Raw genomic sequence first — 70,451 nt, forward strand, 5'->3', positions numbered from 1 at the left:
TATATAGATATATAGGTTCTGCCTCTCTGAAGAACCCTAATACAATACTCAGCGGTATTTTTCATAAGATGCATATGTTTATGTTAATATATATATATACACATACATATACACACACACACACACACACACACAAACACATACACACATTGGCACAATCCCTGCCGGTGGGCCTCTCGCTTGCATGGTGCTCTAAATGTGCACAGGGAGCTCATAGAAGGGGAAGCTGTGGTAGTGCCTGAGAGCACAGGCTTTGACCCCAGACCAAACTGCGTTCAAATCCTGAGCTCCAAGAAGCATTCCATTCCCTACAGCTATTACCTCACAGGAAAACTGGATCAATATCCTTAAAGAGCTGTTTCTGGAACTGAAATATCCAAGTCACACAGCCTATTGCCAATGCAGTTCAGCAGGTGATACAGATAGGTGACCTCCCTTTCTTTCTCTCTCTCTTACTCTGTCTGTCTCCTCTCTCTGTTTCTCCCACTCTCTCCTCTTATATAAAACTACTCGGCCGGGTGCGGTGGCTCATGCCTGTAATCCCAGCACTTTGGGAGGATGAGGCGGGCAGATCACGAGGTCAGGACATCGAGACCATGGTGAAACCCCGTCTCTGCTAAAAATACAAAAAATTAGCCAGTGTGATGGCAGGTGCCTGCAGTCCCAGCTACTTGGGAGGCTGAGGCAGGAGAATCACGTGAACATGGGAGGTGGAGCTTACAGTGAGCCCAGATCGCGCCACTGCACTCCAGCCTGGGCGACAGAGCGAGATTCCATCTCACAAAAAAAAAACAACAACAACAACAAAAAATACTCACTGTCCTCTCAACCACCCTGCTGTCTGTACCTAGCTATGTTGCAGAGCACAGCAGAAGATGGTCAACTAAACATGGAAGAAAAATGGAGTCTAAGAACCAAATGTAGCTATTTAATTGTAATGGAAACTATTAACCCATTCTTGACTAATTTGATGTAGTGATAGTGATCAAACTCCATCCCAAGGAGCCCAGAAGCTGTCCCACATGCTGCTGGCAAGTTTGGTTGGTTAACAGGATTCAAACGCCACCAAAATGGTACATAAGGAAGATTTAGAACACGGTCACAAGATATAGCAGTTAGGGATTTTTGGCTACAAGCAACAGGAGGCTGTGACTCAAATTTGTTCCACCCAACATAGACTTATTTTCCCACCCACACTGGAAGCCTACAGGTAGGGGGAACTGCCCAGCACAGTTCCCCTCTTCTGCCCAGCATGGTTTCCCTCCCCTGCCCAGCACGGTTCCCCTCCCTTGCTCAGCGCAGTTCCCCTCCCATGCTCAGTGCGGTTCCCCTCCCTTGCTCAGTTCCATTCCTCTCCCTTGTTCACTGCAGTTCCCCTCCCCTGCCCAGCATGGTTCCACTCCTCTGCTCACCCCAGCTCCACCCTTCCCTGTTGGCTTCATCCTCAGCCTAGCGTAACATCTGCTTGTTCCAGAGGTCACTTTGAGATATGACCATGTCCGGGGAAAAAGGGGCCCTCCCTTCCTGCGTCTTTTTATCAGTGAAGGACTCTTTTCCGGAACACTGAACTGACTTCCCATGCATCTCAGCTCAGCATCACATCACACACTCAGGGAGCAACCAGCAAAGTCCTGAAACTCTCAGTCCAAACTTCCTCAAGGAACTGAATTCTGACTGCAGCCTCAGAAGTAACCTTAGGAGCACTTCCCTCCCCAGTAGAGCCTTCAGATGAGACTGTAGCCCTGTCTGACACTCTGTGGCCTTGTAAGGAGATACAGAAGCAGAGGAACCACGTAAATTCTGCCCACGTCCACAGCCCACAGAATCTCTGAGAGATAATGGTGTGTTGTTTTAAGCTGCCAAAGCTTAAGTCAACTGGTTAGGTAGCAAGAGATAACTAATACAAACTCGAGCGATCACTGGGGCGGGGATGAGATCATAGTGACTGCCTTGAGCCAACTGGACTGACCCTTGGAGCTGAGGATACAGTCACCCTTTCTGGAGGCCACGAGCAGGGAAGGTGGGCACCTGAACAAACAGGGCTAGGGAAGATCCCATTAGAGCCACACTGGTTGGGATGGGAGCCACTGTGAGTGCACAAATTCATTCATTTCTTCAATCCGACTCATTTGCTAAGGGTCTACCACTCTTGCAGGCCTGAGCAATGAAGAAAGTGTTCATCAGTGCCTGGGTGGAATTCGTGAGTCTGGGCCCTTGGGAATGGCTGGTGGTGGTTGCTTCTTGGCAAGAGGACCATTGTTTGTCTCATGCTTGGCGTCCTGCTGCACTGTAATTTAGAGCCTTTTAGATGACACACTGTGATTCGTGTTATTGGCTGGCTCTTCCTAAAGTCTCAAAATCAGGGCAATGGATTAAACCATGGAAAAGTTGTCGAGTGAATTCTATTCCTTTTTAATGTCAATTTACTGGCAGAGACTGCTGAAGAATATTTTTCCAATGAGGTGCTTATGAAAAACATTTCTGAATACCATAAAATTAGCTGAGTTTATAAGAGAAAGCTTATTGTTCCAGGGAACTTTGCTACAAATTCTTAATAAAGAGACTCAATGAATGAGCAACAGAAGGCAAAGACAAGCCAGCAAATGGCTCCTGCGCCTCTTTAGGCTGCTCTCGTGGCTCTAGGTCTCAGAGAGCTCTTCTGCTGGGTCAAAGGGCTCCTGCGCCCCTGGGTTTTGAGGCTGCTCTACTGGTTCTAGGTCTCAGAGAGCTCTTCTGCTGGGTCAAAGGGCTCCTGCGCCCCTGGGTTTTGAGGCTGCTCTACTGGTTCTAGGTCTCGGAGAGCTCTTCCGCTGAGTTATGCACACAATCATGCACCACATCGCGACGTTTCTGGAAACAAGCGTCCACGGATGGGACGGTGGTTCCATAGATTATCAGGAAGCAACAACCGCAAGACAGTACACAAACCGATGAAAGGTGGATGGGAAACCTGAAGGCCTCAGAAGCTTAAGGGACACATCAAGTGAGCTCAACATGTCACTGTCACGGGATCCTGAAGATTCACACAAACTGGAAATGACTATGCAGACTCGGAGAGGCAGAGAGGACCAGGGTCTCACCCCTCACACAGAACTCAGAGAGGCGGAGAGAACCAAGGCTTCCCACCTCACACAGAATGCTCCGAACAGAACGACAGTCCCATCACCCCGAAACTGGGGCTGGGGATGTGCAGGGAGGCACTGCTCATGGAAACAGGGTTCTTTTTTGGGGGTGATGAAAATGTTCTGCAATCAGATAGTGGTCGTGGTTGCGCAAGTTCATGCATGTACTAAAAGTCACTCAATTGCACAGTTTAAAAGAGTAAATGTTATTCAAATAGTTTCTCAACAAAGCTGTTATTTAAAAATAAAACACAAAAACAAACTGTCAAAAAGCAAAGAAATGGAAACATTGCATATTTGAAGATATTAAAGAATTATTGGGCCAGGCATGGTGGCTCACAGCTGTAATCCCAGCATTTCAGGAGGCTGAGGCATGGAGATTGCTTGAGCCCAGGAGTTCAAGACCAGCCTGGGTAACATAGTGAGATCCTGTCTCCACAAATAAAATGAAATGAAATAATTTTAAAATTTAAAAATATGAAAAGAATTGTTGCCTTTTCACATATGATATTCATGCAAGTTTTTTTTGTTTTGTTTTGTTTTGTTTTGTTTTTGTCTGTGTGTTTGTTTTTACAGACATGATATCCCAAACTTGCTTTAAAGCAAATTGGTTTGGGAAAATGGGTAAGATTGGCCATGAATTATCTCAGTGCTGAAACTGGCTGATGGGTGCCCATTTCTTCCCCCTATTCAGTAAGTCTCCCTATTTTTGTAAATATTGGAAATTTTCCAAGAGAAACGGTTTTTAAATGTGGGTGAGATGAGGGGATGCTAGCAGCCGTTGAGCTCCGCACTTCTGTTTTCTAGACTAAGAGTCAAAGTGATGGGCCTGGGGGCAGCCCTGCACCTCTGGCTAATGTGGGGCCCCTGCTGGCATAACACCTGCTTGTTCCAGAGGTCACTTCGAGATATGACCATATCCAGGGGAAAAAAGAGGTCCTCCCTTCCTGTCTCTTTTCATCAGTGAAGGAATCTTTTCCGGAACACCGAACTGACTTCCCGTGCATCGCAGGGCTCAGCATCACATCATGCACTCAGGCAGGTACAGCTGCATCTGGCTCTGGGCTGCTGGCTGCCCACCCAGACTGGGTCTGTTGGTGCCCCCACACCTCACTGACGGGTCCCTAGAGCCCTGTGGCCCCAGAAGCAGGCCCCATGGCCTGTCAGTCTGCCTGACACAGCTCCCTCCTCACATCCTGAGAGCATGGCTCAGCCTGCCCTGAGAACATGCCCGGGTCCCCACTCCAGACCCCACTGCAGCTTCGGGGTCAGTGACTCAAGAGGTGTCCACAATGTTGGCCCGTTGTCCAGAAGAGGCTGACTAGGAGGGGACTAGAGAGACACCCATGCAAAATTGGAATTGCAGGAGAACAGCAAGAGTTTTCAAGCCCACCACATCCTGGTAGAGGGGATTTTTGCTTTGCAGGCAGCAGTCCAGGAGCGGCCAAGTGCATTCCAGCCTTGTGAGGTGCACTGTCAATGCTGAGATGATCCTGTGGGCCAGGGGAGATTTCACCGAAGCTGTAATGGAGCTCTGGAAGCAGGCTGCGAGAGGCAACGTCGGACCTAAAAACAAATCAGAGCCACACACAAACAAGCGGAAAATGAGGATCGCGGGGGCAGTGAAGCCAGAAAGATGGACATTGATTTCCTGCTGGGCACAGGCTTCAGGGATCCACAGCCAATAAAGAGATCTCACTCCACTATCTGACAATAACACTTCACTCTTCCTCGCCATCCATGACTCACAATATTGAACCAAGTTGCCGTGATTTACAGGGGGAAGAAAAGCTTAAAACGATTATCAAAGTGAACACATTCTATTTCTGGGTTTCCTATTAAAACACCGCTCCTGTATAACCTGTCTCCGCTCTTCACAGCGTGTTTGGCTGTGGAGAAAGGTTTCTGCCTCCTCTCCGGGCGTCTGTCTCACGGTGGCTGCAGGGGGACATCTCAGCAAAATGCAAGTGTTCCAACTACCAGTTCAATGCTTTTCAAACTATTTAGCCCAAAGACAATCAGTCTATCTGCCCAGTTCTCAAAAACCTGTTAAGAATTAAAGAGAAAAGCAACAAGCTTTTCCCAATTTTGGCCAGGGGGCGGGGGGCTCTCCTAACTTATGAAGACTAGAGGATCCAAAATGAGATGCCTCCTCTGCCAAGTAGCTGATGTCCCAACCCCAGAGTTAGAGCTCCTGGTGGTTGAAGGGCTTCCTTTCCACCCTGAGCACGATGGAAACTGCTCCACCTCCCCCTGCCCCACAGATATGTGTCCAGGGACCCTGAGCGTCAGTGCCTTGGTGAGGAAGGCTGGGGAGGTCTAAGGCAGCGTGGAACCTGGAGTAGCTGGTTAGGCTGGGAGCCTAAGGCCAGGTGGAGTGCCCACAGGCACATCGGAGACACACAAGTCCCCTCCCACACAGCCCAGCCCAAGGGGCTGCAGTCTAGGTGCTGAGCCTGCTGCTCCAGGGGCCTGTAGCTCACCCAGAATTTCAGATTGCCTGCAAAGCAGCGTCTTCACCAACTTCATCTCTAGCGTTCTCCTTGTGACAGAATGTCCTGCAGGAAGGATCCCAGGCAGCTCCTTCACCTTGTGGCAAGTTCGCCCTGTCTGGAAAGGGGACACAGTGGTCTGGGCAGTGCTTGTCGATTGAGACAGGGGCGCCCTGGCCACTGGAGGCTGGGCCCGCATCAGTTGCACAATCAGCAAGGCTGTCCCAAGGCTGAGGTTTTCTTTACATGAGGAGCACAGAGATCCATCCCAGCCCTCAAGGCCCAGGCAGGCACCAGGAATAATTCCCAAAGACAACGTCCCCATGTGCATGGGGAGCCCGTTTCACAGATGAAGAAAGTTGAACAAATCCTCGGGCACAAGACATTCGGAAGTGGAGCTGGCCTCTTCAGAGCTGGAGTGGAAGCGCGTGCAAATTGTGTGACAGTGGCCAGTGGCCAGGGTGCCAGGGATGCCCGGCCTTTACCAAGGAAGCAGCCAGCCCCCACGGGCCTGTGTGGACCTTCTCTGCAAGGAAAGGCAGGAAGTGCTCTGGACGCCAGCTGCCAGCTGAGGCTCCAGCAGAAACAGGATTGCCTCCTCCAAGGGGTCCCCATGGCCCAAAACCCGAAGCCCAGCACGCAGCACGGGCATCTGGGCATGTGTGTCTCTGGGAGCATGTGCGCTTTTGCGCCCAGGAATTCAGGTGTCATCCACTTCACCCCACCAACATCCATGGTGACGTTATCACCATTATCCCATTGCATGACATGTGAAAGAACACGGAACAAACCTGCTTGGAAAACTCACCACAATTTACTACGCTAGGACACCTCTACAAGATTGTTCTTTCCCCAACCAGAGTTCCGACTGCCACCTTCTTATATAAATTTAACGTCCAGTGAAACATGCCGAGTGAGCCATCTCTGAGGCCCGCACAAAGCTGGGACCCCTTAGCTGCACGTGGCTGCAGGTACCCCACCTTGCCGTGGCACCTACTCTCCTGGGTTAGGCAGGTCACCCGTGGCCATTCATGCATTCTCACTGTGTCCGTGGCTCCACCAGCTGCCCCCCACCCTCACAGCCAGAAGTCCAGGAATCCTCTCTGATGTCTCCTTTCAAGCCCCGCACCCAACCATTCGCCAAATCCACTCAGTCCCTCCTCCCACTCTTGGCCCATCTCCACCGCGGCTGCCTCAGGTCAGCCCTGCCGCGCCGCAAGGCACAGACTCTACTGCAATGCAGAGCCCAAATGCAGAGCAGCTCCTGTGCATCCCCAGCCACTCCTCGCTCACTAAGAGAGTAGAGGGGCGGTGGCCCAGCACAGGGCGTTTCCACCCAGCTCCGCAAAGGGCTTCTGCTCTGGGGTCCAAGGAGGCTGCTCTGGTTTGCACCCCTTCCCGGCCAGCCGGCAGGTAGAAACAGGGGGTCAGCAGGTTCCCATACGGGGTCTTTAATTGGCATTGTGTGTTTTGTCCTTACGTTACATTTTCTCTTTAAGGTTGTGTTTCTGTCTAGTAGCTTTTTCTATGTTGAAAATTATATTACAGTATGTAATCACATAATAATATACGATTATTGTATATAATTATACAATTTACTATTATATTACAGTATAATCACCTAATATGCAATTATATTATGAAACTGACCTGGGAAGGAATCATTGCATCAGTCAGTGGGACAGACCGTGTGGCTGTGACAAACAATCTCCACCTCTCAGTAGCTGGAAACTGCAGCTGCTCCTGCTCTCAAATGTGTCGGCCCAGGTCCCGGGGCTCCGGTTCACACCAGCTCATTCAGGGAGCTCATCTGCCAGTCTCCACTGTCTGAAATGCTCTGGTTTGCCGCGGCAGGTGGAAGGGGAAGGGGATGCTCACTGGTCTTCAAGGCTTCTTTACGGCTGACACACACGTCACCTCTGTTCACATCTCGTTGGCCAGAGGAGCTCCAAGGTGCAGGGAAGTGCAGTCTCACTCAGTGCTTAGAGCAGGAGGCCCTGAACGCAGTGAGCAGCACGGCCTGCCACCATGTCACCACAGGTCCCTGGCCACACCACAAGGGGAACCAGCTGGGACCAAGAAACAGAGAGAAAACGCCACCAGGAAGGGCCCAGCTGTGCCCACCGTGGGAACTCTGCCCAAGCCCTGCGTCTGTGTCCTCGGTTTTCCCACAGCACTTCGTGCCTCACATAATCTCCTGTCTTTGTTTCACGGTGAGATAGACAGGCTTTCTGGGTGGCCTGTGATCGCTGCCTCTCAACATTCACCTCTTGATGATCCCCTCCCTGCAACTTGCTTGTGATGAACAGAATATGACAAAGCTAACCAGCTACACATAAACGTTAGTGTGGTTATGTTACATAAGACTGCAGAGCCCGTCTGGAGTCTGTCCCCTGCCAGCTGCAAGGGACCCAGCAGCCACGCTCAGCCTCACAAAGCCCAGCACTGGGGGCGGCCTCTGGGAGCTGAGCACACCCCCAGCCAACAGCCAGCAAGAGGCTGAAGCTGTCAGTCCTGCAACTGTAAGGGGATGGACGCTGCTGACAACACAGGAGCCGGAAAGGGAGGTGCATTAGTCCGTTTTCACATTGCTGATAAAGACATACCTGAGACTGGGCAATTTACAAAAAGAAAGAAGCTTATTGGACTTACAGCTCCATGTGGCTGGGGAAGCCTCACAATCATGGCAGAAGGTGAAAGGCACATCTCACATGGTGGTGGCAAGAGAGAGAATGAGAGAAAAGCGAAGCCATCAGATCTCCTGAGACATATTCACTACCATGAGAAGAGTATGGGGGAAACCGCTCCCATGACTCAATTATCTCCCACTGGGTCCCTCCCAGAACAGGTGGGAATTATGGGAGTATATTCAAGATAAGATTTGGGTGGGGCCACAGAGGCAAACCATATCATTCCGCCCCTCACCACTCCCAAATCTCATGTCCTCACATTTCAAAACCACTCGTGCCTTCCCAACAATCCCCCAAAGTCTTAATTAATTTCAATATTAACTCAGAAGTCCACAGTCCAAAGTCTCATCTGAGACAAGGCAAGTCCCTTCCACCTATGAACCTGCAAAATCAAGAACAAGTTAGTTACTTCCTAGATACAATGGGGGTTACAGGCATTGGGTAAATATAGCCCTTCCAATGGGAAAAATGGGCCAAAACAAAGGGACTACAGGCCCCTTGCAAGTCCAAAAGCCAGCAGGGCAGTCAAATCTTAAAGTTCCAAAATAATCTCCTTTGACTCCATGTCTCACATCCAGGTTGTGCTGATGCAAGAGGTGAGTTCCCATGGTCTTGGGCAGCTCCACCCCTGTGGCTTTGCAGGGTACAGGCTGCAGGAATTTGCATAAGTAACAAAGCAGCCTCCCTCCCAGCTACTTTCATGGACCGGTGTTGAGTGTTTGTGGCTTTTCCGGGTGCACAGTGTGAGCTCTCAGTGGATTTACCATTCTGGGGTCTGGAGGACTGTGGCTTTCTTCCTACAGCTCCACTAGACAGTGCCCCAGTAGGGACCCTGTGTGGGGGCTCTGGCCCTACATTTCCCTTCTGCACTGCCCCAGCAGAGTTTCTGCAGGAGGGCTCCACCTGCAACAAACTTCTGCCTGGGCATCCAGGTGTTTCTATACATCTTCTGAAATCTAGACAGAGGTTCCCAAACCCCATTTCTTGACTTCTGTGCACCCACAGGCTCAACACCACATGGAAGCTGCCAAGGCTTAAAGATTGCACCCTCTTAAGTCACAGCCCAAGCTCTGCTTTGGCCCCTTTCAGCCATGGCTGGGGCGGCTGGGACACAGGACACCAAGTCCCTAAGCCGCACACAGCACAGGGACCCTGGGCATGGCCCACAGAACCATTTTTTCTAGGCCTCCAGGCCTGTAATGGGAGAGGCTGCCAGGAAGTCCTCTGACATGCCCTGGAGACATTTTCCCCATTGTCTTGGGGATTAACATTTGGTTCCTAGTTACTTATGCAAACTTCTGCAGCCTGCTTGAATTTCTCCTCAGAAAATGGGTTTTTCTTTTTCTATCACATAGTCAAGCTGCATATTTTCTAAACTGTTATGCTCTGTTTCCCTTGTGGAAAACAGTGTGGCAATTCCTCAGTGATCTAGAACTAGAAATACCATTTGACCCAGCAATCCTATTACTGGGTATATACCCAAAGAATTATAAATCATGCTACTATAAAGACATTTGTTGCGGCACTGTTCACAATAGCAAAGACTTGGAACCAACCCAAATGCCCATCAATGATAGATTGGATAAAGAAAATGTGGCACATATACACCATGGAATACTATGCAGCCATAAAAAAGGATGAGTTCATGTCCTTTGCAGGGACATGGATGATGCTGGAAACTATCACAAGGACAGAACACCAAACACCGCATTTTCTCACTCATAAGTGGGAGTTGAACAATGAGAACACATGGACACAGGGAGGGGAACATCACACACTGGGGCCTGTTGGGGGATGGGAGCTAGGGAAGGGATAGCATTAGGAGAAATATCTAATGTAGATGACAGGTTGATGGGTGAAGCAAACCACCATGGCACGTGTATACCTATGCAACAAATCTGTGCATTCTGCACATGTACCCCAGAACTTAAAGTATATTTTTTTAAAAATACAGAAAAGCTAAAAAAAAAAAAAAAACCAAAAACCGAACACCTTTAACAGCACCCAAGTCACATCTTGAATGCTTTGCTGCTTAGAAATTTCTTCCACCAGATACCCTAAGTCATCTCTCTCAAGTTCAAAGTTCCACAAATCTCTGGGGCAGGGGCAAAATGCCACCGAGTCTCTTTGCTAAAACATAACAAGAGTCACCTTTGCTCCAGTTCCCAACAAGTTCCTTATCTCCATCTGAGACCACCTCATTCTGGACCTTATTGTCCATATCGCTATCAGGCTTTTGGCCAAAGTCATTCAACAATTCTCTAGGAGGTTCCAAACTTTCCCACATATTCCTTTCTTCTTCTGAGCCCTCCAAACTGTTCCAATCTCTGCCTATTACCCAGTTCCGAAGTCGCTTTCACATTTTCATGTATCTTTTCATTAGCACCCTACTCTACTGGTACCAATTTACTGTATTAGTCCATTTTCACACTGCTGATAAAGACATACCCGAGACTGGGCAATTTACAAAAGGAAGGTTTATTCAACTTATAGTTGCACGTGGCTGGGGAGGCCTCACAATCATGGTGGAAGGTGACAGGCACATCTCACATGGCAGCAGCAACACAGAGAATGAGAGCCAAGCGGAACCATCAGACCTCCTGAGACTTGTTCACTACCATGAGAGCAGTATGGGAGAAACACCCCCATGATTCAATTATCTCCCACCAGGTCCCTCCCACAACACGTAAGAATTATCGGAGTACAATTCAAAATGAGATCTGGGTGGCGACACAGAGTCAAACCGTATCAGGAGCCCTTCCCCTGTCAAGCTCCCAGCTGAGAGCCCAGCCCTGGCTAACGCGGTGATTGCTGCCTTAGAGGCATGAGGGGAGGATCGAGCAAAGCCATGCCTGCATCCCTGACCCACAAAAATCAGATGTGAAATGTGTGCTCTTCTCAGCCAGGCTTCTTGTAATACTGTCATGCAGCAACAGACAACCAATGCACCACCCAGAAGCGGTCTGTGCTGCAGCGAATCCCAGAGCTACGGGAGTGGCTACGGGAGCTAGCAGCAGACAGAAGCCAGAAAAGGTTGAGGCCCAGGATAGAGAAAGCCAGAAGAACCTCAAGCAGAATGTGGGCAAAACTGCAGACCTGGGCATGCCGCAGAGAGGGTGTGCAGGAATGGGGAGCGTGGGGCTGGGATCCTCACGGGGTGGCAGCTGCAGCACCTCCTGCAATGATGCAGGAAGCAGCATCACAGGTGACTTCTGAGATGTGAAGGGCGCCACGTGGTTCCTCCTGCTGCTTCTGGTGAAATGCCAGAGGAGAGGGTAAAACAGAGCCAGGACTGGCAACAGAACACGTTCAGTGCCCCCAGATGGCAAAAGACTCAAGCTCAGAGATGACTTTAAAGCATTGTCAGAAAACGTCATCTGGTGAAAAAGGCAAGGTGCAGCTAAGAAGACCTCAGAAACAGCCAAGGTCGGAGAATTTTGGTCACACGAAGCATCTGTTGTTTCTCAGCCATCTCAGCAGGAGGTTAAGACAGAAGGCTCATCTCAGAAAGACCTGCAGTAGGTGTGTAATCTAATGGAGTGAACCCCAGCGAAAGCCACAGAAGTGGCGCAGAGTTCTCCAGAAAGTAATTTCAGCAAAAATCCCACCAGCTTGTGCAGGGATGGACAGAATCTAGAGAACAGACCGAGTGGAGACCACGGGGCCCAGGACATCATGCAGGACACAGGTGGCTGTGCCGATGCTATGTGTGGTGAGGCTGGATAGCTGTGCAGCCACAGACAACTGGTGCCAGGCATCACTGGTTCATCCAGCCGCTGAGTTGCTCAGCCCATTCACTCGCTCATGGTGCTGATAGTGTTATGTGCCTCTCTTGAGAGCCCATGAGCTCCTGCTTCCTGTCCCTTCGTCGATGTATCCAAGAGGCAGTGGGAGTGCCCGGGACATGCACACACTCCATAGACATCTGTTGAGTGAACAGTCTCGGGCTCCCATCCGTGACTCCCGAGAGTCTCTGCCTTAGGGAGGTGTGGCTGCTTCCTTCTTTCTGGATCTCATTTCCTGGAGATGCCACATACGCTTCTTCCTTCGTGCAATGGCCACTAAGCGCCCACTTAGTGGGTGGTGCAGGGCACTGTCCCAGGGCAATGCACACACAGCCCTCAGGGAGGGCTGAGGAGGGAGGCGAGGAGGGAGGCGAGGACAGCCAATCAACCATGCAGCATGTCGGCCAGAGATAAAACAGAAAGGAAGGAAGGAGGAAAGCATGCTGGGCCTCACTACCCACAGGGCTGTGCGGGGCTTGCCAGGAACCTGGAAACCCCCGGGAAGTCAGGGACAAAGGGCGTTCAAGCCAAAAAAATGGACTCTGCCCCAGAGGTGGCATCGCAGGGGATCCCTCTGTTCTGAGTTGAATTGTGTCCCCCAAAAAACTCACGTGTTGAAGTCCTGACCCCATTTCATCAGAATGAGACCTTATTTGGAAACAAGGCCACTGCAGATGTCATCCGTTAGGATGGGGTCCTACTGCAGAAGGATGGGCCTCGATCCAAGATGACCGGGTCCTTCTAAACTGGGGAAGTAGGTCACAGAGATGCACGCGGGGGAACACCCTGCAACGATGCAGGCAGGGGTTGGGGCGATGCACCCACTAGAAACTCCACAGTCTGCCGGCAGCCACCATGGCAGAAGTGAGGCTGGAACGGAGGCTCTATGCCAGCCTTAGAGGCACCAGCCCTCCCCACACCTGGATCTCAGACCTCTGGCCACCAGGACTGGGAGACCATGAGGCTCTGTTGCTGAAGCCTCCAGTTGTGATTCTTCGTTGTGGCAGCCCCAGGACTCTCCTACAACCTCCTAGCAGGAAAGGGAAGAGGCGTGCCCACGTCACAAAGCCCTGAGCCTCCAGGTCTGGTCCTGAAGCTGCTCCCGACCAAGTGGCAAAACTACGGTTTCTCCTCCGGAGCTTTCATATCATGGACAATAAGAGCTTCTCTTTCTGTCATTTTCAAACAGTCAATGAAAAGGTTGCTAAGCATATAAGCAATTTTAACTGATTCATTGATCTGAATACTTTTAAAGTAAGACAGTAAGTATTTCTGCCACACTTTGAAGTCAGGCTCTGCGCTCCGTCTCCTCCCTCAGGGTTATTTTGTAGCCATTAACAATGTGTTCCTTTTATCTGGGGCCTTCAATTAATTGAATTTCAAAAAATACTCTGAAATTTTTTTATATAAAAATCAGCTAACTCCTGGAGGACATTCGTGCAAGATTTACTGCCACGGTAATTAAATGCTGGGTGCATTACACTGGTCACTGCAGGCGCGCTGCCACCACCAGCACCGAGGTTTAACTTCAGGATTTGGAATGCTCCCCAGATGACTGTGAGACCAGGGAGCACGCTTTAATTTTTAGGACTGTCTTTGGGTCGCTGGCACACGTTCCTGGATGAGCCCTTAAAGACAGCACGCCGATGCTCGAAGGGCAGCCAGGTGCAGACAGAGGCCATCTCCTCACCGTAAATGACAAAACGTGGTGCACTGACCCGCACTCCTCTTCCCTCACTTCCTGTCTCTTTCCCAGCATCACGGAAGTGGAGGTGAGTTTCATGGACCCCCCGCAAAGCCCTGCTGGGGAGCATAGGGAAGAGGTCACAATGCCTTGCCATGGCAGGACAGGACTAGTACCAGAGAACTCGGCCTGAGGGTGGCACCCAGACCTGCGTTCCTGGGGCTGACAGAGGTCACCCTAAGGAGGGCTCTGCCTCTTCTTCTCGCCTATTTACGTACTGACCCATGAAGATGCTACGTGGTGTCTTGTCACCTTCTATTTATTAAAGTACATTTTGCATCCAAGTACTAGAGAATCATTCATGTCAGTAAGAGCCCTCAGGAAGCAGTGATGCTGTTTCTCATTTCTGCTGTTTCTCATACATTCTCATTTCCGGAATGTATCCTCCCTGCAAATTCCAGGCAGGAGACCCCATGAGCTCCCAGGTTTCAGGGCCTCTCCTGCATATATAGTTCGGTATTTTTGAGGTTCCTACCACATATAGCAATATGCAAATAGTAATTGCATTTAAGATACACTTTTACATTTCTTCTCTACCTACTGAAGATTTTCTTAATGCTACCTCAAATAATCCAAAACAATCTTCAAGTCCCTTGGCAGTCGTGCATACTGCTGCCTTTTCCCACAATTTAAAATAACTTAATCTCATGTGGATGTCTCTTCTAGCCGGGGTTCTCATGATTTGAAGTTGTGCCAGGTAAACATTTCAAATTGAATATACAAACTGCAGACATGGCTGGAACTAATAGACTTTCGCTTTTAATAATGAGGTCATCTTAAAATTTGCTGCTGCATTTCAGTATTATGGACACAGTTTCTTCATCCTGAAACGAGGAAAAACAAATAACTTTCCAACTTTTGCTCCATTGGCCTCATTCCAGCCTCAGGAGGACAGGACAGCAGGAGAAGGAGAGTGAAAGGGGCTCAAGCTTCCACCCCTGGCTAGCCACTGGCGGTCACTCTGGAGCAGCCATGCGCACCACTGATCCTGGGCCACACAGCGCTGTCTCCACCCAGATGCCACTGTGCTTGGAAAAGAGACTCACTGTGTCTGCCCTTGTATCGTACAAGGGAGGCTGCCCCTGCAGCGCTGGCTGGGACCCAAGGCTGGGGACCCCCTGAAGCAGCCAGGAGCTCAGGAAGCTTCTGGAGATGAAAGACACTGCGGTGCATGCCACACCCCTAGGGAGCTGTGCCCTGCAAACATTGCCCTTCTGCTACGTCAGGACCAGCCTTCCAAGGACAAGAGCATCTCTGGGAACCAGTGCCCAGGGATGCTTTGGGGACCATCCTCACTTCAGACAGGTTTCCCAGGCCTCCTCCTTGGCCTGAGGAAGGGCCTCCTTCCCCTCCGGGGTCTCTGGAAAGGGTGGAGAGGACGAGGTTGTGAGGCCCTGGATGACAACAGGCACAGGGGGCCACATTAGGACCAGGCCTCAGGACAATTCAGCCTGGTGTTCTCCACCCCAGATGCCTGTGCATGTTACAGCACCATCCAGGTAAGGAGGTGGAGGCGGCAGCATGGCCAAGCCCTGGGGGCACAAAGACTTCTATTTCAGATTGCACTCTGGGGGCCCTGCCAGCAGGAAGAACAAAAGAGGGATTGAAAGAGGATCCACAGGGGAAGCGGGATACGGAGCAGAGGCCAGGCACAGCCGGCCCTGGAGGACACTCCCCTGCAGGGGTGGCCCAGGCTGCAGACAGGCTTTCTGGATTGATTGCTTGCTTGGAGGCCCCAGACAGGTGTTCCCTGCCAGGCCACCTGGCCAAGACCTGGGAATTTCCATGCTTTCCTCAGAGTGCCAGCCCAGGAGGGCCTGGAAACGCAGCAGAGGGGTGGGGGCAGCTCCCCTGCCCACAAGGTCAAGGGCTGAGGGGCAGAGGGCAGCTGCTGATGCCCACGGTCCCTTGAGTCAGGAAATCAGGGTAAAGTCAGGCCTGGCAGTGTGCAGAGGACCTGTGCTGAGGATGGAGCACCATGGTGGAGGAAGACACAGGTGGCCCTGCCCTCCAGGGAAGGGGACAAAGTCACTCATGAAGCCTCGCTATGGGTGGGAGGCGGGGTTGTTTCAGAGGACGCCTGACAGTCTCTGAGCTATGACGATCCTAGCAGTGGAGCCCTTGCTGGCGGGCGGTGACCCTGAGCTCCTCATCTGTGGGCCTCAGGGTCTCTCAGCCACTGTTGCTGCTGTTGAAGAGGCCACGGTGCCTATGAAAGGAGTTCACTTCGTGAAGTCAGGTTGGGAAGGCACATACTCTTTGCTTACACTGAGCCTTAACAAGAACCTAAGTCCACACGAGCTTGCAGGCAGTCCTGATGCACTGTCCCTGTTGGTCCTGAAGGCCTGCCAAGATCACTGGTGTGGCACTGAGGGGCCTCCTCTCCCTTCTGGGGTGCAGCCTGCTGGGCCTCAAGTTCCTCCTGGCTGGAATCGAAGATGCTCTCCCCACTTCCCAAGGAGGATGATTCCATATGACATGGAGGGTACTCCTGCTTCCACCCATCTGTCCCACAAGCTTTGAAGCAAGCTGGAAGGAAGAGACTTAGAACCAGAACCCCTTTCCCTGTGCCCGAGTCTGCCCATGGGCTGCACTGGCCACTCACATGCACGGTCCACGCCATGTCTCACAGCCCACTCCACCTCCCCGCTGTCAGAGCAGGCCAGAAACCAAAGCCTCATCCTTCCCAGGGGAGCCCCTGGATCTCTGGATGAAGCACCTGAGCTGGATGCTCTGAGCCCTCTTCTTTCCCCGTGGAAGCCCCGCGGGTGGAGGAAAAGAAGGATGAACTAGGCTTGCAGACAAGAATGGTTCCCTGTGCAATGGTGAGGCAAGCAGATGCCTGTTCCCTTTCCCACAGCTGCAGAGAGAGCTGAAGAAAACGATGCAAATAACTTTTTCAGAGATTGCCCAAGTCGACAAATCTCAAATGTCATTGCATGACCACAGATGACAAGAAACAAGTTCATGGTTCTTTGAAGTAAAAATGATGGGGGAGGAGGGTAGAATAAAGGAAGAAAGTAAATATATGTGAGGATCGCCCCAAATGCCCCATGGCACTGCCCAAAAGGACATCCTCCAGGTAGGAGTGAGGCTGCCCTGTCCCGTGCATTGCCACTAATGGGGGCAGCATGGGAACCAGGAGGGTCATCTGCAGCCCCGACCTGGCCAGTGCCTGGGAGAGTGGCCCTAGTTCCTTCATCCCCCAGGAGCCCTGCGGCTGCATGGTCCTCCAGTCCCTTCTGGCTCTGACCTGGGCAGCTTGTCACCTGCTGCTCCAGCTTCCCTTCGGGGCCTGTCTTGACCTCTGCAGAGCAGCAGCTCTGTGGATGACAAACAGACCTGTGCCCGGCTGCGGGGGCGGGGGAGCGCGGGCAGGGTAGGGGCTCCCAGCTCCCCGAGGGAGGGGCAGGGCGAGCGGCACTTAGGCCCACCTTCCCTGACTGGGTCCCGGCCTCAGGCTGCAGAAGCAGAAGGCTCTCCAGCCCAGCCTGAGCCCAGGCCAGAGGTCCAGCCCCCATGCCCTCCCCCAACCCTGGCGACTGGGACCAGGCTCCTCACCAGGGCATGCCTCCCTCAGCCCGGGCAGGACACAGACTCATTGGCCCCCAGGCGGCTTATCACTGTGGTCCATTCACGCCCACTTGTCCGGGTCCTGGTGCCCGCACCTAGGCTCTGCCCCTGCCACCGCCTGCTGTTCTGAGAGTGAGCCGGGTAGGGACTAGTGTGGGCACCAGGACAGAACCCAGAACTGGGCCGTTTAGCACCGAGCGGGGTGGGGGAGGGGCGGGGGAAGAAAGGCAGGACCTGAGCTCCCCGCAGCCAATTCCGAAGGTGGCTCAGGCCGAGCAGCAGCCTCGCCCTCCACAGGCCCTGGGGGAGTGGGGGAGGGGGAATACTAAGACCTCGGAGGGACTCAGGGAAACCAGGCCGACGACAAGCGTGGCTATTTCCGGGCGCGGCTCTTCGCGCCGGGTCCAGGCGTCCCTGGGTGGGGCAGCCCAAACGCGGAGAGGGTCCCCGTGGGCCGAGGGCCCGAGGCCGCAGCGAGCTTAGCGTTTGGCCAAATCTGGCTCGCGCGCCTTCCCACTGTCCTGTTACGGCTGGCTGACCTCTCGGAGCCCTGCGTCCCCGCCCAAACAGCGCCCAGGGCCACTGCTGGCACCCAGGGCGCCCTCACCCCAGCTCCTGCACCCGGTGCGCCGCGCGCGGGCCGGACGGAGGGGAAAGTTGGCAAGAGCTCGGCCCCCGCGGGAGAAAGCGTTAATGGGCGGCCGGGTGGGAGCAGCGCGCTCGCTCGCCCACGTCACGCCGGTGCGGGCTCGGCTGACGACCGCGGCGCCTGGGGACGCCGGCGCGCTCCGCTCGCCAGGTGCTCCGCCTGGAAATGTCTCCATTAGTTGTCGCCGGCTCCCCGCTGGAGCGCGCGCACCGAGCTTCCGCACGGAGCCCTCACGGGCTGCCGGGAGTGGCCCAGCGCCACCGCAGGTAGGTGAGGTCCCCGCTCCCGCCCCCGCCCCGGGGTTCCGAGACCCCTCCCCCCTTCCGAGGAGGCGGAGGCTCCGCGCGGCCGCCGAGGGGCGCGGGCGGCGGCGGCTGCGGCGACTCCCCGGTGCGTCCCGTGCTGCGCTCTGCTCCCCGCGGCCCTGGCAGCCACACGGCGCGGGCCGGAGCTTCCCCAGCTCAGGTAGGGAGTGGGCTCCGCCGCACAAACTTTGCGAGGATTGCTCTTGCGCTGGAGGGGACAAACTTTGCTACCCGCCGGTGGGCTCTCCAGAGGCCGCTGCGTTTGCTGCAGGTTGCGGGAAGCAGGGTGCGCGGGCCGGCGCGGGGCGGGGGGTGAGGGGCTCGGAGTGGCCAGGTCTGAGTCCTGGACGCCCCGACTGCGCTCCTTCCAGCCTCAGGCAGTGCCCAGGGAGCAAGCGGCGGGGGCGCAGGGGGAGAGCGGAGGGAGAGGGCTGCGGGCCCCAGTGGAGGGCGGTTGGGAATCCAGAGATTCAAAGCTCGTCCCTGTGGCTCCTACTCCTACCACTGGCTTCGAGGGAGTCTCGGGGATGGACTGTGAAGAAATGACCTGCCAACCTCGAGGTTCGCCAATGCGGCGTCAGCGACCGTGGGGCCTCTCAGCCCCACACCCCACCCGGGTGTCCCGAGCAGTGAGCGGGCACAGGCGTCCCCAAGGTTTCTGGCCCCAGGTCTCAGAAAGAAAGGCCCTTGCCTGGTGCCCCGGGCTCCCGGCTTCGCCTTTGGCTGGGGTCAACTTCTCTGGGATGGAAGGAGCTCCCTCCGGACGAGCTCTTGTTGCGGGGAACTGGTGGCCCCTAGGGTAACTCCTGAAGCACCAGGGCTAGGCTGGCCGAGGAAGGGTCAGGGCCCTGCCTGTCTCCCCGGAGGCCTTCCATGGTTCCGACAGCCAACAGTAACCCCGTCAAAATACGCGGCCCGCCTGTGCTTCGCGTTAGGGGCTGACCATCCCCTGCCTCCCCTGCGGCCTGCTCCGGCCCTGGTCCTCCGCTGCTTTGGAGCGCTCCAGGCCAGCGAGAGCACCTCACCTCCCTGAAGCTGAGCTGGTGCTGTGTAGGCCGGGAGCCGGGTGACTTCTGGCCCACCTGCACACGGGGATACCGGGGGTCCCTAGAGGGAGGAAGGCTCAGCAGTCCGGGTCTATGCAAACGCGTTCAGCTGTTACCTGAGATGCTGACAGTCCTATTGCTGGTGAAAGGGACATTGGGTGCCTCCGCTCCAGGCTTGGCCTTTTGGTAAAGGCACTTGAACAGTATTCCAGTATTATCTATGGGAGAAGGGTGGCCCAGTGAGAATCCCCGGTTTAGGCAGGTGGGCCTATGCCAGGCTACAGGGTTTCAGCGAGGTGTCCCGGTGGTCGCCTGCAGGAGACAGGCTGGATTGACCCTGTGTCCCGGAATGAGTCGTGGGGCCTGGGTGAGGCCGGGCGGGTCAGGAGGCCTCCTGGGCAGTTGCGAGCTTCCTGAGGCAGGGTGACTGTGACTGGGCCCAGACTCCAGGCGCTGGGGCCTGCTGGCGGGCAGGAAGTGGAGCGTGGGTGTGCAGCGGGCTGGGAAAGCCGATTCAGAGGCCAGGTTTCTGGGTCAGGGAGAAAGGGTCGCCCGCTGGTGGGGACTAGAGCGTCGATTTATGCACACAGGCTTGAAAGGCAAAAGAGAACAGGAGAAGTTGGCGGTGGTGCTCAAAAGAAGCCCCCGAACACCCTCCCGCACGGGCCCCCACGGACTGGCTGCGCTGGGAAGTGGAGGCTGCCTCTCCCAGACTCTGCTCAGAAGATGAATGGCCGCCTGCTCTGGGGCTTCGGCTCCGCTTGAGCCCCGCCGGGTCTGGAAGGAAGGAAATGCACCAGCCTCAGGTCTGGGTGGGCTGAGCCGTTCCATTAGAGCCCAGGGGTGCTGGGCGTAGGTGGCTGGGCCCCTGGGCCCTGGCTCTCCTCTTCAGCCGGCTGAGCGCTCACACTGGTTGCGGCCAGGTCCCCGGGAATAGGTGACGAAGGGACAAGCCGCCGCTGAATGCCTCCCCTCTGGGGGTCTGGACTCCCCCTCCGAGCCCTTGGCCTGGCTGGGTTCGCGCCCTTCCTTCAGCCGGGCCTCATTACTGGAGAGAGCGAGTTGTTTGTAAACAATAAATAATGGGAAGTAGGAGGATGCTCCGGGAGAAGCCAGAAAACTGGAAGGACTGAGGAGGAGGGAGGGTGGGAGAGGGGAGGAAGGTGGGTGGGGGAGGGGAGGAGCTGGAGGAGAGGGAAAGGGGTTGAGAGATTCATTTCTAGCGAGAAGCCCCGGTGGCTAGTTTCTTATTATTTACAGGAAGGTGATATTAGCGATTCAGGTGAGAAAGAAATAAACACGGTCTGCCGCGAAATCAATACAGAATTCAGAAACAATTATTAATGTCATTTGACTCGTGTTCTTTATATATTTCTCGCGGCTACCGACGCTAAACTGTCTGAATAATTTGCATGGAGCGGCTATTCATTATTTCCGATGGTTTCCCTCTGCAAGCAGCTCGGACGTGGCCCGCTCCGGTCCAACGCGATCGGAGAACTCGTATTTTCGTCTGTAAATTAAAGCAATTACGCAGCAGATATTATATGATGTGTACTGTGGTCTCCAGATAGTCATCAATCACCTTCAACCGAGCTGTCAAAAGAGCAGGCAGATTTCGTTTCTGGGAGGCAGGCTTGCAGCTGGGGAGAGGGCGAGGACGTCATCACTAATTAGAGGGTGACCCTGGGGCGATTCACAGGTCTGAACCCAGGAATCTTTCTGAGCAAGTCTGCACAACGCTGCCCTGCACGGCTTCTTTCCCAACTTACCACGGGAGGCCGGCCCAGGGGGCGAGGGCAACAGGGGCGAGCGCCGGTCCCGCAGGGCTGTGGCGCAGAAGGCGGGGAGCCGGTTCGGGATGGCCTGGGCGCCCCCTTGCCGCCTGCTCACTGGCGTCCGCTTTGAATTTGGGCAAGGTCCCAGGGAGGGTACTGGCTGGGGGAGTGCTGGGGCGGGCGCTGGGTCCCCTCTCCCGATTGCTCCGTGCGCCCCAGGCAGAAAACTGGGCAATACGGACAGGGGAGGGCGCCTTGACCAGGCACCCAACGCCCCCTCCCTCGCAGCCAGCCCTGCGGGGAGCCGGGAGGGGCGAGCGTAGCGGGAGGGGCCGGGACCTGGGTTGAGGAACCTGCTCTTCCGATCGCGCAGGGCCGCCCGGCAGTCCCCGGCTTAGCCGCGAGGGGCAGGGGGAGGCCGGCGGAGCGCGGCGGGCGGAAAGGGGATGAGGGAGGAAAGTCCGGGAGGTGAGGCGGGGGCGGTGGGCTGAGCGGGAACTTAAACGATCCGGGTGGAGAAGATGGGACGTTCTCCGAGACACTTGGCTGTCCAGAGGTGCGGAGCCGGTGGGCGCGCGCCCGGGGCGGCCCTACAGCCCTCGGGCCACCAGTCTCAGGGTGTCGGGCTCTGACTAAGGCCCCGAAGCCCCACGCACCTGAGGACATTTTGACCGGCTCTTGCGGGCTCTCTTGCGGCCGCAGTGGGTTCTGAAAGTCCATTCCGGCGTAGGGTGGAAACCGAAGGGAGGCGTTGCAGATTCCCGATAAACAATAGTGACGAGACGCGCGGGGCGCCTGCGAGCCCCTTCCTGCCACTCGGAGCAGAGCGCGCGAGCGCAAGGCCGGGCCAATTTTAACTGTTGATTACATCTTCAGCGTGTCCTTTCATAGGTCTCATTTGTAATTGAGACGAATGATTACAGTGGGGCAGGAAGGAGCAGCTGCTCATTAATTAATTTCTAATTAAAAGTGCCTCTCGTTCTCGGGTGACTAAAGAGAAACACCGTTCGCTGGGCGATATTGACTCGGATGGAATTCATTTGCTAACGCCCCGAGGAATGGCCCCTCCGTCCACCGCGCGGCCGGGACTGTCCTGGCCCCTCCCGGCCTGAGCCGCCGGCGAGTGACCGGCCAGTCTGCGGCCAGGCCGGGCTGCGCGAGGTGGGGCTGACGTCAGAGCCTCCGCCGCTTCAAGCCGCGTACATCTGACTTGACGGGTTCGCGCGACTCGTTTTTTTTTTTCTTTCTTTTTCGTAAAATATGCATTTCTGTCGCCGCTGCGAGGCCACTCGGTCCCAGAGCCCCCTCGAGTCTCCGGAATGTGAAGTTAAAAGAATCGCTGCGGCCACCGCGGCTCACTTTGTTACCCGGGTAGGAAAGTTTGCGGAGCGCAGGGATGGACTAACCAGCTCTCCTGCTTCGCCCTCCCAGCACCTAAAAGCCTGCAGCCCCGGAGCAGTGGCCGCGCCACGCCGGCCCCAGAGCGCAGAACCCTGCAGGCCCCGCCCGTCCGCCCCGGGCCGCGCCCGCCATGTCCTACCCGCAGTTTGGATACCCCTACTCCTCGGCTCCCCAGGTAAGCGGAGCCCCGCCCCGCCCAGGCCCTCGCAGGTGCCTGCAGGGCGGATGGGGCGGGGGTTGTGGGGGAGGGTGTCCGACCTACGACTGCCTGCGGCTTCCGAGCTAGCAAGGCCTGGGTCGCGCGCCCCTCACGCCCAACCCCTGCTCCCCAAACACCTGGGGGAAGGCCGAGGCGCTAAGAAGATCCGACGGGCCAGGCCCAGGTTCCCTGGTGTTTGACCCACAAGGCTCAGGCTGTGCCCCAGGGGAGTCCTAGGACCCCAAGGAGCCCTTAGGGAAGGAGGCTTGGCGGGCAAATGGCGTCAGAGGACTTGGAAATCCTCCCGGGAGGTGTCGGTGCTCGGCTGGGCCCCACGTGGTGGAGGAGGCCAGACGCGCGCAAGCTCGTGAAAAGGGGCGAGCGGCCTGGTGTGTACTACGGGAGGCCCCTGGGGACTCGGGGCACGCCCTCGTGGGCAGCGCACGGGATTGTCAAGGCCCAGGGCCCCAGCCTGCAGCCCGGTTTCCCGCCCTTCCTCGCGGCCTCTCTCTGCAGTTCTTGATGGCCACCAACTCCCTGAGCACGTGCTGCGAGTCCAGCGGCCGCACGCTGGCGGACTCCGGGCCCGCCGCCTCGGCCCAAGCGCCGGTCTACTGCCCGGTCTACGAGAGCCGGCTGCTGGCCACCGCGCGCCACGAGCTCAACTCGGCTGCGGCGCTGGGCGTCTACGGGGGTCCCTATGGCGGGTCGCAGGGCTATGGCAACTACGTGACCTACGGCTCAGAGGCGTCCGCCTTCTACTCGCTGGTAAGGGGGGCATCCCTAGCCCTTGCCCTGCCCCTGGCCCTTGATTTGCCAAGCCCACTTTTCCCCCACTAGGCGCACCAGTCCGGTCCCCGGACTGTCACAGCGGGGAGGCGCTCACCTTGGCTCCCTTCAACTTTGCGCCTCCCAGCCGGGACCCTCAGAACCCCACTCCCACCCACTGGGACGGGGTGACCTGGCAGGTGGCCACTGCGTTTCTCGTTTTTGGTTCCCTGCTAAATCTTCGTCAGCTGGCAGATTCGGTCTGCGTGTGTTCCCCGCTTCTTCCCTGCTGGTAGATTTCCCTCCCTCATTCCACGACCCCATTCTCCTCTCCCAGCCTCCTTCACGTTCCTGGCCTCCCTCTTCCTGTCCTCCCAGCCCCTCTCTGACTCATTCCTCCTATTTCCCTCTTCCTCCCTCTCCCCTGCTTTCGCCCCCCTCCTCCTTCCTCCCCCTCCTTGTTCCTCCCCTCCTTGCTCCTCCCCCACCCTTGCTCCTCCCCCACCCTTGCTCCTCCCATTTATCTCCTCCCTCCTCCCCTCCTGGCTTCCATCCCCTCCCTCAGCAGTCCCTCCCCTTTCCCCACCCCTTTTTCCTCCCCCTTTGAGTACCTCCCCAGGGCACCCCCAGCCGTTCCAATCCCCGCTCCTCCCAGCTGCCCCCTATTGCCGGCCCCCAGTTCTTTCTCGCTTCCCTCCACCTTCCTTCTACTCCACACCCACCTTCCCCGCCCCCCCCCCCCCCCACGCCCACCACACACTGCTTCGGCAACTCAGAACATCCCCACTTCACTTTTGGGAGATCAGGTTTTAAAGCAAGGGGGAAATCAGCTCCTTCCTGCTGGGGCATAGGGCTGCCCGGGTATCCGTGCCAAGCCTTTGGGAGATGGGGGGCTCCTAGGAGAGAGGCTGGAGCGGGGTCGCCTCCCCAGAAACTGCGACCCCAGATCCTTGGCTCCTACAGAACAGCTTTGACTCCAAGGACGGTTCGGGATCTGCGCATGCGGGCCTGGCGCCAGCAGCCTACTACCCTTATGAGCCGGCTCTGGGCCAATACCCCTATGACAGGTGAGGACCCACCCCTCCTAACCAGCGCTAGCCCCACGGGCCCTCTGCACTGTCAGCCACCAACTCCCCTCTACCATCACGCCCCCTTTCTGGAAGGCGGGAGGCAGGAAGAGAGACACTCCTAGGTCAGGGGTGACCTGACTCTGTGGTCTATGGGGTCCAGCCTCCTGTCGAACCTGCTCCTGCACAGCCACGGTTAAAATGCTCCCCAGTCTCCCCCGTCCCCCACGTTGTTGGGCCCCAGAAGTCCTCGATGTGCGGCAGCTTTCAGGGAAGTCGAATCTGGAAGGCCTAGTTCACGGGGCAGCCGGCTCTGCAAACTCTGGGCACCTCCTTCCAAGTGTGCACACTGCCCCTACAGTGGGAACAGCAGGGAGACCCTGGTGGCCCTCCTGGCTCTCCTGGCCCACTTTTGAACAGCATGCCCCACCTTCCTCGATGCAACCATTAAAAATTTATCCAAAGAAAGTACACTTAGGCCCCTTGGGTGCTTTCTCCTCCTGGGCAGTAATGACCCTTCCTGCCACAGGTGTTACATATCCGGGTATGGGCTCGCATGTCTATACCTTTTTATGGTTTGGGGATCAAAGGGGTAGGCGGTCATCCCCATAAAGGAATTGGCCTGGACCTCTCTGTCTTCGGAAGGAGTCCAGGCTCCCTGTAAGTTTAGTCAAATATGATATTTGCCCTTTGGCCACAGAAGACAAGTGCCAGTGGGCAGCGGCACCCGGTTGGGGCTTGGGTCCTACCTAGGCCTTATGACCATGACCACAACCCCGACGGGGAAGCAAAGCCCATCCTGGCGTGCCCCTGGCCGACCCCCTCCCCTATGCCCGCGATGCCCAGGGCCCAGAGGGCCCAGCCTGAGCCCATTGCAGAGCCTGTCTCCAGGTATGGAACCATGGACAGCGGCACGCGGCGCAAGAACGCCACGCGCGAGACCACCAGCACGCTCAAGGCCTGGCTGCAGGAGCACCGCAAGAACCCCTACCCCACCAAGGGCGAGAAGATCATGCTGGCCATCATCACCAAGATGACCCTCACGCAGGTCTCCACCTGGTTCGCCAACGCGCGCCGGCGCCTCAAGAAGGAGAACAAGATGACGTGGCCGCCGCGGAACAAGTGCGCAGACGAGAAGCGGCCCTATACGGAGGGCGAGGAGGAGGAGGGGGGCGAGGAAGAGGCGCGGGAGGAGCCCCTAAAGAACTCCAAGAACGCAGGTGGGTTGGGAGGTTGTCTCTGGGGGCTGAAGCCCTGGGGGGCAGGCTGGGACCTTCCTTTGCCTTCTCTGCAGTTCTAGGACTCCTTGGGGGTCCCAAACACGGAGCCCCATGCCTAGGAGGTCACCGTGCAAACCGGTTCCGCCTCATGCCACCAATGTGTGGACTGTGGTGGTGACCCCTGAGCATTTAAAGGAATTCAAATCACGTTTAAAAATATCAGGCCGGGTGCGGCGGCTCAGACCTGTAATCCCAGCACTTTGGGAGGCAGAGGCGGGTGAATCACGAGGTCAGGAGATCGAGACCACCCTGGCTAACATGGTGAAACCTCGTCTCTACTAAAAATACAAAAAATTAGCCAGGAGTGGTGGTGGGCGCCTGTCGTCCCAGCTACTCGGGAGGTTAAGGCAGGAGAATGGTGTGAACCCTGGAGGCGGAGCTTGCAGTGAGCCGAGACCGGGCCACTGCACTCAAGCCTGGACTACAGCAAGACACCGTCTCAAAAAAAAAAAAAAAAAAAAAATTAGACGGCTCCCTCCCCCATTGGAGGCCCCTGTGTTGCCAGTTTGTGGCCTCGTGGCCTCTGGAGGAAATGGGAGACTCGAAGAAAGGCTCCGAGTGCTTTTCCTAACGTCAGGATCAGGCCTCATAATGGTGAACAGAGACAGGGGGTCTGATTCACCTGCCACCCCTCTCCCTCCACTGGCCACGCATTCTCTCCCGCAGAGCCCGTGGGCAAAGAGGAGAAGGAGCTGGAGCTTAGTGACTTGGATGACTTCGACCCGCTGGAAGCAGATCCCCCGGGGTGCGACCTGAAGCCGCCCTTCCAGTCCCTGGACAGCGGTCTGGAGCGCGTCCCCGCCGCGCCCGACGACCGGGTCAAGGAGGCCTCAGGCGCGCTCCGGATGCCTCTGGCCGCGGGTGGAGGAGCTGCTCTGGACGAGGACCTGGAGAGGGTCCGGAGCTGTCTCCGCAGCGCGGCGGCCGGGCCGGAGCCACTGCCGGGCGCAGAGGGCAGCCCACAGGTCTGCGAGGCCAAGCTGGGGTTTGGGCCGGCGGGGGCGTCGGCAGGCCTGGAGGCTAAGCCGCGCATCTGGTCCCTGGCCCACACAGCCACCGCCGCCGCCGCCACCGCCCTGAGTCAGACTGAGTTTCCGTCGTGCATGCTCAAGCGCCAGGGTCCCGCTGCCCCTGCAGCTGTGTCCTCCGCGTCCGCCACGTCCCCGTCTGTGGCCCCTGCCCGCTCTGGTGCCCTGGACAGGCACCAGGACTCCCCGGTAACCAGTCTCAGAAACTGGGTGGACGGGGTCTTCCACGACCCCATCCTCAGGCACAGCACTTTGAACCAGGCCTGGGCCACCGCCAAGGGCGCCCTCCTGGACCCTGGGCCTCTGGGACGCTCGCTGGGGGCGGGCGCGAACGTGCTGACTGCACCCCTGGCCCGCGCCTTTCCGCCTGCCGCGCCCCAGGACGCCCCGGCTGCGGGCGCCGCCAGGGAGCTGCTCGCCCTGCCCAAGGCCGGCGGCAAACCCTTCTGCGCCTGATGCGAGCGGGCCCCGAGCCCAGGGGGGAAGCCGCGCTCAGGCGGACGGCGCCGACTCTTTTTTTACTGAGCTTCCAGAGGACGACTAGCGCGGCCACCGCGAAGCCGCCAACCCCCCGGAGAGGGAGTTTCTGAACTCGGACTCCTGGGAACATGGACAAGCCCGGGGCTGCCACGCCAGGGCCTCCACCGCCTGGGCCTGAGCCCGAGCCCGGCTGGGCCATTCTCAAATTTGGGACGCGGAAGGAGAGGCTCTCGGAGCAGAAGAGGCCAGCCACCCTGAAGCGTAAAGTTTACGTCAAAAGTTTACATGGAGAAGGCGGTTCCGTTCTGAAGCGTGGTCTGCTGTCCCCTGGGCGTGAGGCATGCGGTGTTGGTTGTGAGGCCTCCTGGGCCTGTGAGGCCTCCGATTTCATCCTCAGCACATAATGCTCACCAACAGCACTTGCACTGAGTTGACTCTTGCACACTCTTGACTCCATAATATGATGCTTTTTAAGATGTATGTTCACACCAATAATTGCCTGCTTCAGAGGCTAATATAACAAAACCAATAAAACCGAGTGACGGTGTTTGTATTGCAAAATGAACACATTTAAAACCAGGGGAGTTGAGAATTCCCGAGGGAAAGCCATGCTAATCCGGGAGGGAAGGAGTGGGGAGCAGGAACAGACCCAGACTCCACTCCCCAAAAGCAGCTGGCTCAACCCAAGACTTCAAGCCACTTTTAAAAGAACCGTGGCTGTAGAGTTTGACGGTTCTGCTGAGCTCCCTAATAGAAGTGGGTGTGAGACCCAAAACTCATACTTTCCATCACCCAGCTCCAGAAGTTTGAAAAAATAGAGATTTCTTTGATTAGATTTTAAACTTTCTAAATTCGCAGAACCGTGTCCTGGGGTGGGCGGGGGGCGTGGGAGCCCATCGTTGCTTTTCTCTGTTAGTGGCCCCTGCCCATCCTAAGCAGGAGTTTGGGCGGCCTCCACCCCTCTGCCGTCTCCGTCGCCTCCTAACCTTGGCTCTCCTCTTTCCGGGGACCCGCAGCTCCGCAATCTGCTCTGCTCGGAAAGCTGGCGAGCCGCGGCTCCGCGGGGGCAAATGCTCAGAGCTTCGTAGGCCGCCGACCGGAGGCGGGACTGGGAGGAAGGGCCTCGGGGCAGGGCGGGAAGGGAGTGTGGAAGGAACCCGCGGAGGGATCCGCAGCTAGGGGTGCCCGGCCGAGCCGTGGCTATGCTCAGAAACCCCGGCTCACCTCCCCATCTCCGCGGCGGCGGCGGCTCCGCATCCCCAGCAGGCGCCTGGCCGGCTTGAGGCGCCTCCTCTCGCCCCCTCAATCCCCCCCCCAGTCTTCCGCCCGAAGCCCGCCTGGGCTCATCAAAGGCCCAGGTGTCCCAAGGACTATGGGAGCGGTCCGGGGGCGGCGAGGAGGCGATCACAGGCCCTTGCCTGGGACAGGATAGCCGGATAGCCGGAGACGCCAGCCGGAGACGCGGGACTGTCCTGCAGGCGGGCGGCCTTCGAGGGACTCACTGAGGCTGGGCTTTCCTCTGGGAGCCTGGGGCTGAACGGGCCCGGACTGCGGCCTCGTGGGGTCCTAACCCCGGGAAAGGCCCCGGGCGGACCTGGTGCCCTGGAAGGGGGGCCCCAGGGGCCTTACAGGAGCGCTGGAGAGAGTTCGCGCCTCCGAGGGAGAGGAACCGGGACCCCTGGGCCACCAAGGTCCCCCGCGTGGTGGGGCCTGCCCTGAACCCTGGCAGCAGGACCTGGACCGGGCCCTGAGGGGGAACCTTGGCCGCCGGACCCTGAGCCCCAGGCCCGCCCGGGCAGCCGCGCGTAATTGGATTGTATCCGGCCGCGCGCTGTCACCGTATTGACTTTCGCGCTCAAGATGATATTATCGAGGTTCGGAAGCTCGCCGCTGATGTGCCTGTCAAAAGGCTGCGGCGGGAGCCCCCGGCCTGGCGAGCGAGCATCAGCCAAGATAATTTGAAGTGAAATTTTCATTTTGACAGTAAACCCCTCAATTTCTAAAGGCTCCGCGCTCCGAGAGCTCGCTGGCAGGGGGAGGCTTTGCAGAAAGCCCACGTCTTAGACTGAAAAGGGCAAAAGAACTCGAATTAGTTGTAATAGATAAAAGGGCAAAAATAAAGAGTCAAGGGTACTTGACAGTAATAGCGAAAGTGGAGTCTCGGGGGAGAGCGTTGAGGCCCTAGACTGGGGCGCCAGGAATTTTAATGTGGCGGAGGGCGGCTGCCCAGGCGCCCCCACCCCAGCCCTAGACAAAGCCAGGCATTTTCCGCAAAAGCAAGGTTTCGCCTTGCGTCGCAGATAGGCGGGGTAGGGTCTGCGGACTCTGAAAATCCAGGCTTGGACCCCGGCCTTACGCTCCCGGCTGTGGGCAGCCTGGCGGGACTCTGCAGCCCCCAGAGCACGCCTGGGTGGCGCAGGTTGGCGGGTCGGACTTGGTCTGGACTCTGGGTCCCTCTCCTGGGGAGGACCCAGGGCTCCTGCCGCCAGCCAAGTTTGCTGCCCTGGGTACCCCAGCCCCTCCCCATGGCCCTGGCCATCGAAATGCCGTCTCCCTGGAGCCCCCGGATCTTGGTGGAACTGGCTGACAAAGCGGGCTTATTTGAATAAGCTGCGAGATTGTGTGAAATAAAGACGTCAGGTGGGGAGGCCGATTCAGCCACATTCCAAGGGGACGCGCAGGAAATGGCACCCCCTCGCTGGAGCTGGGCTCTTCCCCCAAACCCTTCCCTCGGGGCACAGTCCGGCAGGTTTGCCTTAGGCACCCCCAGACACCCTCTGGCTGATCTTGTGGGGCGGGGAGGTGTCCGGCAGGTCTATCCCGAAGTCGGGGCGCGGGTGGGGGTGGGGGCGTCTGCCAAGAGGTGACCCGGAGGGGGTGAATTTTAGGTGTCTGAGTGGACGCGCCAGGGAGGTCGCTGTCAGTGGGGCGGGGGCGCGACAGGGAAGGGTCGGGGCGGGCGACTGCGCTCCCAGGGAGATTGTCAGCGAAGGGCTGGGGAAGGCGCCGGGAGGCCGGCAGGGCCGGCGCGCTCAGTTATTCAGGCGTGGCGAATTCAAACACACCAAGGAGGGGATGCTAAATTAACGGCGCTCTTTACATAGAGCCCAAATAAAACTGTAATCAGCGGTGCGTTACTTTTCATTAAGCGAGTCTGACAGCAGCATATTCAGGCTCGACAAGGGAACAGGCGCGGGAAATATACGGCTCTCCCTGCCGCCCGGCCTAAGATAATTCCTTAAGCTCCATTAACAACTCTTAGCCGCAGGAAATGGGCTCCCGGAAAACGTCTCCAAATCTAAAAGCTTTATCGACCTCTCAAACCGCGGCTGATGATTCCATTTTTTTTTTTCTTTTTTCTTTTCCTTTTTTTTTTTTTTTTTTTTAACTTAAAGGAGAGACGTCCAGCAAGGTAATAGAGTTTGACACGACACCTTCTTAACTACAGAGAGAGGCAGGGAAGCCAGCCCTTAAATGATATTTAAAAGGCAACCAATTAAGATTTAAAGTGGCCGTCTCCTGAGATTATGCATGCGATGTATGCCACCTGCGTTTCCCTGGGCACGCCTGCTGCTGAGACAGCCCGGCCTCCGCTCTCTCCCCATCCGGGTCTCCCTCTCTCAGTCCCTCACAGTCTCCCCCCAACTCCACTCTGCTCCCCTCTCTCCCTCTCCTCTTTCTCCCCCTCTCCCTTACTCTCTGTCTAGAATAATCTCTCTGTCTCTCTTCCTCCCTGTCTCTCCCCCTGCCCCCCATAAAGGGAATAGCAGAAGGCAGAGAAGTAGCCAGGTCCCCGCTGCTCCATCCCCTCCCGGTGCAAGGACCCTGCAGGTTTCCTGGTAGATGGGCAACCTGCCCTATCAGAGGAATGGCAGATTAAGGGAAATTGAGCCCCACCCCCCACCCATGGACATCTCGCTGGCCCACAGTTTCTCCATTACCTAGGCACCCCCACAGTGGTCTCTTACTGGGTTCAGGCCTTGCTCCCAGGCCTCCAGCATGGGGACAGAGCAGACGGGAGAGGGTGAAGTAGGGGTGGGGCAGGGGAAACAGTTAACAACAGAGAAGCTGGGAGCTGCCCTGAACCCCTCCACTTGGTGTGATTGAGGCAGGGGCTCCCCACCACCTCCTTACCCTTGCCACCTTCTTGCCAGCTTTTTGGGGTCCCTCTAGGGAAACCCTTGCTCTAGGAGCAGTCACATCCCTTTCCTACTGTCACCTCCATGGAGGTGATGCCCACCTGGGAATTTTTTCCCATTGGAGCCACCAAACGGAGGGAACCAGAAAGCCCTTTACCCAGGGTCATGCTGTGAAGGGCAGCCAGGCCCAGAGAGGGAACCACCACACCCTTTAATTTACCCCTGGGGAAGTCCCAGCTGGAAGGGACCTTGAACAGTGGGGCAGAGGGAAGGAGAAGTGGGGGAGGGGAGGGCAATTTGAGGGGGAGAGGGGACAGATGGGGAGAGGCCAGGGGAGAAGGGGAGACTAAGGGGAGGAGAGACCTAGTGGTAGGTGGCAGGGGCACCGTCTTCCAAGATGCAGGGCCTCAGCTTTATGAAGAAATACTTGGGAGCAAAATGTCTTTTCCCAAGAGGATTCTGGAGGCGGGATCCTGCAGGACACCAGAGCAGACACGGGAGGGAGCAGGCACCGGAGCTCTCCCACTGAGCCTGAACTCTGCCCATTGGCCCAGCCCTGAGCAGCAGCTTTCGCTCCAGTTTCCTGCTAGGGAAGGAAGGAAGTGGACTTTCCCCAAAGACTCCTGGGCATCGGCCAGACCTGCTCTGGGCTTTTAGAAGGGGGAGTCCCTGAGAGCCACTGCTTCTTCCAACAACATCAAAAAACCAAGAGTGGGTTCTGGAGGCAGCTGCCTCTCTCTAAAGCCTTCATGATTTGAACTGAACCCTCCAAAGTGTAGGAAGGCACCAAATGCCCAAATAATTGAATGAAAGAATGAAGGGTTTTCTAAGTTCTGTCTGAACTCTCCCCAGGTGAGACGCTCAGGCAGCTCAGAGCACCCCTTGCTCCTTCTGTCTTTGCGACAGTGACGTGGTCATTTCAAGGCCCCGTCGGATTTCCATTCACTGCTCTGGCGCAGACCTGGACTCAGAAGCATTGGCCACATGATGACAGACCGTCAGCTCATGGAGAAATCATTAATGACAATGATAGGTGGAGAGGTGGGACTTTCCAAAGAGGAGTGGTGTCCTGGCAAGGACATCAGCTGAGCTCATTTTAAGTCCTTGTTTTTCAGTGCGTTGCATGATTTTAAGATGCGTGTTCATAACATGTATAGCATCCTCAGGCCGGCAAAGGATAGAGCAGATGAACCCTATGTGTGCATCTGCGTGTGTGTGAGGCCCCATTTCCGCTGGACCATGTCCTTCCTTCTCTGGGCTCTATCCAGGGCCTGCAGGTGCTGGTCCAGCCCCTGAGCAAGGCTGAGCTGTCCCTGCCCCTGGCCCAGCAGGCAGCAGGGCAGGGTGTGCTAAGGACACGACCTCCAGGCTGGCAGGAGCACCAGAACGTTCCTGTGGGATTCTGGAAGCATTTCCAGGAAACCGGAGCCAGTCAAGCACACCACACAGGCCCTGCCTTTGTGTCATTCCCACCCACCCCCACTAGTCCTTGCTGAAACCATGCCCCGGGCTGTGGTGAGCAGGGCGGCACTGCAGATGGCCCCAGGCTTGAGTCTTGGTGGTCAGGTAAGATTTCGACCAACAGAGCAAGAGGAGGGAGGTCATCCAAGGGTAGGGGGTGGGCGGAGCCCAGAGCAGGGGCCAGGCCACTGGGAAGGACAAGGCTTACTTTAACTGGAGCACAGTGATGAGGGGAGACAGGGGCCCCAAAGAAGTCATGTGGGCTGGAGTTGGGGAGATCCTGTAGGTGGGGTTAGCATCGACTTGCTTGCCTGTGGAACAGCCTGTGGTGTAGACAATCGCCATCCAGTGACAGGGCTGGAAGGAGCCTTAAGGAGACTCTAGAGCAAAGGAAAGGCATCTAAGGAATGGGCAGACTTGGAAGGGGGCCTGGGCCGGCTCAGGTCTCCAGGAGGAAGCACTCGGCTACAGCCCCTGGAGTGAGGTTCCCAGGCCCCCAGTCAGGGCTGCTACAGCAGGCAGAGGTGGCTGACGCAAACGGGTGAGGTTCCGCTGGCATGGGGTAGCGAGAGGTTGAAAGAAAATATCCAATAATCCACTTGCGTGAAGTTAGAAGGAGCAAAAAGACAGAGGAAAGGTTGCTTTCTTGTGATTTTTTTTTTTTTTTTGAGACGGAGTCTCGCTCTGTTGCCCAGGCTGGAGTGCAGTGGCTGGATCTCAGTTCACTGTAAGCTCCGCCTCCCGAGTTTACACCATTCTCCTGCCTCAGCCTCCCGAGTAGCTGGGACTATAGGCGCCGCCACCTCGCCCGGCTAGTTTTTGTATTTTTTAGTAGAGACGGGGTTTCACCGTGTTAGCCAGGATGGTCTTGATCTCCTGACCTCGTGATCTTGTGATATGTAACACCCCGTAGGCACCTAACTGGATGTGGCAAGGAGAAACCTGTTATGTTTTTGTGTCAGGAAGCCTCAGAGCTAAGCTAATAAATTTGGGGTGTCCGTGGTCACAACGAAACAGAGACCACTATGTGTGTTGGCATGCGGGTGCCCTTGGGCAGGTCTCACTCTCCTGTGGCTTCGGCAGTGCGTGCCCTGCCTTCCTGACCACCAGATCGGTGTGTGGTCAGAGGAGACACAGGGCACCAGCATGGAGCCAGGTGCGTCTCGGGCCTCCTGACCACACCACGGGTGACGGGCCAGGGGTCCCTGCAGGCTCTGTGCTGCTCTTAGGGTGGCCCAGCTGCAGGGAGTAAGGTGAGATTCTGCATCCGAAGGCACCGGGAAGGGCGAAGTGCTCCTTAGTTATCAAGGTCCCCAGGCGCAGTTGCTGTCTCCCAGGGCAGATGGCAGGATGGGGAGAGGCACAGAGGAGTGGGCAGGAGAGAGCTGGACAAGGCAGCAGCCCCAGCCCCTTTGGCCACCAGGGAGGTTGGAGTTGCAGAGGACGCCTTTTCTCACTGTCTGTATGTGCACATCCCCTTGAACAGATGCACACACACACTCACACAGACATGCATGCACTCACACACTCACAGGCACGCATGCACTCACACTCACACTCACAGGCACGCATGCACTCACACTCACACTCACACTCACAGGCACGCATGCACTCACACTCACACTCACAGGCACACAGGCACGCATGCACTCACACTCACAGGCACACATGCACTCACAGGCACACAGGCACTCACACTCACACAGGCACACATGCAGTCACACTCACAGGCACACACACACACTCACAGGCACACAGGCACTCACACTCACAGGCACACATGCACTCACACTCACAGGCACACACGCACTCACACTCACAGGCACACACGCACTCACACACACACTCATAGGCACACACGCACTCACACTCACAGGCACACAGGCACTCACACTCACACTCACAGGCACACATGCACTCACACTCACAGGCATGCATGCACCCACACTCACACTCACACATTTACAGGCATGCATGCACTCACATACAGGCACACACACTCACAGGCATGCATGCACTCACATTCACACACTCACAGGCATGCATGCACTCACACTCACAGGCACGCATGCACTCACACAGGCATGCACTCACACACACAGGCATGCACTCACACTCATACATACACTCACACACTCACATGCATGCACTCATACTGACACACACAGATACACATGCACTCACACTCACACACTCCTCCTTCTCTCTCCCTTTGTTTCCATGTGTCCCTCTCCCATTTTCTCATGCACATACACACTAACACATGCAGCGCACAGGCACATGTGTGGGAATACATGCAGGCACTCAGGCAGGGACACAAACTCACATGTGCATGCAAACACACACACACATGCATGCACCCACACACATGCACACCTGTTTGCACAGCATCCTGCAGGCTCAGAGTGGGCTGGAAGGAACCATCAGAAGCCTGCACCTACAGACGACCCTGGGGCCTATTTCATTTTTTGGGGGGAAGGATGGAGGAGTTGCCCCGCCCCATGTGGGACCAGGTGTCAGCAGGCAGCCCTGGACCAGTGCCCGGGAGCTCAGCCATTCTGGGCCCCCCAGTGCTGGGGCCCGAGCTTGCTCTTCCCCAGAGGCTGCTGCTCTCCGGCATGAAGCCCCCAGGTGCTCACATGCACCGCCCTCCTGTCTCACACAGTCCAGGAGAGGGAATGACACCTGCCAGCTCAGCCTCCTCTAGGGCCCCGCCACTGCACTCCCAGCCTCAGAGCCTAGGAGCTCAATGCAGCCTGCGGGCTCCCAGGGGGCAGGTGAGGGCTCTCTGTGTCTGGCTGCGCTCCCGGGGCTCCCCTGCTTTCCTGCCCCCTGCTCCTGCCCAGGCCCCTGTGTTCACAGCACACAGGGCCCTCCCTCACCCACAGTGGACAGGGCTGATCCCAGGCACAAGTGGGTCCCATTCACCAGGGAGCCATAAATGGGCCCTTTATTAATGAATCAGATAATAGAGACTCTCTTCATGGGACATACGGCCAAGTTCAAGATAATCAGCCTGAACGCAAACTCCAGCTTTGCAACAGCACTGGCCTGGGGTAGGAGTGTAACTGACATCAGATGAGGGGGTGCATGGGACACCTCCGCCAGGGCAGCCACGGGCTGTGCACGCGGACAGTTCCAGGTGTCTGGGGACAGCGCTGCTGCAGTGGCATGGCCGGCACAGATGCAGGCACCTGGCCTGATCTCTGGGTTTCCAGTGCATAGCACGGGTGCTGGACTTGTCTCTGCCTCTGCCCATCTGCAGGTCCTGGAGGATACGTTGGAGTCTCTGGGTCTTTCCCTATCTTTGTGACCCTGAAGGAGGTAGCTGGGATGCCCAGGACGGGAGAACTTCAAGGTTTAGGGGTGATACCACTTCCTGCTTGGCAAAGAAATTCAAGGTTTAGGGGTGACGCCGCTTCCTGCTTATCACTTGCACACTGAAAATAGGTTGTCTGCTCAGTGAGACACGGGGGCCATCCGAGGTCCCTGTGGTGCGGTGCAGCCCCTGAGACCACTCCAGGGACCATAGCAAGGGCCTTGGACACAGCAGGATGCACCAGATCCCCCGGCCAGAACAAGGACTGAGCTTCGAGTGAAAGGCGGGGCCTGGACATTGGCTGTGGTTTGTAGGGAGGACGGGAATGGCAGGGGTCCCATTCTGTGCCCCGTGATGGGCACATCGGCCCACAGGAGTCACCAGGAAAGAGCTGAGGCCCTGACGAAGCAGACACCTACACCAAGCTCCCCCGACAAAGCCCTTCCTTCCTGCTTTGGGCGCTCATTGTCCATCTGCGGGGCTGGCTGACTTCTTGGTGGCAGCTGATGGTCAGGAGTGGAGAAAAAGGCACGTGTGGCCATGCTGAGGGGCACATCAACTCCAGAGCCCCCATGGTTTGTGGTTGGAAAACCCCACATACGGTCTCCCGGGCTGCTCCACCCACAAGTGCAGTGGGGAGGAGCTCAGAGGTGAGAGGGGCGGACATGGACACAGTCACATGGGGCCCCGGAAACATCCCTGCGGGAGCAGCACAGATGCCCCTTGTGTCCTTCAACAGAGGGAGCTGCCAGGGACCCCCCATAGTAAAGGAGGAGCCAGTGTGTTAACCCCTCACACTCCACTTTTTACTACCTTTGTTTTTTAAACAAGACACTTGCTTAGAATGCCCCCGCTGCAGAGGATGGGGAGGCTGAGCCCTGCACAAGGACACCTGAGGACCCACAGTCATACCACGCAGAGCTGAGCACCCTCACGGCGGGGACAACAGGGCCTGTGTGAGCAGCGCACCCCGGCAAGTTCTGCGTTCTGGCTGGACGTGGACCCCCAGCCCTGGCGTGAATTTGCTACAGTCGGTCGTCGTCCAGGCAGCGCAGGCCTTCCTCCACCCTCAAGCTGGACACCCGCTGGCTTCTCGCGGGAGCCTGGGTTTGTTGCTCTTATCTTGATTTCTATCCTAAGCTGCTCCTTCACCTACAGCTGCAGCCGATTAGGGGGTTATCAGAACAGCTCTTCACCTGTCTCTGCTGCTCGGCAAACATCGCAGTGGGCGGCGGGGCGGCGGGGCTGCGGGGCTGCGGGGCTGCAGACTTGGTTGACCAGGATTCCAGATTAGCCACCTGTGTGGGGAGCATGCGGAAGGAAACATCGGACACACTAGGATTGATCTAGAGGAGAGGGCACCCCACACACCCTCTCCACACTACACACCCTTCTCCACACACACCCTCTCCCACACACCCTTCTCCACACACACCCTCTCCCACACACCCTTCACCACACACACCCTCTCCCACACACCCTTCTCCACACACACCCTCTCCCACACACCCTTCTCCACACACACCCTCTCCCACACACCCTTCTCCACACACACCCTCTCCCCACATACCCTTCTCCTCACACACCCTCTCCCCAAACCCTTCTCCCTACACACCCTCTCCCACACCCTTCTCAACACACCCTCTCCCACACACCCTTCTCCACACACACCCTCTCCCACACACCCTTCTCCACACACACCCTCTCCCACACACCCTTCTCCACACACACCCTCTCCCACACACCCTTCTCCACACACACCCTCTCCCACACACCCTTCACCACACACACCCTCTCCCCACATACCCTTCTCCTCACACACCCTCTCCCCAAACCCTTCTCCCTACACACCCTCTCCCACACCCTTCTCAACACACCCTCTCCCCACACACCCTCCCTTCACACCTTTCTCCCCACATACCCTGTCTCCTCACACCCTTCTCCCCACACACCCTCTCCCCACACACCCTCTCCCCACATACCCTCTCCCTACACACCCTCTCCCCACACACCCTTCTCCACACACACCCTCTCCCCACACACCCTCTCCCCACATACCCTCTCCCTACACACCCTCTCCCCACACACCCTTCTCCACACACACCCTCTCCCCACACACCCTCTCCCTACACACCCTCTCCCCACACACCCTCTCCCCACACACCCTCTCCCCACATACCCTCTCCCTACACACCCTTCTCCACACACACCCTCTCCCCACACACCCTCTCCTCACACACCCTCTCCTCACACACCCTCTCCCTACACCCTTCTCCTCACACACCCTCTCCCCACACACCCTCTCCTCACACACCCTTCTCCTCACACACCCTCTCCTCACACACCCTCTCCCTACACCCTTCTCCTCACACACCCTCTCCGCACACACCCTTCTCCTCACACACCCTTCTCCACACACACCCTCTCCCACACACCCTCTCCCCACACACCCTTCTCCTCACACACCCTCTCCCACACACCCTTCTCTCCACACCTACACAGAGCAGGGGGCTGTTCTGTTTTAGTTTAAATGCTTCAGGAAATCAGGAATCATTCATTTTCTTCTGCTTTCAAGCACAAAATAATTATCCTTGACATTTACCACTTTCTTCCCTCACTGAATGTAGCATTTCCCTTTTTAAATGCCTTTCTTAAAAACAGACCTATTTTAGAAAACATAAACATCTGCAAAGTAGGCAAACGTTTTCTTGTTTCCAATGAGTCCTCACCACCACTGAGTCCTTAAAACTGCTGCCCTTGTATTTAAAACTGATGTCAGTCCCAAAACCTCAGTCACAGAAACTTCCAGAGTGAGGATGTGTCTGTGTTTCTTCACTGCATCCTTATCCATCGTTTGACAAGTGCTGTGAGTCAGACCAGCCCCTGCCCACCCAGACCCTGGCCTGCGGCGGGGAGGAGGGGTCCTGCTTGGCCAATAAATTGGGAGATTATGGGATGACATCCGTGCGGGACGGTGTGAGATACAAATACACAGGTACTTAAAATAAAAGCATCTCGTCATTTAAATGTAGGTACGGAATACGTGGAAAGCAGGGAGAAATCGTATCACAGGTCTTCCTAGAAGGTCATTTTAAAGTTGTTTAGACTTGTTCACGGCGATTCAATATTCTGTATTACATTTTCTACCTTTGTGGGATTGATCCCTCTCCCGTCAAACCAGAAACTGCTGAGCTCCAAGGGCCCCAGCCCCGTAGCCCAGAGAGGACCCTCCTGTTCCTTGCGACTCAGCCTCGCTGACCTGCCCACAGCTGCGTGGTGTGGCGTGGCGTGGCGTGGCGCCCAGGGGCTGGCACAGGGCCCAGGGGCTGCTCAGGGACCTGCAATTTCTCTTCACTCCTCTCTGGCCTCCAGCGGCCTCCTCCGCATCAAATATGCTCTGAAAAGGGACATAATGAATGTCTTCACTGTAAAGTGACACCAGCAGTTACAGCATCACATATGGCCCTCCGGGGATCTTGATGTTCAGCTAGACCGGCACTTACGGGAAGGTGGCGGGGCCTGCAGGCCGGCAAGCCCCACCCTGGGGCACGGCTGAGTCACCAAACCCCTCTCCAAGCACACCAGGCAGCACCCAGAGAAACAAGGCCCATCTGTAGTATTAGGGCTTTTAGGATAATATTTCCTTTGTCAGAACGATGTTTAATCAGAACCACAGTCGAGTGCTTCAGTTGGCTTTGAGGGGTTTACTGTGTAGAACACTTCAGTGGAGATTAGAACCCGGGGAGATGAGAACCAAGGGAGACGGGACCCCCAGCCTATATCTATCGCACCTGCCCTGGCTCAGAGCTGGACTGGATGTGTTCATTCTCGTCTTTCCCACCAGCTGTCCCTGAGGGGAGCTCTGGGGAGGAGGGGGAGGCCCAGGTGGAAGGAAGCCTGAATTTCCCGAAGGAGGCAGACGGCAGGCTTGGGACACCTGGCCCACCCAGATCTCGGGGCTGGTGAGGGTCCCCTGGTGGATGGCTTTCCTCTCCTCTTCTGGGGCTTCCAGTTGGCATTGCCTGGACCATTTCCCCAGCCCTTTGGTGAAGGCTGTCCTGAAATGCCCTCCCCAGCAACTCCCACATGTAAACCCTATATTCCCATAATCATAATCACAATGGCTCTGTTTTTCTGACGGAACATGATCCGAGTGCCAGGTGTGCTTTCAGGAGGGCAGCGCCTCTAGGACAGGAGTCTCGGGTGATCTCCTGATCTGATAGGTGGTCCTGTGACCTGTGGAGAAGGGGCACTCACACGTGGTCCCGGAGGAGTCACGCGGTTATCACTGCAGTCATCTGAGTCTGGTGCGTGTTTACACATGGCACGGCTCTCAGGACCCGTGGCTGCGGCTTGCACCAGGGTCATGAAATTGCAGGGTGCGGCCGGGCGCGGTGGCTCAAGCCTGTAATCCCAGCACTTTGGGAGGCCGAGACGGGCGGATCACGAGGTCAGGAGATCGAGACCATCCTGGCTGACACAGTGAAACCCCGTCTCTACTAAAAAATACAAAAAAACTAGCCGGGCGAGGTGGCGGGCGCCTGTAGTCCCAGCTACTCGGGAGGCTGAGGCAGGAGAATGGCGTGAACCCGGGAGGCGGAGCTTGCAGTGAGCCAAGATCACGCCACTGCACTCCAGCCTGGGCAGCAGAGCGAGACTCTGTCTCAAAAAAAAAAAAAAAGAAAAGAAAAGAAATTGCAGGGTGCAGGGACTGGATCGCCCTGGGACTCTGAACGCCAGCTCCCGACTTTCTGTGCTGGCCTGAAGGAAGCCCTTATCTCCAGGATCCACAGGTCTGCAATTTCTGGGAACCAGCACAACAGGATGAGTCAGCCGTGCGGGATTCACAGTCCTGCAGGTTCTCCAGGTGGAGGTGACGGGGTGGGGAGAGGCAGGTGGGCAGAATGCGAGAAGCTGAGACCCTGAATTCCCCAGTCACTCAGGGCACTGCTTCCTGCCCTTGCCCCAACCACCCACTCCTGGCCTGAAAGACTCGAGTCTACTGTCACCTCCTATCACCTAGAACCATTCCTAAGTCCCAGGGTCAGAGCCAGGAGGAAGCACCATGCACACAAAAAGAACTGCAAGACGCTGCCAGTTTTTGTCGACAGAAACACGGGGAATATACGTGGCAATGGCTCGTAAGGGTGATGGACCAGGGTGGAAGACGTGGAACGTTCTGGCGCCGGTGCCCTGACTATGTCTGCTGACTTCACTCTGTTCGTCTGAGCGACCACCAGTGGCTCTAACAGTTTTGAAACACACACTTGATGGTTGCTATCGTAAAATGAAGCCAAATGCTAACAGGAAAGGAAAACAGAGCTCATGAGAGGGAGTTGTCGCCGTGGGTGGGTTTCTTATGCATGACCTTCTCGCCCACTGCGTCACTTTTCCTCCAGAGCCCGGAGGACCCCCCTCCCCACGGCGTTGAGAAATGCATGGATGAGGAGAGAGCCTCCACTGTTAGACTCCACCACAACTGTGATCTGAGGCCGCCGTCACCGTGAGAGATGCTGCCATTATCTCAGAGCCCCCAAATTCAAAGGGGAAAACGAAATCCCAGAAGGGCAGGGGCCCAGGGGCAAGTCGTAGATGAGGTGGCTGTGGTTACACAGTGGGCAGCAGGACTGTCCAAACATGGCCATGGCTTGGCCCACAGAGATCTCTGATGACAACCCGTGAATCACAGCATTCCTGGGACTCATGGAGAGAACTGTGATCGTCTGTTCTCTTTTGCTTGTAACAGAATACCTGAGCCTGATACAGTGGGCAGCCAGTGTGGTGTGAGCAGGGCAGGAGAGGGTCCGTTCACCCCAGGAGTATCAGCAGAATACCTGAGCCTGTTACATGGGCAGCCAGTGTGGTGTGAGCAGGGCAGGAGAGGGTCCGCTCACCCCAGGAGTGTCGGCGACCATCAGGTGGTGGTCAGGCGGTTGTCACACTGTCTCTGTAAAGTAGTAACTGACCACAGCCGGTGCCAGGGAAAGGCAGGCTGCTCATAGAGAGAAAATACCCGAAGCTGGTGATGAGCAGCTTCCTGATAAGATCTCAGGAGTGGGGAGAGGGGACCCCGGGAAAGTGCCGATGCATAACCCCGAGTCAAGAGGCCAAACCACACACTTGGTCTCTCGGGTCACCCACTTGACCTTCTCCCAAGTGGACTTTCCTTCCTCGCATTCCTTCTCTAGAGATTTCTAATAAATGTTCACTCCTGTCTAAAACTCACCTTGGTCTCTCCTGCCTTCTGCCTCTCAGTTGAATTCTTTTTTCTAAGGAGCCAAGAATTGAGGTTGCTGCAGACCCATACAGATAACCACCACTGCTAACAAAACCAGGTAATTTATAAGAAAAGGAATTTACTTCTTACACTTACGGAAGCTGAGAAGTCCAAGGTTGAGGGGGCACAGCTGGGAAGAGCCATCGTGCTGGGGGGGATTCTCTCTGCGGGCACCTGAGGCAGCTCAGGTCATCACACGGCAAGGGGGCGACCCTGCTAACGTGCCAGCTCAGGTCTCCCTTCCTCTTCTTATCGAGCCACCAGTCCCCTCCCATGGCAACCCATTAATCCCTGAATCCATGAACGGGTTAATCCATTCCCAAGGGCAGAGCCCTCAGGATCCAATCATCTCTTCAAGGCTTCCCACCTTTCAACACGGCCACACTGGGGGTCATTTCAACAGTTTTGGAGGAGACATTCAAATCACACCAACAGCCAACTCCAATCTTACTTGATTTGCATAATGAAAAGGAAAAATAAAACAGAGAAAAAGCAACCGCCAACCCTGATAAATTGAGGTTTGACCTGAATCACGGCCTCTTAACCCCTGGCCAGACTTAAGGCAGGTCAGAGCCCCAAGGGCCCTTGCAGGAACGGGGTTCTGGGCTCCCTTGAGTGAAGACGTTGCCACACCACCAGGGATCTGTCCCTTCCCCAAAGGGACCCTGCAGAGGCCATTTTCCAAGTCACTGCACTGTGGGAAGACACATTCCACGGGTCTTCTGGCAATTTCTAGACAGTGGCTCTGAATCAATGCTGACTCCTGGAGGCCCACAGGCAGGAACTCTTGGGGGCCAGACGGAGAACCGAGTCTGGGTTCCACCCTCCTCACAGTAGCCTGTGCTTGGCTGAGTCATTCCCTCAGATGCAGAATGTGGGCTTCATGTGAGTGACCAGCAATGGGCAGACCCTTGTGCTGGTCTCTTGACTTGCAGAGTGGGGGCCATGATGGTAGGAAAGGCCAGGGAGGGTCAGAACCGCCTCTTCCCACCAGACAGGAAGGCAGTCACAGCGCCATCCTGGAGGACTGTGAAGACAGGCGCCATGGTGGGAAACGCCGGCCTCAAAGCTTGTAAGCTGCCCTGGAAGAGCCTTCGCCACGTGCTAAATGGACATCAGGAGGCCTCTCCCTGAGCCTGGAAGACAGGTGTACCTGCCTGTTAAAAGCCTGGTCTCAGCTGAATTTCCAAACCGAGTGTAACTTACTGATATCTGACGTTTCCACTTCATGGGGCTCTGACCTGGCTGGGCTCAGAGCTGTGCTTCAATTGGCCTCAACATTGTGGCCTCTATTTAGAAAGCACGTTGATGTCTGGGAAACACTGGCAACTCTGCCCAGTGTGTCACGTGGAACATTCAACTACTTACAGGTGGAAAATTGTGATTCTCCCACCAGCAGAGCCACCTCCGAGCTGCTGGAAGGTAGGGAAGGTTGTGATTCTCCACCAGGTCTCTCTTAGCTGCCGGAGGTGGTGGCCCCATGGGATTCTGGGTGACAGCCATCGTTGGGGCAAAAGCATCCACTCCCGGGTCCTCCAGCCCATGGCCTTCTAGACACAGCAGATTTGGGATGGGTGATGACTACTTAGGCGGTGACCTCCTGAGCCAGGACAGGAGTTCCTGGGAAAAGGACTTTGTTTTGTTGACTGATGCAGCCCCAGTGCCAGAACATGTGGGGCTCTCAGTGGCCCCCACCGGAAAGGTGATGAATGAATGTTCTAAGCCCACTTTCTTCTGTGCTTAGGAGCAATTTGCTGGGAGAGCTTGAGCAACGTGGTATTTCTTTAGCACAGAAAGCGAGTTCTGCTCATAAGCAGCATCATCCTGTTGGCCAGTCCCTGCAGGGGACACCTGCACAGAAGAAGCCACTTTCGGGCCTGGGTGTCACAGCTGATGGTAGAAAGTGGGTGAGCACCCTGGACTTGGGGCTGAGCCTGTGGAAGGAGCTGGGGGAACAGCCCCCCTAATCCTGGCATACTGGAACTAAAGATCCCTCCTGGAGCATAAAATAGGTAAACTGAGGACAAGTCAACAGAAATAAAACTGCACATGGGTGCTTTAAAGCTCACAGGCCTCAGGAAATGCTGCTGACATCAACAGTCATGCAACTCTGAAGAGTTATAGAAAACATTCCGGGTCAGAGATACTCAGTGAGACATTACGGCCAACGAGGGATGCTTTGAGCTTGATCACAGAGGATGAGCTTGCCCTACTGCAGGGCTCAGGGGACCATGGCAGGCTTCGGCGGTTCCCCTCCCGAGGGACTCAATACAACTCAGCCATGGTCCCCTCTGCAGGACCCGTACCCCTGGATGCTGCCTGTCCCATGACAAGTCACGTGCTGACTACAGGGGCCTTCATCTCCCTCCGCCCCCAACTCCAGCGGAAGCTGCTGGAAGTCCTGGCATTCACTGCCGTGCCTTGCCCCAGATGGAGCCTGGTGTTGCTGCGTGGATTTCAGGAGGCCCCGTGGAGGGAGGCGTGGATTCCCCTGGCTGCTACCCAAGCCTTTCTGCCAGATCAAGAATGAAAAGTCACTTTTTAAGTCAGTGCTTCTCAACTGGGGGGAGTCTGCCCCCCACAGGGGACACTCGTGACATCTACAGACATTTGAGGTCATCGCCACCCTGGACCGGTGCTGCTGGCCTTGCAGGGTGGGGGCAGGCTGCTGTTCAGTGTCCCACGGTGCCCAAGACAGGCTGACAGCAAAGTGAATGGGCCCACAGGCAGTCGTGCCAAGGCTGAGGAAGCCTGACATCAGCAAACCAACCAACCCAAATGTAAGGCTCGTAGATGGCGCCTGTTAGGGAGCACTTGGTCATTTTGTGGAAAGATTTTTCATTTTGCAACATGATCTGTCCTGGGATTCCATGAAAACAGGCCGCTCCCTTGAACATGTCGATGGTTCCATTCTGGGATCCTGTTTGCACATTTCCTGTGATGTTCTTATAGAGGGCGACTGCCCTAAACCCAAGGCAGCAGACACTTCATCCCGTGACCTCAGGACAGGCATCACAGCACCACGCGGATGGAGGCGCAGTGGGAACAGCACGGGCTGGGTTTGATGTCACCACTTCTGCACCCCCTCGAGAAGCCACGAGCTCCTAGCTCAGTGACCCCCTCACACACAGGATGAAGCTCGATGCAGGCTCACAGCAGGGCAGCTGCAGGCCCAGAAACCCCAAACATTTGTGGCGAAGAAGGACCAGCCAGCAGAGCCTCTGGAGAGGACCAAAGGCCATGCAGACCTTCAGGACTGAGGAGCCAATCGATGCTGTCCAGAAAGATTGGTCCCTGTGGGAAAATTAACCCTGGCTTCCTACTAGCCCCTGGTCAAGACTGACTGCCCATCACAGGCCACCAGGTGACCACACGGCAGAAGCTGCCCCTGGTGAGCCCACCCTGCAGTGAGGCCCCATGGGTACAGCGGCAGCCTGCTCTCTGGGGGTGGCAGGTAGGGCACGGAGCTCAGCAGGCCCGGAAGGCATGAGGCCGGCCCAGAGGGCTCAGAAAAGTGGCATGAGCCTGGGACTGGGACCCGCCGGCACCTCCCACGTGGAGTTGCCTCCCCACACCCAGAAGATGCCCGGGGCACTGCAGCAAAACAGCTCGCCCAGCTGTGTTCTCAACCCCGCGTGCCCAGGCTGCAAGAGCAGACGACCCCAAATCGAGGAGCCCCACCAAGAGTCTCTGTGGAGAAGTCACCTGCTTTCCTCGTGAGGCTGTGAAAAGGACACCTGTGCTTCCCAGGATGTGCGGTCTTGGTGCTGGAGTGATTTAAACACACTACTTCGGGATGTTCTTTCTTCTCATCTTTCTGTTACACTTTTATTGATCTGAATTTCCTCGGTTGAAGGAGAAAAAAAAAAAAACAGCCTCACTGAAGCCCATTTTTCTTTTCTGGTTTCTACTTTTGTTGCCATTCATATAAACGGAACACACAAGACAACGGCACAGAGGATGAGGCCACAGTGGGGAGCGCAGGCGTCATTAGCTGTCACGGCTGCGAGGTGGCGTGGCATCCATAGCAACTCTGCCTCCTCCGGGTGTCTTGTTAGGAACAAACGAATCAGTTCCTGTTCCAAACATTTTGAAGCACAGTGGGACCTAACGTCCTTGCAGGAAACAATCAAGGGTTGGGGATGGATTCGCTGGAATCTTCCCTTTAAATTAGTCTAGGCAGAGAATGATCCAAACAATTTCTGGGTGCACGTTGCTTCGGTCTCTGGAAGGTTTACCGCGTTGTGAGTTCAGTGGAAGCCGTCTCATTAGATGGGAAAGCCGGGCGTTCCTGCCATCCCGGTGCCGAATTCAGCTCCCAAGGTGTCTTGTTAAGTGGCGTTGCCTCACCAGGGACTGGGGATGTTCAGGCAGGATGCTCAGAGCCAGGCTCTCGCTCACTGGGCAGGGCCCAGGCACACACACCTCTGGGTCACGCTCCAGTTGCAGGTTTAAAACCAAGCCCAGAGGGCTGGCAAGCTGCTTCTCTCCCAGGGATGCTGGAAAGACGTTGCTAACAGGGTAAGGCTCCAGCTTCCTGAAGAACTAAGCAGAGGCCGGGGTTGTTCAGTGGTCACCAAGGACTGGGACCTGAGCTTCAAGAACTGCAGGGCCACAGGGTTGAGGGGGTGACAGAGCCTGGTGAGGCCAAGACACTGGGCTCCTATGATTCCTGGACATTGAGTAGGGTCGTTCTGGAAGACCCTCAGCCAGGAGCAGCAGCCCCAAACCTCTCTTCCAGGACACTGCCCCACCAGAGCCAAGCGGAGGCTCTCAGGAGGTTGGGGGATTTATGGTGGCTTTTACTGAGGTCAAGGAGATCCCCGAACAATAGAGACGAAGGGATCCTCACAACCACAGCTCCCAACTCAGGAAACACAGTGCAGGCTCTGCCTCAGGGCTGAACGGGAAAGAGGAGCAGAATGATTTTCCCACAGAGCGGGAGCCTCTTCTGGGGCACGTCCTGGTGGGAACAGGCCCCAGGCCTGGGCAGAGCAGGCAGATGCATCCGCCTCCTATCCCGGCCGCTGCTCCCAGAGCCCCCCTGCCGGTCCACCCGGGAAGCCCCCCTCCAGCCATACCCGCCCTGGGCCCCACGCCCGTCCCGGCCCAGGCAGGAGTGGGCTCTCGTCAGCGAGTCCCATTCCACACTTCACCCCTGACAGCTCATCTGCTCTGCAAAGGACAGCTGGCCTCGGGTCACCCTGCAACCGTCACATTGTCCTTTGACCTTGCCTACATGACGGCCCCATTACTCCTTCTGTCGGAGAGAAACAGTCCTCAAACCCCGCCCCGCCTCCCCTCCTAGCCCTCCCGGCTCTGAAGGCTCTGGCTGAGCGGGGCGGGGCCCCACGGCTCAGACCGTGACAAATGTCCAGCAATCAATGCAGCCCCGGGGTCGGTGGCAATTCCTGTCTTTCCTTCAGATTGTTTTTCTGATTGTCACTATAGACACTTCTACAGAAGATTTGAAAAACACAGAGGAGTTGCAGAAAAATACAAGCCCTCCTCCGAGTGCGGCCGCCATGTTTCCCGGTGGCGTCTTCACGCGAGTCCTTGCGGACGATCTCGCCTGACGTCCCCGCCTTCCGGGGGGCACTGACTGGGACGCACGGCGCGGGGTGGTTCTCTAGGAGCCCGGCTCGGAGGTCTTTAGAGCTCGGGTCAGGGCTGTCTGCGGCCCTGGCGTCTGCTGAAGGCCCGGAGCCTCACTCCCTCCCGGGGACCCCGGGTTACGCGGGCCCGGCTGCTCAGGGACCGTCAGGACGTCTTCAGGCCCGGGCCCTGTGCGCCACTCTGGGGTGTGAGGGCCGGTGAGGGCCGGCGCTCATGGGGCTGGTGAGGAGCCGGGTGCGGGCCGCAGCGGCCTCCAGGGCCAGGTCAGGGTCCGCCGGGCCCGAGTGAACCAGGCGGGCAGCAGAGGGATGGGGCGCTTCCGGCCGCCCCACGCCGCCCCAGCCTGTGCCGGGAGCCAGCAGCCCAGGTTCGGGGTCAGAGAGGCCTCATAAAGCCCGGGCTCCTGTGGTCTCCTCATGCGGGAAGGTCCGGAGCCCGCTCCGACCAGCATTCCCCGTGGAAGCGGCAGCCCTGAGCGGTGGGGGTCCCTGAGCTGGTCCCACAGTCTCTCCCAGGCCTGAGAGGGGCGTTTCTCTTGTCCTTGCCCCCTGCCTGACAGGCACTTCGGTTTTCATCCTGCCTTGGAAACGCTCCCTCTGGAACCCGCCGGCCCCTGGCCCTGCGCTCAGCCCGGGGGTGCTGGCCCCGGAGCCAACGTGGAGGCAGCGCTGGGCTCCAGAGGACGGACCGCAGACCTGGGCTGGGAGGCGCTGGCGAGCCCGCAGTTCCTTCCGGCTCATCCCAGCCTCACCTGCGGAGTCACCACAGCAGAATAGAGTCATAGCCCGGGTGTGGGGGTAGCGAATCATTAAAGAAATGATTCTTTAATCATTTTAAAGAATCACAGATTTTGAGTCATGCCAGGGGCTCTGGTGGAAAGGTCATGGGGAGCCAGGCCTCCGCATCTTAGCATTTCAGCTGGAGGATGACCGGGAGCTCTGGCGTGGCCCTAGACCTGGAACTGAACACCCAGGCGCAGCAGCAGGCATTTCTCTTGCTTTTTCTTTATGAGTAAGTGGCCTGGCTATCCAGTGAGCAGTTTTCACAATTCATTTTATATAAGAAAATTAACTTTTTCTTTACCCGTCCCCTACTTTTCTCCATCTCTCTCCAGCTGACCTGGCCTGGCCACATCCCCGTCAATGCAGCTGGTTCTCAACGGACCCACTCTTCCCCACGGCTCCGTTTACAACCAACCTGCTTGTCCTGCTGCACTTAGAGGCAGACCTGCTCCTCCTGAGAATCCAGGAGGGGACTGAAGAGACCACGTTGCTTTCTGATCTTTCTCAGGCCAGAGGAAGTTTGTGGGCCAAGTGATATTCCTAATTCAAACTTTATTATGTAATTATAGTACAAAACATATTATTTTTCTCTTTATTTTTCCTCTCTCGGTTAATGGTAAATTTTATTGCATAAATAAATTACACATGCTGTAATTCATGCCTCGCAGCCTACACACCAATTAAACCCGAAGCTGACACAGTCCACGCACAATTACATGGAATCTGCAAAGTGAAAGGATCATGTATTTGCGCTGCGGTAATAGGCAGAGCCATTTAGCGATGTGACGGCTGTAAGTGCGGGGTAAGCGGAGTCTGTGCTCGGGGGTGATTGATGGACCCTGCGAGAGGTGTCGGGACAGCGCATAGCCACACATCGAGCTGGGCAGCGTGTACAGGACATCACACATCCCAGGACTCACAGGCAACACCCTCGGAGTGTCCCGACGGGCAGGAGGGGTGTCCAGGCTGAGCAGAGGAGGCAGCTGCTCTTCTCCACTCCAGAAGGACCCTTAAGGTCATAAATCCCCAAATAAATGGCCGTCTGAGCTTCCAGCTTCCACTGCCTGGCCAAATGCTCCTGCCCCGCTCTCAGGGTGTGGGTCTGACTGCCAGCCTCTGCAGAGGGGACCTCAACTGAAGCCACCCTCAGGATGGTCCCCAGTGTCCTGGGGAGGGAAGATGGAGGCCACACTATGCTAAAAGACTCCTCCATTCCTCCTTCTCCCTCCCCACTTCTGAGGATGCCTCCTGGGTGCAGAGGGTGCACAGCACAGACTGTAAAGAACAGGCAACTCCTTTCAGCTCCTGCTGCCTCCGGCTCCTGCCTCTCCCTGGGAGGCCTCAGGGTCCCTCCAGCCAGTGTGCTTCCTGGCATGGTCTCCCCTCGGGGTCACTCCTGGGGGTCAGTGCCTGGGAGGTGGAAGAAAATGAATAAAAGGAACCATGGAAGACAAGGAAGTGGTGTGGAGGGACAGTGTAGACCCAAAGTCAATCACTGGCCCCTCCTGCACATTAAAGGGAATACCAAAGGAGGTAAGGAGGGAGCTGTTGCTGCACCAGGGCAGGGAAGCCACAGGACGCAGGTTTAGCTACAGTGCAGGAATGTCGGCAGGAATTCGTAGAACCTCATCTGTGCTCAGGGTATAATCAATTGTATTCCATGGGACCCAACTAATGCCATTCTATGGACAGGAATCGTAGGTGTTGCTCTTTTCCTAAAGTAGCTCCTATCTGGATAGAGTCACGAAATAGCTGAGAAAAGAGGCTCGCCCCAAGGGTCAGACCACCCCAGAGCCCAGCATTCCACAGACGTGATCTTCAACAAACCCATTGCCCATTCCAAAGTCCTGGCCATCTCTTGCCACAAGGAAAAAGAAAGATGGCTGAGAATCCCTAGGAGGGAATTAGAATGGGGCCCCAAACAATTGTCTGCAGGTCACGCTGAGTGGAGTCAGAGGCTCAGGCTGCCATTCAGGCCAGAGAAAAGTCAGCCTCATCCAGGAAGGTGACCGCTGCCATTCATGGCCACAGGGTCCACATTGCCAAGAAAGTGCCCACACAGCCCTCCAGCTGCAGAGCTGCAAGCTCTATAAACAAGAGGTGGCTTTGTTTTGCTTTTCTTTCTTGAGATGGGGTCTTGCTCTGTTGCCCAGGCTGGAGTGCAGTGGCACAATCATAGCTCACTGCAGCCTTGAAAACCTGGGCTCAGGCAGTCCTTCCACCTCGTCCTCCCAAGTAGCTAGGATCACAGGCGTGTGCCACCACACTTGCTAATTTGTTTATTTTTAGTAGAGACAGGGGCTTGCTATGTTGCCCACTCCTGGGCTCGAGCAGCCCTCCTGCCTCAGCCTTGGCAAGGCTGATGAAGCGTGAGTCCTGAAGGCAGCTGATTCTCGATTCAGTTAGAGATGCAATCTTTACATGTGCCTGGTCTCCATGCCCTGAACCATGGGGAGCTCCAAATGGAGTCAGGCATAGATTTTATGCCCAGAAAAAAACTGGTGGTAGAGGCAGGGAAGAGGCCACAGTGAGCTACCAGGCGACTGAGGAGATGGGAACGCACCCTGAGCCCCAGAGCATGAGGCAGCAGGGGCCACGGGACGGCCCTAGGCACAGCGGGTGTCACCCACGAGAAGCCACCAGGCAGGGAGATAAACAGTGAGAGGCACAGAGGAGCCCTCAGTGCCTGCTGCTGAGGGAAGGAGCCAGTCTGGAAAGGATGCATGCAGCACGATCCCCACCCTGACCCCTGGGAAAGGCAGAACTCAGGAGACAGCGAGAAGAGCCGTGGTTGCCAAGGGCTAGGACAGGGGGATGAACGGGCAGAGCCCAGAGGGGTTTAGGGGTGACACTCCCCTGTGTGATGCCATAATGGGGGACGCGTGTCACTATCCATTTGTCCAAACCGTAGGATGTGCCACCGCAGGCGTGAGCCCTCCAGTGCGCCGCGGACTCCAGTGAATGACAGCAGCATTGGCAGGACTGTGACAAACGCTCCGCTCTAAGGCGGGATGCTAGGAGCAACCGGGGAGGCAGGAGGGGCATGTGTGGGACCTCCACACTTTCTGGTCACTCTTTCCATAACCCCAAAACCACTCTAAAGACTAAAGTCTATTACAAGGAAGGGAGGGAGGGAGGGAGGGAAAGAGAGAGTGAGTAAAAGAGAGAGAGAGAGAGAGAGAGGAAGGGAGGAGGGAGGGAAAGAAAAGAAGAGACCAGATATGATGACTCACACCTTCAATCACATCGCTTTGGGAGGCTGAGGTGGGGGGATTGCTGGAGCTCAGGAGTTCGAGACCAGCCTGGACAATGTGGTGAGATTTGTCTCTGCAAAAAAATGCAAAAGTTAGCGAGGTATGGTGCGTGCCTGTGGTCCCAGCTACTCGGGCAGGGGGATCACATGAGGCCAGGAGTTCAAGACCAGCTTAGGAAACATAGTGAGACCTCATCTCTATAAAAAATAAAACAAAAATGCTTAAATGGGAAAGGAAAGGGGGAGCAAGGTGACGGCATCTTGTGGTGGGACCCACGATTTCATTCTTCCCGCCAGGAAGCCACCTTCAATTCTGTGTCATGATTTTTAGAATACGTATTGTTCTTCTAACATGATGAAATACATGCTTGCTGCATAAAAATGTAAAAAGCGAAGATAGAGGGATTGATGGACTGGATGCGGCCCCTCCCCTCCTCTCCAGGGGTTGCCAAGCAGGTGCCCACCTTCCCCCAAAGGGCCCGGGGAACCGCTAGGAGGGGCTGGTCCTTCCCAGGCCTCTGGTGCCAGGGGTGTGTGGTGTGTGTCACACAGTGGCCTCAAGGAGTCTTGGTCGGGAGGCCCCTGAGCCAGGTGCAAAGGGGAGGCCAGCAGGCCCCTGAGCCACGTGCAAAGGGGAGGCCAACAGGCCCCTGAGCCAGGTGCAAAGGGAGGCCAGCAGGCCCCTGAGCCAGGTGCAAAGGGAGGCCAGCAGGCCCCTGAGCCAGGTGCAAAGGGAGGCCAGTAGGCCCCTGAGCCAGGTGCAAAGGGGAGGCCAGCAGGCCCCTGAGCCAGGTGCAAAGGGAGGCCAGCAGGCCCCTGAGCCAGGTGCAAAGGGGAGGCCAGCAGGCCCCTGAGCCAGGTGCAAAGGGGAGGCCAGCAGGCCCCTGAGCCAGGTGCAAAGGGGAGGCCAGCAGGCCCCTGCAGGCGGTGGTCGCCGCCACCAGGAGAGTTGCATTCCTGTCCCTGTGTTGAAGGATGGGAGGGTGGCAGGAGCTGGGAATTTCCACGTTCACACGGGGCCCGAGGATGCAAGACCAGCCCATCCTGAGTGTGGGCCATCAGGGGCGAGGGGAATCTGTCACCACCCAGGCCAGGAGCCTCTGGGACGTGCCAGATGGCCACTGCACACTGCCCTCCCCACCTGCAGAGCCTCCAGCGCAGGCCTGCGAGGTCAGGCGCCCGCTCTGGCCAGCAGACAGGTGTCATCTGGCAGCCGCCACTCATGTCCTGCGGCAGAGGCAGTGGTGTGTGTGGCGGCTGTGGGGGGGCTTCCAAATGCCACAGGGGCAGAGGCACAGACGTGCCAGGGAGAGGTGAGGAAAGGTCACTGCTCTGAGCCCAGGCCTCCCAGCTGTCACCGCAGATGTGGAGCCTGGAAGGGAAGGAGCTCCCTGGGAAACAGAGTTTCCCAGGAAACGCAGAGCTCCTGGGGAAGCTCGTGTCACTCCCTGGAAGCTCCGGAAAGTTCCGTGAGCATCAGGTGTTGACGGCCTAGGCTGCAGGTGAGGGTTGTGTGTGCCTGAGTGCGTGTGGGAGGAGCTCTCTGCGGAGCTGCATGGCCAGTCCCTCTGCAAATCCGTGAAGTATCCAGGGATGTGGAAATTCCTACCCATTCAATTCATTTGGAAAACGCCAGGTGTGGCGTCCCGGGTGTCACAGTGTGGCTGCCCAGGGCCTTACCAGCGTAAGGCTGTGTTTGCAGCCACGGTGACCTGCAGGTGATTCATGAGCAACGTGGCCACCCCGTGCCACCATGCAGACCCCGCACCCGTCATCCTTCCTTGCTGTGGGAGGCACAGAGGGCTGTATGAGCAGCAGGGCCAAGAGCAAGGCTCACGGCCCCCGAGGCTCAGCTCGGACAGAGTGCCCCTTTCTGTGTTCACCGTGAAAACCTCCAGCCACTCCTCCAGAGTCACTGAGAGAACAGCCCCGCCCCAGCACCCTCACCGGCAGCCTGAGCCCCTCCACCAGAGTGGGATATGGCTTCCTGAGGACAAGGAGGGGCGGGGACAGGGGATGGAGGAGATAGGGAGGTGGGAGGAGAGGAGGGAAGGGGAGAGAGACTGCGGGAGCAGTGCGTCTCTCCTGCTCCTTCCTGCAGCAGCACTCACCCGCGGTGCCCGGGGGCCAAATGTGGCGGAACAGGAACCTCCCTGCACGCAGGTGCGCTCCCAGCCCAGAGAAGCCCGACATTCCTTCCCTGTAAGTCCTTCAGCACCAGGCCCCAGCATCTTGTGATAGGGTGCAGGAGGAGGCTGCAGGGAGGAGGCTGACGACAGGCTGCCTGGGAAATGCTGCTGGGGTGGCCCCGGGAGTAGCAAGGAATGGGGATGAAAGACAAACAGACGGGGTCCTGCTGACTCGGGATTTCCTGGTCACAGGGAGGGCTCCCTACAGACCAGCCGAAGAACCTGATCTTCCCCCAGAAACAAGGAGAACAAAGGGCTTAGTCAGGAAAAACAAAACAAAACAAACAAAGCAAACAATAAACAAAAGCAGTGGGCCCAGCACTCCCCTCACCGAGCCCCACTTCTCTCTGGGCGGCCCTCCCAGGTCTAGCTGAGTTTGCAGAAGTGGAGCCTCCAGGCAGGGCTGGGCTTGCTAAGGCTGATGCCCTCTGCTGTGGCTCAAGACCAGGGCTCCCTGGGAGAGAGCTGAGCAGCCATAGAATATTCTAGTACAGGCGCTGCTTTGCATTTCAAATCTTCTCTGGACACAAGGACACAAAGTATCAGTCTCTAAGTAGACCCAAGAACCAAAACTGGGTCAGCTGGTGACACACAGAGTATACACACAGTCCTATGTGCACACGTGCATGCACACAAGACCACGTTCACACGTGCACACGCAGGCTTGCCCCGTGGTTCAGCTGAACACCGAGAGGGCTGACGACTCTTGTGTTGGAGGTTTTCCATGTCCAGGGCAGGGGAAAGTCGCTGCTGGCCCTGTCAGGGTGCGTCCCAACCCACCCCAGGACCCCATTGTGGAACACGAAGCTTGTCCATAAACGAACGCGCGCTCGGTCTGATTGTCAAGGAGCAGCCCTTCTGCTCCACAGCACCGGGTTCCGGTACTGGCTGCCGGCCTGTCATCCAGCCCACGCACTGGCAAACATGTGAGCAAAAGGCTCAGGCTTCCGCAGGCCAGGCTCACCTGAGAGTCAGGTTGTGCTGGATGTGTGTGTGTGTCAGTGTGTCTGGGTGTTTGTGCGTGAGTGTGGAGCATGTGGGGGGGTGTGTGTGCATGTGTGTGCGAGTACAGCACATGCACACTGTGTCCTGGGGAGCACACGCTGAGGACTGAGGTGAAGGCTCTCCTGGTTTTGTGGGCTTCGGGAAGAGGCACAGCCACAGCCTTCTCTTGGCAGCAGCCACCAACCCAAGGGCCCGAGGAGGAGGGAGGGGATCCGTCCCGGACGACTGTCCCCAAAGCAACACTCCTTGGGAACAGCAACAACCCCAGCCAGAAGCGCAGGTCCTGTGCTGTTTAGTGGGGTCTGAAATAGCCCATCAACCCCCTTTGGCAATCTCTCCACCTCCGAGACGCCGCGACAGTCTCTCTACCTCCGAGACAGTCTCTCCACCTCCGAGACGCCGCAACAGTCTCTCCACCTCCGCGACAGTCTCTCCACCTCCAAGACAGTCTCTCCACCTCCGCGACAGTGTCTCCACCTCCGAGACACTGTTGATTTTAGGCTCAGTCTTCCAAAAAGACACTGGCGAGGTGGGGGGTGTCTCACCCAGCACTGGGGCACCTTGATAGGGAACTCCCAGCATTGAAATACAAGGGGCTGTGTTGAGAAGGTGGCAAAGCTTCATGGCAGGAAAGAGGGCGGATGCTGGGGCTCTGGCTGAAGCATGCCTTTCTTTGGCCACAAAAGGATGTTTATGTTGGATTTCTTACAGACATTTGGTAATTTCTCTACACAGGCTTCCTTCACACCATTAACTAACACAGATAAACTTTGATTAACAAAGGATACAGCCGCGTTTGGTGTGATGATTCTGATGTAGTTGCCACACATTCTCCTGTATGTATAAATGATGCCCATGCTGTGCGCACGTGAGGGAAGGCGACAATGAAGCTGTGTGGTGTCTACTCTGTGCTTGTAGCGAAATGAAAAAGATAATTGCTGTGATTGTCCTTGCAACCCCTTTTCAGGGTTGAGTTGAGGACAGCCTCAGGACGCTGGGAGGTCATTGCATGGGACCTTAGCTACCTCTGACCCCATGGCCCTCAAGTGGTCACCCCCTGTCCTGTGACTCTGACCCTACCAGATCCTCGTCTCAGGCTCCTGCGCTATTGCCTGATGGGTTCGGGAGTCAGAGGAAAAGGGACTGTCCCCAGCACACCCCAGCCCGCCATGGGCCACTCTGTCTCGTCAAACTTTCCAGCCTGGCCAAAGAAGCCTCCCGACCAGGTTTCGAGCCAGTGTGCAGTGCCTTGCTACTTTCCTTTGTGGGGAGGCAGTTTGCTGGTGGTGTTTAGAAAGAGGCAAAAACCCAAGAAAGGGACCTTCAAGCAGATGCAGGAGAGGCTGGAGCCTGCACAGCACAGTACCCCACAGGGGCCTGCGCTGTGACTTGGGCCGGCTTTGGTACAAAATGCTGTATGGATGGGGAAGTCAGGTACGGTGAGGAAGAAGGCAGTGGAGGAGGGGGTCACAGATGGAGAGGCAGCCAGGCTGGCCAACGGTTGGGATAACAGGTGAGGCCACAGGGGACAGGGCTGAGGAGGCAACCCTTGGCATCATGGGTTGCTATGATGTGTTCATGAACAGTGCCAAGAACACCAAAGTGAACACAACAGTGCTCCCCACCCAGCCTCTTCCTACCACCAAAGTGAACACAAGAGTGCTCCCTACCCAGCCTCCTCCCACTACGAAAGTGAACACCAGAGTCCTCCCGACCCAGCCTCCCCCACCACCAAAGTGAACACCAGAGTGCTCCCCATCCAGCCTTCTCCCACCACTAGGGTGAACGCGAGCGTGCTCCCCACCCAGCCTCCTCCCAACACCAAAGTGAACACCAGAGTGCTCCCCACCCAGCCTCCTCCCAACACCAAAGTGAACACCAGAGTGCTCCCCACCCAGCCTCCTCCCAACACCAAAGTGAACACAACAGTGCTCCCCACCCAGCCTTCTCCAACCACCAGGGTGAACATGACCATGCTCCCCACCCAGCCTTCTCCCAACACCAAAGTGAAGAGTGTGCTCCCCACCCAGCCTCTTTCCACCACCAAAGAGAACACGAGAGTGCTCCCCACCCAGCCTCCTCCTGCCACCAGGGACATGTCCTGAAAAACGACAAAAGCAGCACATGGCACCTGCTGCGATTTAGCCCTCTGTCCAGGCCAGGGCTCGGCCCACAAAGCCACCTGTTGTGCCGTGGGTCTGCAGCAGAGCATCCTCTGTAAGGAATTTCACGCCTCACCTGCAGAAATCTCTTCTGCACCCTCCAGAGAGGCAGGTTTCCCTCTGCTCTCAGGAAAGGGACACGAGGGAGCAGAGGTCTTCATTTTCCACCCACAGTGGCCAGGTGGGCATCAGCCTCAATGGAGCCTCAAGGTCCTGGGCAGGGTAGCCCATTTTCCCTTATTATTTCAACACAACAACTCACAACTCACACTCCATCCCATTTCTCATTCATTCTTCGTGGAAAAAATAAATCAGACTCAAGAAGTGGCTCCCATCCTGATCCCTGCATTCTCAAAGGGTCTCCAGTTTGAGCAGCCGTGGCACAGTGGTAAAGCTAGGGGCTTCAGACCCAACCCCTCTCCAGGGAGATAACGTGGTGAGAGCTGGGCTTTCTCTTGCCTCCACTCCCTCCTCTATAAGGGGCACACTGCCTGCCTCGTCTGAGAGTGGCTCGCACACCCAGTGCGTGGGGCTGCCCTCCTCTGCTGTGCAGGGAGGGAGGGGCTCACAATGCTATCTTCTCAGAGCCTGCAAATCGCTTCACGGGGAGTGCGGAGCAGGGGAGGACAGGTTTAAATTCAGACTCTGTCACGACCTGGCCCCAGGTCCCCAGAAAAATCACTTCTCTCTCTGAACATCTATCTCCTCCCTTCAAAATTAGGCCAGTAGACTACAGATGCCCTTCAGTTTCTCCATTCAGCATCGTATTTGTTACCTGTTGCTACAGAAGAGAACGCAGCAAACACGGTTGCTGGAAACACAAGTTTCCTCCCTCAGTCCCCGTGGGCCGGAACCTGGGCCCAGTCGAGCTGGGTCCTCTGCTCAGGGTCCCTCAGGCTGTAGTGCAGCTGTTGGTCAGGCTCTTCACCACGTGTGCACGTGCCTGTGTGCCTGTGCATGTGTGTGCTGATGTGTCTTGCTCGCATGCATGTGTGTGCCTATGCACGCATGTGCACACATGTGCGTGCACACATATGTGCGTGTGCCTATGCCTGTGTGAGGGCATGCATGCACACATGCACTGTGGCAGGAAGGTGTGGTGTACATCTCAGGTGGGCAGCTTGCACTGTGACACCTCCAGGCCCCCAACATGACGGTAACCTGCTGGCACAAAGCCTGACTCTCTGAGAACTATGCAAGTCCCTGAAACGCGAGCCACCCACCGCCTCCCCACTCCTGGGAGAGCCTGTAATTTCTGGGACAGTCTGCGGGCAGCCCCTGGCCCCAGCCCCCTTGTTGTGAAACCTCACACCCCAGGGACCCAACATGAGGACACAAAGCACTGGCCAAGGGAGCAGGAAGACTGTGGGAACACTGGAGGGGGTTGACTCCACGTAGGCCTGAAGACTTTATGTGTTTCCACAAATGGCGCCCCAAGGGACAGCAATTTCTGATGTGTAAGCCTTTGGTCTCTAACCTAAAACATCACACCTGCATCTATCACTCAGCCTTCCATACTCCGCAGCAGAAAACAGCCCGAGAACTAGACACCCCCAGACACGACAAAACAAGAGCCCCAGAGGCACCAAGGTTCCATCCTCACAGACCCAGGCCGAGGTCTTCACTTTTAAAGCTGCTTGGAGCTTTGATTGAAGTGTTTCCTTCAGTTTAATAAGTCACCTTAAGGCTGTCCTAGACTGGGAATGAGTGCAAGAAGCTAGGTTGGAAAAAAAGATGATAGAGATAGATAGAGATGGACATGGAGATGGAGATGGAGATGGAGATGGAGATAAAGATGACAGAGATAGAGACAGCAATAGAGATGGAGACACATATAGAGATAGAGAGAGAGATAGAGAGAGAGATAGAGATAGAGACAGAGACAGATATAAAGATAGAAATAGAGATAAAGATGATAGAGATAGAGACAAAGAGAGAGATAGAGAGAGATAGAGGTAGAGACAGAGAGAGATATAAAGACAGAGATAGAGATAAAGATGACAGAGATACAGACAGAGATAGAGATGGAGATGGAGACAGAGATAGAGAGAGATATAGAGATAGAGACAGAGATAAAGATAAGGATGATAGAGATAGAGACAGAGATATAGAGATAGAGATGATAGATAGAGGTAGAGACAAAGATAGAGAGAGATGTAGGTGTAGGGGTAGGTGTAGATATATTAATATAGGTATAGTGGTAGGTATAGATGTAGGTGTTAGTATGGGTGTAGGTGTCGATGCAGGTGTAGGTACAGGTGTTAAGTGTAGGTGAAGATACAGGTGTAGGTGAGGTGTCAGCATAGGTGACACAGGTGTAGGTATAGATGTAGATGTAGGTGTCTGTATATGTATAGGTATAGATCTAGATAAAGGCATAGCTATAGGTATAGGTGTAGGTCTAGGTGTATGTATAGATATAGGTATAGATGTAGGTGTAGGTGTAGATATATGTATAGATATATGTATAGATACAGGTGTAGCTATGTGCGTAGGTACAGATGTAGGTGTAGGTGTAGATATATGTATAGATATAGGTGTAGCTATGTGCGTAGGTACAGATGTAGGTGTAGGTGTAGATATATGTATAGATACAGGTGTAGCTATCTGCATAGGTATAGATGTAGGTGTAGGTGTAGATATATGTATAGATATAGGTGTAGCCATGTGCATAGGTACAGATGTAGGTGTAGGTGTAGATATATAGATACAGGTGTAGCTATCTGCATAGGTATAGATGTAGGTGTAGGTGTAGACATATGTATAGATACAGGTGTAGCTATGTGCGTAGGTATAGATGTAGGTGTAGGTGTAGATATATGTATAGATATATGTATAGATACAGGTGTAGCTATCTGCATAGGTATAGATGTAGGTGTAGGTGTAGATATATGTATAGATACAGGTGTAGCCATGTGAGTAGGTACAGATGTAGGTGTAGGTGTAGATATATAGATACAGGTGTAGCTATCTGCATAGGTATAGATGTAGGTGTAGGTATAGATATATGTATAGATACAGGTGTAGCTATCTGCATAGGTATAGACGTAGGTGTAGGTGTAGATATATGTATAGATACAGGTGTAGCTATCTGCATAGGTATAGATGTAGGTGTAGGTGTAGATATATGTATAGATATAGATGTAGCTATGTGCATAGGTACAGATGTAGGTGTAGGTGTAGATATATAGATACAGGTGTAGCTATCTGCATAGGTATAGATGTAGGTGTAGGTATAGATATATGTATAGATACAGGTGTAGCTATCTGCATAGGTATAGATGTAGGTGTAGGTATAGATATATGTATAGATATAGATGTAGCTATCTGCATAGGTACAGATGTAGGTGTAGGTGTAGATATATGTATAGATACAGGTGTAGCTATCTGCATAGGTATAGATGTAGGTGTAGGTGTAGATATATGTATAGATATAGGTGTAGCTATGTGCATAGGTACAGATGTAGGTGTAGGTGTAGATATATGTATAGATACAGGTGTAGCTATCTGCATAGGTATAGATGTAGGTGTAGGTGTAGATATATGTATAGATATAGGTGTAGCTATGTGCGTAGGTACAGATGTAGGTGTAGGTGTAGATATATGTATAGATACAGGTGTAGCTATCTGCATAGGTATAGACGTAGGTGTAGGTATAGATATATGTATAGATACAGGTGTAGCTATCTGCATAGGTATAGATGTAGGTGTAGGTGTAGATATATGTATAGATATAGATGTAGCTATGTGCATAGGTACAGATGTAGGTGTAGGTGTAGATATATGTATAGATACAGGTGTAGCTATGTGCGTAGGTACAGATGTAGGTGTAGGTGTAGATATATGTATAGATACAGGTGTAGCTATCTGCATAGGTATAGATGTAGGTGTAGGTGTAGATATATGTATAGATACAGGTGTAGCCATGTGCATAGGTACAGATGTAGGTGTAGGTGTAGATGTAGGTACAGATACAGACATAGATATAGATACAGGTGTAGGTATAGGTGTAGGCATAGAGGTAGGTATATATATAGACATATAGATATAGATGTAGGTGTAGGTGTATAGATAGATATAGGTGTAGGTACAAGTGTATGTATAGGTGTTGGTGGAGAAGTAGGTATAGCTGCAGATATAGACATATAGACATAGCTGTAGGTATAGGTGTAGGTACAGGTGTAGGTGTTCATGTAGAGGTAGATACAGGTGTAGATAGAGACATATAGATGCAGCTCTATACACATACAGACACACCTACATATAGTAAGTGGAAAGTGCGGGTTATCACAGGATGATTATTAATGCATTAGAGCAATGCTACCGTTTTGTGGGGGAATCTGTTCCTGTGGTCTTAGTCTTTTCAAGAAACACTGGCTTCCAGTAAACAGCACCTGGGACAGGGGAGTCTGCACAGCCAGGGAATTCCCTGTTGTTCATTTTCCGTGTTTCCAGAATGTGGTTAGAACTGGGCACACACCTGGACATTGAAGGATCTCCATGGGCAGCTTGAAGGGATGAAGGCGTGTAGGTCATTGTTTCCAGAACCGTCCAGGGTTCTGATCTACGATTTGTGTGGGATTCAGCAGCAGGCGCTAAACATCTGTGTGTCAGCACGTACAGCCGCCAAGCAGAATTCATCAACCATGTTTCCTGCTTTTATTTCACCTTCATTTGTGATCTCCAAAATATTTTGGCTGGGCGCGGCGGCTCACGCCTGTAATCTCAGCACTTTTGGAGGCCGAGGCGGGTGGATCACCTGAGTGTGAGACCAGCCCGGACAATGTGGTGAAACCCTGTCTCTACTAAAAATGCACACATTAGCCAGGCGTGGTGGCAGGCGCCTGTAGTCCCAGCTACTTGGGAGGCTGAGGCAGGAGAACTGCTTCGACCTGGGAGGCGGAGCTTGCAGTGAGCTGAGATCGTGCCACTGCACTCCAGCCTGGGCGATAGAGCGAGACTCTGTCTCAAAAAAAAAAAAAAAAAAAAAACTCGCATATTGTACTTTATACAAAATAGGTATTGTATGTCTAAGTGATGCTTACACAGGGAGAAGGCAAGACGATGACCGGCAGGATCTCTGGAGGGTGGCAGAGGAACCAGAGAGCTCCAAGGAGACGAGGCATTTCCCACCAACGTGCCGAAGTCCTGCTTTTCTAACTGAGGCATAATTTTAAAAGCAAAGGTTCTCAAGAAAAAGGGGAAAAAACAAATTACCATTTTAGGAGCACTTGGTATAGAGTTATCAGGTGAACCCTGTAGACAAAATAATAATAATAAAGTACTTCCAGTTGAAATCCATGCTTCGCTGCATCTCTGGTCTCCCCTCTGTCCGCAGCCACTGAGGTTGCACTTGGTTTTCTGGGGCTTTTGTTTCTTTTTTTCCCACTTGTTTACGACCCACCCACCCCCAGCACACACCACAACAGACACGGGGGTCCTGAGTTCACCACCCACCCACCCCCAGCACACACCGCAACAGACACGGGGGTCCTGAGTTCACCACCCACCCACCCCCAGCACACACCGCAACAGACACGGGGGTCCTGAGTTCACCACCCACCCACCCCCAGCACACACCGCAACAGACACGGGGGTCCTGAGTTCACCACCCACCCACCCCCAGCACACACCGCAACAGACACGGGGGTCCTGAGTTCACCACCCACCCACCCCCAGCACACACCGCAACAGACACGAGGGTTTTTAGTTTTAAAATGTCTTGCTCTTCCTATGCTCATTAAGTATTTTCACAGCGATTTTCATACTATCACAGGGGCTGACTCAACTGCTCTTTGATGTGCAAACAGCAAACACATTTCTTGGTTCACTGGAATTTCCGCCTTTTCCTGAGTGGAGATTTCCGAATGTAACGCACAGATTTATGTTGGTTAGAAACGCCTTATCCCCCTTTGTTGCCTCTCAGGGCATCATGTTCTCTGTTATTCTGATCAGTGTTTAAACTAGAATGGAATTTAGAATCTAGAAAACTTCTCATTAAATATTATCAATCACCGGCCGGGTGCACTGGCTTGCATTTTCTACCCCAAAAAATTATTTCACTTTGGCAACATGTGTAGGTACGAGCAATAAAATGTGCCTTGGAAAAATATTGCCAAAGTGCCTTTACGGTGATATAAAACCCTGTTATAATTCCAACCAGTAACAGTAAGTCACTAGTACTGTGGAGTGAAATCCAAGGACGCGCTACGTATCACAGTGTGGGTTGCTGAATAAAACAGAGTGCCTTCGAGTGCTTCCAAACTGCCTGAAACTCCAGACCGGGCAACGTCTTTCCCACCCACCAGCTGTAGCTCCCTGAGTGCTTTTCCTGGAAACGTTAATATGTGGGGACTCACACTGCTGAGGCCTTGAGAAAGTGATCCTTAACAGGGTGCAGTTGTATTGAACTGTCCACTCTGCTATTAAACCAATCACAAGGAATTATAAAGCAATGATTATAGGGGAAAATACCAGCTTTCTGATTCTTCTCATCAAATGAAACAGCAGTAGTGTTCCTGGGGTTCGGTGGTTCTGCGTTTGGGATGAGCAAGCGGAGATTCTCTCAGTCTTTTATATGCGGGTGATGTTTGTTCACAAATGAGTGAAGAACTCGTGGTAAGTTAACATTTCCTTTTTTTTTTTTTTTTTTTTTTTGGTAAAGAAGAAGCCACATCCGCCCTTCTCATAGTCTTGGTGTTACCTGGAAAATGAGATAACCCGGATTTCACTAAACCCAATGAGAAGCTGATTCTGCCAATCCAATTCCGCCGATTGCCCGGCAACGTGATTTCTTGTCTCCATCATTATTTTACACTGCACGTCTAAATAAAACAGCTTGTCTTCTCCTTCCTCCCCAGTGGCAAGAAGCTTCCCTCTCCGGGTGTCCAGGCCCTGTCTTGCATGGTGGGTGCGTGGCTCGGCTGTGCCTCTGCGTACGTGGAGACCGTCCAGGCCCAGGAGCAGTGGCTGCCCAGCCTGCAAGTTCCTTTCAGAAGCAAAGGCACGTGAGCGCTCATGCATGCCCAGGCCGGCACAACTGGGTGTCTGGGAGCCACACAGTGATGGCGCTGACAGGCCAGGCCAGTGCCCCAGTCCAGGCTGTCTTCACAGGGCCCTGCCCCTGACCACTCAGGACGGCTGGAGGCTGCTCCCACCAGGCGACCCCCTATCTCCTCTGGGTGACAACACTCCCCTCTCGGCTTCTCCAAAGGTCAAGCCAGATAACCCGGGGCCCCGCTGAGGCCTTATCTGCACCCTCCCCCTCCTGTCCCCTGAGGAGGGACAGAGCACAGAGGGGCCTCCTCAGGGAGCCGGTGCTGGGGGGGAAGCATGAGCCTCAGGCCCTCAGTCCTCAGTGGGAGTCGGCTCAGGGCCTGCAGAATCCTCACCCCGGGGGTCACCAGGCCCCACGTCCTTGCCTCTCCCTGCGTCCTTGCCTCCAGTTCCCGTCCACACAAAGTCGTGTCACTAATTCATGAGGCACCGAATGAGGAAGCAGGTGGAGGCGGCTTTCCTGGAAATGGGGATCTCAGATGCCGTGGGGCGATGTCCCCCCACAGCGGGGCCCGTTTGCCTGCCAGCTTCCCACACGCCTGTGTGTCCGGCTGGCCTCCTTGGGCCTCGGGTTGCCTTGCGGCCACACTAGCCTATGTCTGCCCGTCTTTTTGTGGGTGACTTCTTCCTGGGTGTCTGTGACCACACTCCCCTCATGTGAGGACACTGGTCTTATTGGATTTAAGGCCCCAGCAGTCCCAATGGGTAGGGCCTCACCTTACCTTGATTACATGGGAAACAGCCACATTGCCAAGTGAGGCCACAATACAGGTCCTAGGTGGATGTAAATTCTGGGGACACTATCAACCCAGAGCAGGTGCCGACACACTCGTCCCAAGGCCTGGCGAGCCTCTGATGCCCTCAACTCAATCCGTCTTCAGGTCTTGGGGCTCTGGTCTCTGCCCCCGTCCTGAAGGCCTCAGCAGGGCTGGGGTGAACATGGGGCCGGGACTCTGCCACAGAGCGACAGTGCCTGCCAGACGTGGGGCGCCCCTGGCACTCCCTCGTGCCATGCCTCACCCAGGACCGTCTGGGCCATGTTCAGTCCCTGAGCAGCAGGAGTTGGCACCAGGGCCTGGGTCTGTGGTGTCAGGGCCCCGCCAGGCGGTGAGAAGCCATCTTCCCCGCAGAGGAGGCAGCTCCAGCTCCCCGGGGCTTCACGTGGGACGCCGCAGGGGGCAGGGCTCAGGGAGCCGCCACCAGCACAGCCATCTGGGCGGAGCAGCCGTTCCCTCCAGCAATGCGCAGGAAGATGGAGGGTTAATGCCCGCGGACCGCAGCTCTTTCGGGGCTCCAAGTTGCGTGTGACCCAGACTTGGGAGCACAGCAGGGAAATCAGGAGCCAGTCTTGTCTCGACATTAGAGAGAGTGAGGAAGATCATGGATTAATTAAATAAAAGACTAAGCAGGACAAACCTTTGAACAGGAGGCATAACATTTAAGAATAAAACCAGCGCGGAGGGGTAAAGGTCGGAGAAGATCAAGTAAGGCGCTAATAGTTGCGCTTTTTCCATTTTCCTATCGATCAATATTACATTTTTTCAAGCTAAAATGCAGCCGCAGAGTTATTGCTGACCTTTTCCTCACCCTTCCATTGTGTATAAAATCACAGCAAAATAACAAACGACTTTATAAGCCACAGAGTTTTTCTGATCCAAACCCCTCAGGTGAGCTAAGATCTCCCTCAAAATCTCTTTCTTTTGGAAATAGGAGGAATGGGCTTCTCTCTGCTAATTTGCTGCTGGAGAATACTTGCCTTTAAAATAAATCACCATTTAAAAACTGGTTTCATCATCTCCACCAGCCGCGCCCAGAGGATGGTCGTGCCATCCTTTCTGAGTGTTGACTGCGTGGTTATAGAAGGCAGAGTCTGATCTCACACAAATGTAGACATCGTACCGACGATCAATGCTTTCGGAAGCAGGGTTATGAGTCCACGCTTGGTCAATCACAGTTGATCAGATCATGCTTCTTCTGTCGGAGAAATTATTTAGGTCACTGTCCAAAATACTTCTTATGAGCTGGAGAGGAAAAGTCTCACGCAGAGGGGAAAATCCACACAAAACCCGTCATCAGGGCCGCGTCCTGGGCCGGGCTTCAGGGGAGAGGCTGACTCACAGGCCAGACACACGACCATCTGCTCATTTCCACGGAAGCTGAGCTTGCTGGCTGTGGTCATCAGGGAGTCTCGGTGGGAACTGCACGGGGCACCCACATCACGTGATCCCAGGAGAACAGAAGAGGGAATTCTGGTTTAAGATCCAAACAAGTGGCCGGGCACAGTGGCTCATGCCTGTAATCCCAGCACTTTGGGAGGCTGAGGCTGGCGGATCACCTGAGGTTGGGAGTTCGAGATCAGCCTGACCAACACAGAGAGACCCAGTCTCCACTAAAGATACAAAAAAATTAGCCACGCGCGGTGGCAGGCACCTGTAATCCCAGCTACCTGGGAGACTGAGGCAGGAGAATTGCTTGAACCCGAGAGGCAGACGTTGCGGTGAGCTGAGATTGCGCCCCTGTACTCCAGCCTGGGCAACAAGAGCAAAACTCCGGCTCAAAGGAAGAAAAGAAAAGAAAAGATTTAGATTTTAAGTTTTTTAGTCATTGACCTAATCTGGAAACTATCCCTGTTACAGGACAGACTCGAGCGACTGGATTAGCGAGTTCATAGTTCACGGTGCCTCTGTGAATTGTACGGCACTTGCCACAACAGGCTTTTGGTGAGGGCTCAGTATGGTTCTCATGTGAGCAGCAAATGAACTTAATTCCCACACTAGAACTGTGGTCCATTAACACAAAGGCTCTCTTATTCTGAAGTTAGTATAATATTTTCAAGATGGCAGGTTAATTTTTTTAATACTGTACTCATTTGGTTCTGCTTAAAACTGATGAGGAGTTCCAGTAATTATTTATCTTAAATAATTTAAATATATATATATATACATGCAGGCATAGCTTGCCAAGTAGATGTGGCTGTTAATTAGAATTTATATTTGCACTTCAGGACTCAGGACTGGGTTAAAAAGGTACATTTTGCTAATTACAGTGGGTTCCAGGTGTTTGCTGCAGAGAATCCTGAGCGTGGCTGGATCGTCCTGTGGCAGTGTGAGTGACGGCACAGCATACCCACAGGTTCACCCCCAGCAGCAAGGGGACCTGCCCAGCTCTGGAGGGTTGACGGAGAACTGAAGCAGGAACGGGGCTGGGTCCGGCCACAGCCCCTAGTTCAGTCCAGGTGGGACCCTCCCGAGGTTGTGAGGAGGGAGAGTGGGGGCTGGGAGACAAAGGGCAGGTGGATGTTAGTGAATGCTGAGTCTTGGGGCAGGGTTGGGGAGGTCTGGAGCCACCTGGATCCTGAGATAACACAGGGGTTCTCCCCTTACCCACAAGCCTCCTCTTTCCTGAAAGGTCCCAGAGACAGCCTCCAGGAAAAGCAAGGCCAGGAGCAGGGACTGGGACCCTGGGCATCTGCATGCCAGTGTGGGGGCAGCTGATTCTCCAGGCTCCTGTGGGTGAATCTGAAGAGAAGAGCCCCTTCCCTCCAGGGCTCAGAGCCCTGCAGGCCCCACCAGAACCCTGAGCAGGGAGCAAACTGCACCACTACACGCTGGCCCTAGTGAGCCTCTCCCCTCCCAGTGGGAAGACTCACCCCTGCAAGCCCAGGCAGCCGGAGGCAGAGGCCGCCAGGCCCGGGTGGTGGGGGGCCGAGGTCGCCAGGCCTAAGCGGTGGGGGACGGAGGTCACCAGGCCAGGGCAGTGGGGAAGGGAGGTCACCAGGCCCAGGCAGTGGAGGACGGAGGTCACCAGGCCCAGGAAGTTGTGAGGGGGTGGAGGTCACTAGGTTCGGGCAGTAGGAAACCGAGGTCACCAGGCCCGGGCAGTGGCGGCGCAGAGGTCACTAGGTTGAGGCAGTGGGAGATGGAGGACACCAGGCACAGGCAGTTGGCGGGGGCGGGGGGGGAGAGGTCACCAGTATAGGCAGTTGGCAGAGGTCACCAGCATAGGCAGTGGAGGTGGAGGTCACCTGGTCCAGGCAGTGGGGGGTGTAGGTGACCAGTACTGGCAGTGGGGAACGGAGGTCACCAGGCCCAGGCAGTGGGGAATGGAGGTCACCAGGCCCAGGCAGTGGGGGACGGAGGTCACCAGCACAGGCAGTGGGGGATGGAGGTCACCAGCACAGGTAGTGGGGGATGGAGGTCACCAGGCCCAGGCAGTGGGGGACGGAGGTCACCAGCACAGGCAGTGGGGGATGGAGGTCACCAGCACAGGCAGTGGGGGATGGAGGTCACCAGCACAGGCAGTGGGGGATGGAGGTCACCAGGCCCAGGCAGTGGGGGACGGAGGTCACCAGGCCCAGGCAGTGGGGGACGGAGGTCACCAGGCCCAGTCAGTGGGGGACGGAGGTCACCAGCACTGGCAGTGGGGGATGGAGGTCACCAGCACAGGCAGTGGGGGATGGAGGTCACCAGCACAGGCAGTGGGGGATGGAGGTCACCAGCACAGGCAGTGGGGGATGGAGGTCACCAGCACAGGCAGTGGGGGATGGAGGTCACCAGCACAGGCAGTGGGGGATGGAGGTCACCAGGCCCAGGCAGTGGGGGACAGAGGTCACCAGCACTGGCAGTGGGGAACGGAGGTCACCAGGCCCAGGCAGTGGGGGACGGAGGTCACCAGCACAGGCAGTGGAGGACGGAGGTCACCAGCACAGGCCAACGGGCTCCTCGAGCAGAGCCAGACGTGGCCCTTGTAAAGACCTCACTTCAGGTGCTAGGGGGGCATTTCCTCACTTGTACCAGCTCCTTGAACGCCTTCCACCGCAGCTGCGTTGTTCTGTGCAGAATCACAGCCAGGCAGAGCCTCGGGCAGCCTGAGAAGGTCCCCTTAAGCTCCAGGAGAAGCTGTCCTGAGGGTCCTGGATCATCGCTATTTATTACAGACACGGCTACAATCAACTGAACAGCCGAGCTCGATTCTGGGTCCCCTGTGGCACGAAACACTATTAAGTCTCACCCAACACAGGTGTCAGTGCCCCGTGTCTGGGGTCCACAGAGAGGAAGGAACACCCAGTCCTGCCCTGGAGGCACCCACCAAGAAACAAGACCCCCTCCTGAGAACCACACGGGCAGGGACAGGGAGGCCTCCACCAGGAAGCCCTGCCCAGCTGCAGCCGGGTTCGGGGGATGGCTGGAGAGGGACATGAGGACACGGCGTCCCGCTGACAGGACAGAGCAGAGGGAGAGGAGAGGAGAGAAAGACCAACCCAATGGGGACCCACGGAAAGGCCCCAGGGGACAGAGACAGGCTGCGGACAGGGGCCTGGCCTCCGGGACACAGAACAGCTGTGCTGTGAGAACAGCCCAGAAACAGTGTCCACAAGTGTCCCCGACAACACACAGTCAGCCCGCGGACAGCAAGGGCCCCAGCACAGGCAGCTCCCGAGCAGACTCACAACCAGAGCCGAGTGCCTTGGAGGCCTTGAGACTGTCATCATCACCTGCTGTCTCCAGGAAAGAATGCAAAACCCTAAAATAGGAAATGTGGGGCCAGCAGAGGAGGGGCCTGCACACAGTCATTGAAAGTGGGGGCTGTTGCCCGCCGCCTCTTCTTAGGGTAAGAACAGGGAGTCATCAGGCCTCTGTCTGTGGAACAGCAGCTCCATTCGACAGTCATCAAAGGTAACAGACAAATTAGCATTATTAGTACAAAGTATAGGGTTCAGCAAAACTAACAACACACTGAAAGATGAAAAATGATGACTCGTGCGTGTGGCTTTTCTTTTTAATGACAC

At 55.6% G+C, this 70,451-nt stretch overlaps 1 protein-coding gene and 1 long non-coding RNA gene across 2 annotated transcripts; one reads left to right on the forward strand and one right to left on the reverse strand.

Annotated features, from left to right (window-relative positions):
• Positions 1-3,153: 3,153 nt before the first annotated feature.
• On the reverse strand, positions 3,154-18,052 carry LOC105463259 (uncharacterized). The gene is made up of 4 exons (XR_976219.3): positions 18,014-18,052; positions 17,087-17,156; positions 5,606-5,680; positions 3,154-4,688 (listed from the first exon to the last, which is right to left on the reverse strand). It is a non-coding gene; the product is annotated as an uncharacterized lncRNA (long non-coding RNA).
• A 5,245-nt stretch (positions 18,053-23,297) lies between these two features.
• LOC105463260 (iroquois homeobox 4) lies at positions 23,298-27,965 on the forward strand. The gene is made up of 4 exons (XM_011710275.2): positions 23,298-23,549; positions 24,513-24,616; positions 25,508-25,836; positions 26,563-27,965. Exons 1-4 carry the CDS (start codon positions 23,304-23,306, stop codon positions 27,378-27,380), a joined length of 1,497 nt encoding a protein of 498 aa, XP_011708577.2. The 5' UTR covers positions 23,298-23,303; the 3' UTR covers positions 27,381-27,965.
• The last annotated feature ends 42,486 nt before the right edge of the window (positions 27,966-70,451 follow it).

The sequence above is a fragment of the Macaca nemestrina genome, chromosome 6 (genome assembly GCF_043159975.1).
Source record: "Macaca nemestrina isolate mMacNem1 chromosome 6, mMacNem.hap1, whole genome shotgun sequence".
NCBI classification, from domain to species: Eukaryota; Metazoa; Chordata; class Mammalia; order Primates; family Cercopithecidae; genus Macaca; species Macaca nemestrina.

Excerpts from the sequence above, each read along its gene's own strand:
- LOC105463260 (XM_011710275.2), top strand. The coding sequence starts at position 23,304 with ATGGCCACCAACTCCCTGAGCACGTGCTGCGAGTCCAGCGGCCGCACG. Across the intron at positions 23,550-24,512 it reads CGTCCGCCTTCTACTCGCTG|AACAGCTTTGACTCCAAGGA; the intron begins GTAAGGGGGGCA and ends TGGCTCCTACAG. Across the intron at positions 25,837-26,562 it reads AAAGAACTCCAAGAACGCAG|AGCCCGTGGGCAAAGAGGAG; the intron begins GTGGGTTGGGAG and ends TCTCTCCCGCAG.